This window comes from Mangifera indica, chromosome 9 (genome assembly GCF_011075055.1).
Source record: "Mangifera indica cultivar Alphonso chromosome 9, CATAS_Mindica_2.1, whole genome shotgun sequence".
Taxonomy (NCBI): Eukaryota; Viridiplantae; Streptophyta; class Magnoliopsida; order Sapindales; family Anacardiaceae; genus Mangifera; species Mangifera indica.
Window position 1 is genome coordinate 6317276 of NC_058145.1, and position 72089 is coordinate 6389364.

The 72089-nt window shown below is 33.4% G+C and overlaps 2 protein-coding genes and 1 non-coding gene across 7 annotated transcripts; 1 reads left to right on the forward strand and 2 right to left on the reverse strand.

Annotated features, from left to right (window-relative positions):
* Nucleotides 1–10070: 10070 nt before the first annotated feature.
* LOC123225610 (DNA-directed RNA polymerase V subunit 5A-like) lies at nt 10071–24731 on the reverse strand. 5 transcript variants are annotated; one of them, XM_044649705.1, is made up of 4 exons: nt 24336–24731; nt 23539–23715; nt 12465–12578; nt 10071–10412 (listed from the first exon to the last, which is right to left on the reverse strand). In XM_044649705.1, exons 1-4 carry the CDS (start codon nt 24591–24593, stop codon nt 10287–10289), a joined length of 675 nt encoding a protein of 224 aa, XP_044505640.1. In that variant the 5' UTR covers nt 24594–24731; the 3' UTR covers nt 10071–10286. The 5 variants fall into 5 exon arrangements, with proteins under 5 accessions (XP_044505640.1, XP_044505644.1, XP_044505643.1 ...); XM_044649708.1 differs by having other exon boundaries at nt 10399–10820; XM_044649706.1 differs by lacking the exon at nt 10071–10412 and adding an exon at nt 11718–12061.
* Nucleotides 24732–33719: 8988 nt separating this feature from the next.
* On the reverse strand, nt 33720–33826 carry LOC123226625. The gene has a single exon (XR_006504374.1). It is a non-coding gene; the product is annotated as a small nucleolar RNA R71 (small nucleolar RNA).
* A 5570-nt stretch (nt 33827–39396) lies between these two features.
* Nucleotides 39397–42882, forward strand: LOC123225178. The gene is made up of 2 exons (XM_044649060.1): nt 39397–40327; nt 41859–42882. The coding sequence occupies exons 1-2, from the start codon at nt 40008–40010 to the stop codon at nt 41905–41907; spliced, it is 369 nt and encodes a 122-aa protein (XP_044504995.1). The 5' UTR covers nt 39397–40007; the 3' UTR covers nt 41908–42882.
* The last annotated feature ends 29207 nt before the right edge of the window (nt 42883–72089 follow it).

Consider the following 72089-nt stretch of genomic DNA (forward strand, 5'->3'; position numbering starts at 1 on the left):
TTCACTGACTGAGTAACAATTACATACCGGGGACACTGCTGAAAATAATGCCCATATGACTCCAATTAGGGATGTCCTGCTTATGCCACCTAAACATCTGTGGAGACACATGAATATCAATCATATAAACCTAATCATATAAGGTGTCCAGCGTCTCATATATCCAATACTGTAATATAAATCAATTTGTATTTTGATCGATTAATATATATAATCAATAAATTTATATTTGAAATACGAAAGGAAATCTGTAGAGATCATATTTACATATTTTAGGCATCCATCTGGAGTAGACTCTCACTTGCCTGTGACATCGACTTGTTCATCATCTGCCACACGGTAATGCCCCAGGGATAGGAATTAAACCCATTCAGATGATCAACCAACTATAAGTATTTGACAGATACTTTCTTTCGTCGATTATTTCCTAACAACACCATATGAAGACAGTACAATAAGGTCATCTTGACGATGTCAATGTTGTCATCCTCTTATGGTCTGGCCATAAAAACATGCTCTATGTCATGATACTACACTTTCAGACAGTCTCGAAAGTATATATCTCTAATCCTATGTCCGGATGAGCGGGGAATATATGATGAAATAGTAGTGAGTCGGCTAAATGATAGCCCTGTCATCAAAGAAAACTCAAATGGGCTGAATCTCACAACAACCCCGTTAACCCTAAACCATAACTCATCTTTGATGAAGGGCTGATGTAGCTATCGTAAGAGAAATGCATTAACCAACACTCTAGAAAATTTGATATCAGGGAGACGAAGGAGATGCCCAAAACATGTCTCCTCAAATAGTCAAAACTGATATGGGGTCAGTGTAGATTTAATCCTGGACAATGCGGTACGCTATGCCTGACATATAACCTCTGCCCGAAAGTGTCTAGACTCATTGGGGATTCGTAGCTTACCTTCAACATATTTCCTTTTTGGAGAAGTATCCTACAAAAAAATTTAAAAATTCGTAAGACATTCATAAAAAAAAAATAATAAATAAATATAGAAATAAAAAATAAAAAAACATAGAAAAATGAAAAATAGAAAAACAATCAAAACAAAAAATAACAAATTCTATATGTTGAAATACCGTAGAATGTCAACAATCAAAAAATCATTCAAAAATCTAAAAAATAGAAGTTCAATATCCTAAAACGACGAAAATCAAAAAAACGAAATTGAAATTCGAATTCTATACATTGAAATACCTTAAAATGTCAACAATCGAAAAATCGCTCAAAAATCTGAAAAATACGAATCGATATATCCTAAAACTATGAAAATAAAAAACATAGCTGAAATTCAAATTCTATACATTGAAATACCCTAGAATATCAGCAATCAAAAAATTGTTCAAAAATCTAAAAATTACAAGTCGATATATCCTAAAACGGTGAAATTCGAAAAAACAAAACTGAAATATGAAATCTATACATTGAAATACCCTAGAGTGTCAATAATCAAAAAATCATTCAGAAATCTGAAAATACAAGTCGACATATCCTAAAATTATGAAAATTGAAAAAATGGAACTGAAATTCTAATTCTATATGTTGAAATACTCTAAAATGTCAATAATCAAAAAATTATTCGAAAATCTAAAAAATACGAGTTGATATATCCTAAAAGGCGAAATTCAAAAAAATAGAACTAAAATTCGAAAATACGAGTCGATATATCCTATAAATAAAAAAACCGAAATATCGATCAAAAATTTCATTATTACATCGTAAAAAGTGCATAAAAAACCTCAAAAATGAAAAAATCAAATATCAAATTTGAAAACTATATCTCGAAAAACCCTAAAACAGGAAAAACAAATATAAAATTTGAAAACTACACGTCGAGAAATCTTAGATATAAAAAATATCAATTTAGCTCCTAAAAAAACTCTATCATAAACAGGTCCAATATTTATCCCTTGCTCTCTCAACGATTTTCTAATCTATAACAACCCCTACAGTGTAAAAAGAGTCAATTTCCCCCCAACCCACAATTTTCACAGCATCAACCCACTATTTCATGTAAAATTTCCATAAGGCCCCCCGTGGACTACCCCTTTCCCCGGTCCCTAAAAGTTTGAAAAAGCTAACTTTCCCCCCAACCCACGGTCGATCTCTCCTATCTGTGGGAGAATTCATTTGATCCGTAGGTTTCACTATTCCCACGGACCGAGTGTCGATGACTTCTAACCCATTTTCTGGCTAAAAGATTGTCGTTTCTGTCTCCAATTTCAACACAAATCAAATCTACATAGCCTATAACACATAACTACTCAATAAATTCAACGAAAACAATCAAGAATCAAAACATTTTATGCATTGTTCAAAATTGAAACCTTACAGTTTCAAACCTCAAAATCTCTCTCAAATCTCAATAATATGAATAATAAGTTGATTCAAACAAGAGTAAGAAAGATGTACTAACCTTCTTTGCCGTTTTCGATCATTGGAAAACATGAAAATCCATGAAAATCTCTTCGCTCGTGGGATGACTGTGGGAAGGGCAAAATTCTTTGAATTTGCACAGTGAAACCTGGGAAAATAACGTGAAAAATAAGAAAAATTTTTGGTTTATATATAAGGGCAATTTGGTCATTTCATAAAAAATAGGCATTTTTCTTAACCCTAATTATTTTGGATAATTTCGCTTATACCCCCTTAATTTAAGGCATTTAATATAATTTCCCTATTTTAATTTAGGAAATAAAAAGTTTTAAGAAATCATTTAGAAAAGTTTAATTAAACAAGTTTTCCTTATGTGTTTTAGTTTTGGAAAATTATTAAAAATGGCCAAAATACCCCTCCATTAAGCAAAAATACCCAAATTCACTATTCCTGAGCAAAAATGCCGATAGCTTTTTTTAAAATGCCAAAATTACCCCCCCTCATCTATATAAACCCTCCTCACTCAGTCTTATTACACACACTTCTCATATCACTCAAACACTCACATTTTTATTCAAGATCAATTAGTAGGGGTTCGTTCGAATGGAAGAAGTTCGTATTTTTGAATTCGATTCGAAAAAAAATTATTCGTAGGAAAAAGGTATTTATACCAATCTTAGCCTAAAAACTTAATTTTATTTGTTAAATCTAGTTTCTATATCATAATATAGGGGTTAAATGTAATGTTAGATAAATATGGGGGGTTAAATGCAATGTTAGATAAATATGAGAGGTATTTTGATATTATACAATATATAAAGCATTATAAATGAAATTTTAGGATGAGATAGATGTATTTTGATATGAGACAACATAAAAGGGTGGTAAATGCAATGTTAGGTAATTGTAGGGGGTAAAAAAAATATTTAAAAAATAGAGGGGGTATTTTGAAATTACATAATACATGAAGCAAATAAATAATAGGTTAAGAGTGGATAGATGTTTTTTAATACAAAAGAACATAAAATGGTGTTGAATGAAAGTTTAGATAATTATAGGGGGTTATATGAAATGTTAAGAAAAACATGGGGGTATTTTGATATTTCATAATGTCATGAAGGATTTAAAAACATGTTAAGAATGAATAGATGTATTTTGATAATAGGAAACATACGAGGGTATTAAATGAAATATTAAATAAGTATGGGAGGCTAAAAAATTATTAAAAAACATAGGGGGTATTTTAATATTAAACAATATAAGAACACTTTAAATGAAAAGTTAAGAATAGATAGATACATTTTGATACAAAGCTAAAAAATTGTTAGATAAATATAGGAGGTTAAATGAAATATTAGAAAAATATAGGAGGTTTTTTATATTAAACATTGTAAGAATGTTTTTAATGAAATATTAAAAATAGATAGATACGTTTTGATACAAGATATTATGCAAAGATGTTTAATAAAATATTAGATAAATATAGGGAGTTAAATTAAATTTTAAAAAAATATAGGGGATATTTTGATATTAAACATTATTAAAACGTTTTAAATGGAACGTTAAGAACAGATAAATGTATTTTGATACAAGATAACATACGAGGGTGTTATATAAATTGTTAAATAATTATAGGGAGTTAACAAAATATTTAAAAAATATGAGGGGTTTTTTATATTAATAATTATAGGACTGTTTTACATAGTTGTTACAGATTTTTTGTTATAAATGAATAATTATTTTCAAAAACTTGTCATTACAAGATTGATAATTAAAATGGATGGTTATGCATCAGTTCGTTACCAAGGAGAATGAATTCAATGTGGCAACAACACAATGAAATATGTTAAAGGATCTAAACAGTTGATTAAAATTCCTTATGGAACAACATTCAAGGGATTTATTGAGTTTTTGAAGGAGTCTTGCGGTATTGATCTAATGAAAAACTACCTTCAACTATCAATGAAGCCAAGAAAAATTGAGTTCGACTGCCCCGTACAGATCCAAAATGATGAAGATGTCTAGGGTCTTATTAATATGTCTCAGTACTTATAGGAATGTATTCCTGTTTTTGTTACATGTACCCCAATTGAAGGGCAAGAGGAAGAAGATGAAAAAGAAGAAGAAGAAGAAGAAGAAATTAGTGGGGTCAAAAAAGAATATGATTTGGAAAACTTAATTGATTTCAGTAATGACCCGTTGTACATTGCAAACTCATGGGCTTATGGAGAAAAAGATAGAGTTTCGGACTGGGGTGACTTTGATGGAAATGATATGTCCGATATTCCTTCTGAAGATGTAGAGCTTGAGTATATGGCATCAGTTACCGAGGGTATGGATAGTTTACAACTTGAAGATCTGATTTCAGGTGGTGGAAATTATTCTGGGCCATTTTTTGACAATGTCCCCACTGATCTGTTTAGGTGGCTTCCTGATTTTCCTTCACAGCCATTAACATCATCAGGGGATTCCAGATTGATCCGAGAGGAGAATGGTGTAAAGGTTGGTGATATTTTCCATAATAAAGTTCAATTGAAAGACTCTGTGAAACAATTCGCCTTACTTAAAGGATTTCAATTCATGGTAAAAAAGTCTGATAAAAAACGATGGAAAATTAAGTGCAAGGCTGAAAATTGTGAGTGGTATATACATGCAACCAGGTCCACAGTCCGTGAAGTGTTTCAAATCAACTTTATGAATCCTACCCATACATGTTCAATTGATCAAATCATGTCAAATCACAGACAAACTGGGACCCGAGCTTTAGGTCAATTAATGAGGTCAAAGTTTGTGATGATTAATCGAATTTATCAACCTAAGGAAATAATTGTGGATATCGCCGACGGATATAAAATTGATATTTCATATTCACAGGCTTGACGGGCAAGAAACTAGGCTATAAATTCATTGAGGGGCTCACCGGAGGAATCATTTATGCTTTTACCAGATTATTGCTACAATCTACAACGTACTAATTCGGGCATCGTTACTGCTATTGAAACGGATGATGACCATCGAATTAAGAATTTTTTTCATGGCATTAGGATGTTCCATTCATGCATTCAGATAATATCTCCGTTCTGTTATTTGCATTGACGCTGTTTTTCTTAAAGGTCGATATCTGGGGCATTTATTCATTGCGGTGGCTCTTGATGGTAATAACCAAATTCATCCCATAGGTTTTAGTGTCAACAAAAAATAAGATCACGACATGTGGTGTTGGTTTCTCATGAGGATTAAAGAATGTATCCATGACATCTCTGAGCTGACAATAATCTCATATCAACATCATGCTATATACTCGACAATGGTTGAATCTTTCCAGATGTCCACCATGGATGTTGTTGTCATCATCTTCTGTGTAACATGCGGGCAAAGTATAAACGAGACTCAAAGGTATAGTATTTAAACAGGTTGCGGGTGCATATTGGAAAACCGCAAAATCATACACATAATCAGAATTTGGGGTGATAATGCAATCTCTTGACTCAATGAACCCTCAAGCTGGAGCTTATCTACGTGATGTCGAATTTGAGCATTGGAGTAGAGCGTACTTTCCGGGACATCGATACAACATCATGACGACTAACATTGTTGAGTCATTTAATGCCTTTGTCAGACATACACGGGGCCTACCTATCACAATGCTCTTGGAGTTCATTCGTGGTACCATGCAGCGATGGTTTTACGAGAGAAAAAACCGTGCAAGTAAGTATCAAAAAATCGTTATTAATTAAAAGTTTTTTCTCATGTACTTTTTTCCCTTAGTTTTGGTTATTATCAAATGTGTTGTTAATATTTTTTCAAATTACAGATGAATGTCCTAACTTTGTCACCCCTTGGGCGGAGGAGAAGATCAACAGTCATCTATCAAAGTCTGCACATCTGGAGGTTCGGCCAATTACACCTACTCGGTATCAGGTTGTCTATTTTGGTGGATTCAGGGGTATTGTGGACTTCAGTGAAATGTCATGTACATGTAGAAAGTTTTAGCTTCACGTATTCCATGCAAGCATGCTATTGTCGTTGCACGACATATGAGGCTCACTAATGTAAATGCATGGGTTCATCCATCCTTCCGAACCGATATATACCATGCAATATATCAGGAACCTGTCAATCCTCTTGGAAACCAATGTGATTGGTTACACTCACAAGAAGGAATGGTTATTCTGCCCCCCGTCCTTGATAGTCGTCGTCCGGGTCGTCCCTCCAACAGAAATCGACGACCTTCGCAAGGAGAAAATGTGATACCGAGGATTTGTAGTCGTTGCCATGAACCAGACCATGTACGAGCCCAATATAAAAGCCCAGTACCCGTGCTGAGCTCCACCCTGCAGCGTTCATCTAAAAAAGGCAAAGGGACAAGATCTTGACATGCGTTAGAATCAGTTTTGTTAGTTATATGATTCATCATTATTGTACTTCAGTTATATGTAACCGATGTATTTTTATTATTGTTTCAAATGTGTAATTGTATTGATATGTGATGTAATAACTTTAGTGCAAATAATTTCTTCATTTTATATTTGTTAGAATGAGTTGTTTTAGTATTTCTTTATTTCATCTAACGTTTAATAGTAACATCACTCAAATAAGAAATAATTATTTCCGTGACAAGTTATTTAAAAAATAAAATCAAATACATATCTATACATAATGACAAATAAAGTACATCATACGCATACGCACAAACAAAGATGAAAAATAGAAAACAATAAAAAAAGAAATGACAAAAGGTAAAAAATAAGATTTCGGTATCTTAAAATGGTGAAAATAAAAAAACGAAACTGAAATTCGAATTCTATACTTTGAAATACCCTAAAATGACAACAATCGAAAAATTCTTCGAAAATCTGAAAAGTATGAGTCGATATATCCTAAAACGGTAAAACTCGAACAAAAGAAACTGAAATTCGAATTCTAAACGTTAAAATACCCTAGAATGGCAACAATCAAAAAAATTTTCAGAAATCTGAAAAATACGAGTCGATATATCATAAAACGGTAAAATTTTAAAAAACAAAAATGAAATTCGAATTCTATACGTTGAAATACGTAAGAATGTCACTAATCAAAAAATCATTCGAACATCTGAAAAATACGAATCAATATATCATAAAAAACAAAATTCAGAAAAACGAAATTGAAATTCAAAAATACGAATTAACATATCATATAAACAAAAAAATCAAAATATTGAACTGAAATTATGTCATTACATCGTAAAATGTGTCAAAAAACACAAAATTCGAAAAACCGAATCTCAAACTCGAAAACTACATATGAAAAAACCCTAAAACAGAAAAAACGGATATAAAATTCAGAAACTACACGTTAAGAAACCCTAGATAAGAAAATTTTCAATTTACCCCCTAAACAAATTCTATCACAAACAGGTCCAATATTTATCCTTGGCCCCTCAGTAATTTTCTAATCTCTTAGCGCCCTATAGTTTCAAAAAAGCAAATTTTCGCCTAACCCACGATATACACAACAACAGCCCACTGTCACGTGGCAAATTTCAAAAAAGCCCGCCGTGGACTGAGGACGCTTACCCAGCTCCCTAATGTTTTGAAAACGCTAATTAACCCCCCTAACCCACAGTCAATCCCTCCTGACCGTGGGAAACAGTGTTCTCAGAGTCAGACTGTCGATCGCTTCGAAAGGATTTTTCAGTCGAAAATTCGTCGTTTCGGCCTCCAATTTCAACACAAATCAAGTCTACATAGCCTATAACACAAAACTCCTCAACCAATTCAAGGAAAACAAACAAAAATCAAAACATTTTAAGCATTGTTCAAAATCAAAACCCTAAAGTTTCAAACCGCAAAATCTCACTCAAATATCAATAATATGAACAATAACTTAATTCAAACATGATAACGGAAGATATGCTAACGTTCTTTGCCATTTGCGGTTGCTGGAAAGCACAAAAATCATCGAAAATCTGGGCGACCGTGGGATAGGGGAAAATTTCGGATTTTCCACTATTTTTGAACAGTGAAATGCCCAAAGATTACTGTGAAAACCGGGGAAATTTGTTGTGTTTATATATGGGACAGTTTCGATATTTCACAAAAGTTGGGCATTTTTTTTTTAATCTGAATGTTTTTAGCAATTTCGCTTAAACCCCCTTAATTTTGGCTATTTATTATAATTTCCCTTTAGTTTTCCTAATCTAACTATGAAAACTATGTCTATATAATGACATGAGTCTTGTTATTCAAATCAATTAATTGAAGTTATCAATAAACTTCATATTTGAGTTTTCTTAATAATTTCTTTCCAAATATTGCATAAAATTCTTACTATTTCTTTTTGTCTATTGAACTATATCAACGCTAAATATTCTTGTAAACAATATCATAATTCTATCAACTTTTGTCCTTCGTCATATTATAATTGATATACCATTGGATCTCTATGTGACATTGGTGTTTCTTTGATTTTGTTATACATAGTGATGTTATCTTGTCTTCTATCTTTCTAATGTGGAGATAGTAGGCAAGATAAACCTAAGTTGTTTCCTTTGGCTTTTCAGTCGAGATTGTCATTTTGCTTTAATATACATTTTACTTATCAAAAAAAAAAAAAGACTTGTCAGCTTGGAGAAGGATAAGCTTGGCAAGTTGACAGGTTAATTAAGGCAGAAGAGTCCCTTGCTAAGCAAAAACTGAGATTTTTTCGGCTAAGGAAAGGTAATAATAATACCAGATACTTCTTCAAATGTGTAAGTAGGAGAAGAAATAGAAACAAGATAAATTGCATCAAAAGGAGGTATAGGAGTTTTGTGGATGAACCAAATAGTATCGAAGTGAATTCGTTAGGCATTTGGCATTTTAAAGATCTATTCAACATAGCAGCGGGCAACCCCTCTCTTGTATAAATAAGGGTTATAATCAACAAGAAGCTCACAAAAACTCAAGCTTTGAACGTGGTTAAGGCCATCACTAAAGTAAATTGAGAAAACTCTTTTCTACGTGTATAACAACAAATCGCCAAGGTTAGATGATTGTTGCCTTCTCTTTCAAGAAAGTTTGGAATATTGTAAGAGATGATGTGCGCGCTAATAAAAGTTGTATTTTTTTTTAATTGGTAAGTAAATCTGTATTAAACCAAAAGAAACAAGCATAAAAAGGCAAGGGGAACAAACCAAGTTCCTCTTCTCCAACTCTTGGCACAAAATGCAGAGTAGTAGGCAAGATAGCGAAATCTGTTCATAGTATATACAAAGCTTTACAAGCATAAACCCCTCTAATCTAGTATTATCAACAAAAATACAAAAGGACCAAATCATATAACAAGATCCCAAGCAACCAATCATATATTAAAAATTTCTGAGTATGGTAAACTTATCAAAGAAGGGCATTGTGACTCATTTGAGGGTAAAAATCCCTTTTACCATTATAGAGAACAATAAAGAAACCATTTAGACACTTAATTTGGAGTCTTCAACACTAACATTTGAAGTTTTTATCGGAAATGATTTTTCATCTCTTAAGCATAGCAACATGTAGCCTTGTGGATAATCACAGAAGTTTTCATGTAGTACCTCCATTATATCTTTCAATGAAAATGACGTGGCGAGTTACTATAAGATATTAAGCAAATTTTGAGTTTCTTTTGCTTTTCCTCTTTATCTTAGATATTTCACTTCTCCCAATCCTGATTCTAGAGAAAGTAACAGTGCATTAGGAGGAAACTTTCAAGTACAAACTTACCAAAAAAAGTGCAGAATATTCAGTTGCTCAGACATAAGCGATCCACAACTTGCCTAAAAACAAATGCTTGCTAAAACTACAAATAGATCAGAAACAGATAAAAGGAGTTCACAGTACATGCAAAGTACACATTACTTGAACAATATACCAGAAAAGCTTTGCAATCACCAGACACAGCGGTAGGTCTCATAAGATTCTGTTATTTCACCACTATAGGTTACTTTTACCACCTGCCCTCTCTCGAGTCCATAATAGCATGCAATTGCATCTTTTTTCAACATTCTAGGAAGCTGAGAAGAAATATTAGGGGAAAAAAAAAAAAAGCTTAGTTTAAAGTACAATTTCATCAATAAGGTAAGCTGGTATATGTTCCCTAATACAAGTTATCCAGAGTACTCGAAGAAGTTCCCAACCTCAAATGTCTCAAAATAGCTTCTTATGCAGAAGAGATAATGCAAGCAATACACATGGATATTCTTCTAGTAAGCACATATTAATCAAACTCTGTCATCTCATAATAAGAAATATGAAACCTAAGAATTTCTTCTAGGAAAGCAATTCAGTGATGGATCAATCAGCTCAACATACTTTAACATAAGTTGATAAACAAAGACCTATCAAGAGCCAATTCTCCTTCAATTTCATAATATTTACCGAAGAAGAAATGAATCCTGTCTGGCAAACCAATGCTGTTTTATCTGCATAGGGAAGTATAGGAATTATGATGGCCAAAAGCATAGAGTGAGAAGTAGCTTTGACTTCTAACCTAGAAATATACAAAGTATAATGTTACACCAGAAAAATTCGATATTGTTCCTCAGGTTTAGTTTAATTTGTTTTATTGTTTGTTTACCCTTTTATAAAAAATAAAACTATACGTATAAACAAACTATACAAATTGAAGTAACATCTTGCGATTGAATGATGCAATTGTTTACTCTTTCTCCTACTTCAAAATCATCAAATCAGATGTTATCATTTCAATTTATACAAATAAATTTGTATAATTTGTTTGTATAAGTAGTATTATTTTTTTATAAAATGCTTCATATATAGAGTAATTTCTAACGGCTTACAAGAGGCCTTTTTGCTAGCAAGGAATTTTTGAACTTTCATCATAAATTGATGCCAAGTAGAAATTTCTCCACACCAAACAACAGCGCTAGAGAAGCACGATAATGTGCTTACTAGATAAACAATAGAAACCCCCTTGGTCACTCGACAATTACATACTTTTGAAACACATCATTACTATTCAAGTACCATTCTTATGTACATACTAGCCCTCATTCTTAGAACATTCTTCCAGCATACAAATACGTATGTACAGAAATTAAATCAACAATAAGCACTAAACAGCCACTCTTTAATCGTATACTCTTTCTCTTTTATAATTTTTGTTAATCTACCTATAGACACAGAAATCATGCATATCAAAGTTTTTAAAATGTATTTAGACATAGCATGGAATTACTTCTTGAGATAGGCTTACCTCATAACTTCAAATTTAGAACAGAAAACTAATACTGTTTGACAATTAAGTTTTTCTAGCAAGTGAATAAACCTCTGCAACAAGAGGTCTTCGATAGGTGCGTTGTACCAGTATTGAGGCAGGGAGAGGGGGGATTTGGCTAATTCATTTTAGGGATGAGACTGCTGAAGTGTAAACATTAAATTTTTTTTTGGCAATTGTGTAAACATTAAATTGATGGTTCAACATTAAAAAATTAGTAATTTGCTTGCATATGGGTGATGGTTCTTGTATGGTATAGTGGCATTAGAAATGTTAATTGTACAATGGTGGTGACAATGATCATATGGAGATGGCACAGTGTATATATGATGGTAGTTTTACCGTGGTCAAGGTGGGGATGGTGATGATCGTAAGGTTGTGATTGGTGAGAGCAAACGTGGTTGGATAGCAGTGATAGTTGATGTACTGTAATTACATACATTAAGAAGAAAATAAGAATCTCAACACCGGGCATTGATATGACATATTAAATTAAGTGCTAAATTGAAACGTGCTTACCAAGCAAACTTTGAAATAGTATGTATCGTGAATATATGTTAATGTCTATGTTTTGAATTTTCAGATCCAAGTGCCTGACTTTGTTTTCTCCAAAGCCTCTCATCATTAAACCCACTTCCATTTCCTTAAATTAAATGCCAAATTTATTTAAAGTACAAAGCTTATACATTAATCAGGGAAAATTTTAAATTGTTTTTCACTAAGACTTTGGATAAACATTTTAACATTGGTGATATTTAGTGCAAACCAACAGAAAAGACAGCAAAAGGAGCTATTTTATTAACTTGTTTTACTGGAGTACCAAACTGACCTGCTTTTCTTCGATACAATACTTCTTTAGGACTCTTTCCTTCTCTTGATCAGTCAGTACATGATGGTGGGGTTTCAAGACATGCTTTGTGATATTAACGAGCAAGTCCATAATCTAATAACAGGCCAAGTCTAGTAAGAGATCAAGAACATATAACAAGTCCAAAAGTTCTTGCATTAGTTTAAAAAAATAATTAACTAATATTTTAACCAAAAAAAGGAATAATTAACTAATAAGTTCCATATTAGATCAGAAAAAATAAGGAAGTTTGTACATAGAAAGGCTCGTGCCTGGAAGAACCAAAATGAAGAATTAACTCATTTAACAGCTAAGAGCAGTATATAAGTTTCCAATGTTCAGAAGTAAAATAATTTAAAAAGATAAAGGAACATGATTATAGTTTGCAACACAATATGAATAAGTAATCTTTGAACCAGTTAATTTTACAAACATGGCTAATGCTATGAAAGCAAGAAACAATGGCAATGTCAATTATCATTTTCAAGTCAATCACCCAGAAATGATTACCTATATCTTCATTTAAAATGTTCGATTTGGCAGTCTAGAAAATGAAGGAAATAAAATCAAAACTCTAATGAGAGCACAATCAACTACTAATTCCATTCCTCCTTTCCCTTCAGATTCCTGTTACCAAATGTGGGGTCAAATCCGGGGAAGGTACAATGAATTAAATACCAAAGAGTTTGGATTTAGCAATTTGTTTCCCTCGTGGAATCAGTAAACTATAATACCCAGAACTCATTTTGCATGGGATAACATAATGAAATAATAATTTTGGCTGATGAGGCAAATAAATAATGCAACCATTGGTAACATGTTGCAACCATCGGTTGTACAATAAATTCTAGCAATTAATAAAAGGAAAATTGAAACTAAGAAATACTTTATAGAATAAAAATTCTGCAAAGCAGCTCTACTTACAAACGACTCTCTATGAAATTGCCTAATTTCACCTCGGACGATACTCACTTTTATAATTGAATTTCGCAATCCTAACAAGAATATTAATAACTACTAACTCTTAGTGATCATCCTTATTCAAATTATATTTCTAAATAGTCCTAATCCTAACTGATGTCTTCTTTAGTTGTCTTCATTCCTCTTTTGCCGTTTCCTATTCCTTCATTTCATTCCTATTTTGCTGCTTTCCTATTCCTTTGCTTGTAAACCTCTAGCTCTTTAACTTTCGCTTCTGACAATGACAAGTTGCCACAATAGGGTGATTTTTGTGGGATAGGTAGTTAATAGGTCAATCACTGATTTTTGTAGGATAAGTAGTTAATAGGTGATGCAAAATCGATTGCTTGGAAGTGGAATATGAAGCTATTTGGTGAGCTTGATTTTGAGTTAGCTGACCAGTGGATACAATTTATTGAGGAATTTGGTTGGAGGCTTGGGAATGAAAAGGTTGATATGTGGGTGTCAGTGCAGCTGACTGTGAATCGGCTTGAGGTAAGTTAGCTGATTGATGGTGATTGGTTGACAGCAAATCTTGGCTTTCTGTCAGTTGGTTACTAGAAAAAGTGGAGTTGGTGGCTCCTTGTTGCATGTTTAATTTTTCCCATAACAACATCAACAGTTTGTCATGCCCGCAAATCATTCCTCAAATTTATGAAACTGAGCTTGGATTCCTCCTCTATCTTCTGAAATTGAACCTTGATTCTTGGCTTAGATTTTGCTCTTGTTGCAACAATTCTTTCAGCTCATGAATGTCCGTCTCAACTAACTCAACCCAATTAACCATTATAGTGTTGACTAAAGATCATCAACTTTGATACCAATTGTTATGACCCTCGGCTTTCCAGTACATCAAGCAATTAATAAAAGGAAAATTGAAACTAAGAATATTTAATAAATATCCACAGAGCAACTCTGCTTACAAAATGACTCCTTGAAATTTGCCTACTTTCAACTTGCACAATACTCACTTTTATCCTAATTGTTGTCTTCATTACTCTTTTGTCGTTTTCCCATTCATTTGCTTGTAAACCCTTAGCTCTTTAACTTTCCACTTCTAACGATGATAAGTTGCCACAATTAGCAGCCTAATATCGCAAGTCTTAATATTTCAATTTTTTCTAGAGTAATTTTTTATTCCCTAAGTTCCAATGTTTTTCAGAGGTTAACTAAGTTATATCACAGCTCTCTACATAGGTTTGTGGGATGTTCTCCAAACTATGAAAGAATGAATAGTGATTTAATACTTTCAACTTATCTTTTGGCTTATATGATGCATAACAATGTATATTTGGCAACAACTCAATCAACACCTCCAGATGAATATCCGATAGGTCGAAAATAAAATAAAACAACACACCACAACTTACAAGTATTGAAGTGCCAAAGATTTCAAAGCATTCCACCACCAAACCTTGGCAAGTAAATTTGGATAACAAAACTCTCTCGTGTTCAAGTTTTTATTAAACATCAACCAAAAAAATTACAAATGAAAAAGGAGATCTTAAAAGGGCTTTACAAGTGACACCCAAGTGGGATTAAAATTACAAATTAAATAAAAGAAAATAATAAAACATGGCACATTAATTAGCCACCTAATTGTCCCTCAAAAGTTAAATAAAAGACACATTGACAAGTTATCCCATATCCACAGAAATTTCTTAAAATGACAAGGACAAGAAGCCACCGATGTATGACAACCTTGTCTTTTGCTAACTGAGAAATAACTTGTTGCCACCCTTTTGTCAAGTCTTGCCTCCTCCATTAATGCATTGACCATCAATTGAAATGTTTCTTCCCATTTGCATATCCATATTCCAACAAAGAAAAGTGTATCCAAGAGATGGAATTGGACTACACTGGTCACCAATGAAATAGTTTGGACGGGTTAGATTTCCTTGTGGTTATTTGGGCTTGTCTTGTACGCACTGAATTACTTGGGCCAGATTGAATGGTTGATCCTGTTGGTTTTAGTTTGGGCCTTATCAAGGTTGACGGATGGTTTTAAAGGTGAATTTGTTAGGGTGAAGGTGTACACCAAAAAGAAGACCAATAGAGGGAGAGTGACATGTGGCCGACAAGCTGGAAGAAAGGAAGACAACCAAACAAGTTTGAAAAGTCCTTCAAGTCAGGAACAGCAGAGGACAAAAGCAAGGGAATTATATTTGATCCTGGGAAATTCAAGTGATGAGGTGGTAGATCCTAATTGGCAGAAAGGAGACAAAGGAGTGGGAGAGTAGATATAATCTTGCAGAAAGGAAGTATGGCAGGAGAGTTTTTTGAGGAAAAAGTAATAGGTAGGGAGAGTGCAGCCTCTCGAAAGCTGTGGGTTGAATAGTTGGTTTGGTGAAACTACTGCAGGAGTGTGTTTTGGAAGGTGTTGATTGTTGTTTGTGTAATTTTCTAGAAATGAATATTGTAACTCTGAATTAGAACAGAATGCTTCTGTAATTGTAACTATATTGCAGAATGAAATGAATTTATATTAATCCTGGAAATCTTGTTACATTGAGTATTTTATATTGCACTGTTACATTGGAACTATTCCGACTATATTGTGCAGCATACTGGTTTCAAGGGAGCCGTAGTCTGGAGCTGGTATCTGGCGGGAGCCTGCTTTTCTCTGGGTTGAAATCTCCCACTCACCAGGTCTGTAACATCCTGGTATCAGAGCATGACTCGGATGGAGACCAGGGTGGACAAAATAGAGGTAGAGTTAATCTCAGTGAAGGAAGGAATGGAGGTCATCCAATCAGAGTTGAAGGACGGCCATGCCAAGATAGAAAAAATGGAATCCAATATAGAGACCATCAAAGAATTCTTAAGAGAGATGAGAGAAGCATCCGTGGCACGAGAGAGTAACGATAAGGGAAAGGCCCCAATGGGAACCAATCCATCACCGATGCAAACGCACCTACCAGAGGCGCCAACGATACCATCCCCTGAAAGAACTGAAAAGGTGAATATGGGAGAAAGGGAAACCAGTGAAGAAGAGAGAGAGGAAAGAGTAAGAGGGGGAGATAGCAGAAGAGATCTTCAATACAGGCGGCTAGAGTTGCCTCTCTTCGGCGGTGATGGAGCGCTAGATTGGGTATCCAAGGTGGAGTGCTACTTCCAAGTCAATAGGTTAACGGAACAGGAGAAGTTAAACGGCAACCGGCATCGGTATGGAAAGAGATGCCTTGCACTGGTTGCAGTGGCGCGAAAAGCATCAACCGTTCACCAATTGGAAGGCGTTCAAGCAAAAGTTGTTGGGACGATTCCCACCACCTGATGAGCGCTCAGTGGAGGAAGAGTTGTTTGCACTCCGACAAACGGGATTGGTACAAGAATATTGCAGCAGGTTTGAGTTGCTTTCAGCGACCGTTGACGATATTTCTGAAGACACCATGAAAGTCATATTCATGAATGGCTTGTCAGAGGAGATTCGATCGGAGGTGAGGATGTTTCATCCTCGGACGTTGTCAGAGATGATGACAAGGGCGCGACAAGTGGAGAAGAAGAACCAGATTATTGATGAACGGTATGTGCTACGTCTTGGAAGAAGCTTAAACAGGGGACAGACGCAAGGGACCCGACCCATATACCCAGCACCTTCCAGCCCAATTTTCATCTCACCCAACCCAAACTCTTTAGCCACAAACTCCAGACCCAATATTCCAACGAACTCAACCTCAGCCCAAACAACCTTTCGCACCCAGCTCAAAGACTCAACCAACCCATCGCTTAACCCAAATTTCAGCCCAACAAGAGCCCAAATTGAGACCCGCCCAACTTTTTATAATAAAACAATTCAGCCTTCCACACAGACCAACACTCATTCGCGTCCAGCAACCAGCACAGTTGCGTCTTCTTCATTTCCTCGACGAGAGAGCAATTTTTGACGACTTTCAAACAAAGAATTCAGACTTAAGGTTGAAAAAGGGCTTTGTTTCCGATGTGATGAGAAATTTGCCCCAGGTCATCGCTGTCGTTACCGTCAATTGAGAATTATGATAGAGGGAGAAAAAGAAATTGAGGGAGAAATGGGAGGAGAATTGGAAACGGTTGTAGAGGAAGGATCTTCTGTAGAAATTTCGAAAGAAGAAGCCAATTTGAACAGTAGTTCAGTGGTGGGGTTTGATTCACCTAAAACAATGAAACTTTTGGGAGAAATAAACAATAGAGGGGTAGTCATTTTGGTGGACAGCGGCGCAACTCACAATTTCCTCTCAGATAAATTGGTGCAAGAGTTGGGCTTACAAGTTTAGGCTGCTAAATACTCCGTGGTGCTTGGGGACGACCAAAAAATTCGAAGGGTGGGTCGTTGTGAGAGAGTCGAATTAAGGTTGCAGGGGCTCTCAATGTCGCTCAATTTTCTTTCTTTTCCCTTAGGAGGTGTAGATGTCATACTTGGGGTTGAATGGTTAAAACAATTGGGGGAGGTCAAAACCAATTGGAATAATCTTTGTATGAAATTTTGGTGGGATGGCAAAAGGGTGGAATTAAAGGGGGATTCTTCTCTACTTAGGCTGGAATCTTCTCTCAAAACCATGTGCAAACTGCTAAGCGACAGAGGACAGGGATTCTAGGTTGAATTGGGAATAATGGCAAAACACGAAAGGGCTGAAGAACCTACAATACCTCCAGAGATTCAAGAGCTATTGGAACAATTTGAAACTCTATTTCAGGAGCCTCAGGGGCTCCCACTACAAAGAAATCATGACCATGCTATCCGATTATTACCAGGCTCCCAACCTCCGAATCTACGACCCTACCATTACCTGTATTTTCAGAAAAATGAAATTGAGAAAATAGTGAAAGAGATGTTGGCAGTAGGGATGGTTCGACCCAGTGTGAGTCCTTTCTCCAACCCGATGATTTTAGTGCAGAAAAAGGATGGGGGTTGGCGGTTCTGCGTCGACTACCGAGCTCTCAATCATGTCACTGTTCCGGATAAATTTCAGATTCCCACCATTGATGAATTATTGGATGAATTAGGGGGTGCGAAGGTATTCAGTAAACTCGACCTAAAGTCTAAATACCATCAAATTAGAGTTTGTGAAGATGATGTCGAAAAAACAGCCTTTCGAACCCACGAAGGGCACTATGAATTTTTGGTCATGCCATTTGGATTAACCAATGCCCCCGCCACATTTCAAAGTTTGATGAACGAGATTTTCAGGCCTCATCTACAGAATTTGTCCTAGTTTTTTTTGATGACATATTGATCTACAGTCGGATATTTCAAGACCATTTGGAGCATTTGAGGGCTTTTTTGCAACTACTTCAGGATCATGGGCTAGTGATCAACAGGAAGAAATGCTCGTTTGGACAGAATCGGATTGAATATTTGGGTCACATTGTATCAAAACAAGGAGTAGAAGCTAACCCAAAAAAAATAAAGGATATGGAGGCTTGGCCTGTCCCAAGTGATTTGAGGGATTTAAGGGGGTTTTTGGGATTGACAGGTTACTATCGGAGGTTCGTAAGGGGTTATGGAAAAATCGCCGAACCCTTAACGAAACTATTAAAGAAAAATGCTTTTCATTGGGGAATGGAAGCACAAGAAGCTTTTGATGCCCTTAAAGTCGGCATGGTTTCTACTCCTATTTTGGCCATCCCAAACTTTTCTAAACAATTCGTAATCGAGACAGACGCATCTGGAGCAGGATTGGGGGTTGTACTTATGCAAGACGATCGACCTATTGCGTATTTAAGCAAAGCTCTTCCGTTAAGGAATCGTAGCAAATCTGTGTACGAAAGAGAATTAATGGCAATTGTGCTAGCTTTCCAAAAATGGCGTCATTACCTTCTCTGGCGGCATTTCAAAATTCGAACCGACCAAAAGAGCTTGAAGTTTCTGACAGAGCAGAAGATTACTGGCCATGAGCAGCAAAAATGGTTAGTAAAAATGTTAGGATTCGATTTCGAAATTATATATCATCCTGGTTGTGAAAATAAGGCCGCAGATGCCTTATCAAGGAACCCCAAATTCGTCTCCGAATGTGGAGCTGTAACAGTAGTTCAGTTGGGAGAAGCTGAAGACCTGCAAAAAGAAGTGGAGAATGACAAAAAATTAAAAGGTATTATTCAAGACTTGCTAAGCAATCCTACTTCCCACGTTGGCTATTCTTTAAGAGGGGGCAAGTTGCTATACAGAGGCAGATTAGTGGTGCCAAAATGTTCCAGGTTTATTCCTTCTTTGATTGCTGAGTTTCACTCATCATCTTATGGTGGACATTCTGGTTCTTTTAGAACCTATAAAAGGCTAAATTCTATTTTGTATTGGGAGGGTATGAAGCAAGATGTTAAGAGCTTTGTGGCAGAATGTGATGCGTGCCAAAGGATGAAATATCAGGCAATGTCACCAGCGGGCTTACTACAACCACTGCCCGTTCCGTCCAATAAGTGGGAGGACTTAACTATGGATTTCATCGAAGGCCTTCCAAAGGCAAAAGAAAGAGTGTTATTTTGGTGACCATGGATAGATTAACAAAATACGGTCATTTTATCGCACTACGCCACCCGTTCAATGCCAAAGACGTGGCAGAGGTGTTTATCAAAGAGGTGGTTCGCCTCCATGGGTTCCCACGAAGCATAGTTACAGACCGAGATCGTATTTTTCTAAGTCATTTTTGGACAGAAATTTTCAGGGCTGTTGGAACTATCTTAAAATATAGTACGGCCTACCATCCTTAGACGGATGGCCAAACCGAAATCGTGAATCGAAGTTTAGAAACGTACCTTCGCTGCTTTTGCTCAAGGCAGCCCAAAAATTGGCCTCGGTGGTTAGCATGGGCAGAATATTGGTACAACACGTCATTTCATAGTTCAACTGACATGACTCCGTTTAAAACCGTCTACGGGAGAGATCCCCCTCCCCTTTTGAGATGGGTGGAAGAAGAATCCAGGATTGAAAAGGTGAATTCCATGATTAAAGAGAGGAACTTAATTTTGGATGAATTAAAAAGCAATTTACACATGGCTCAAGAGAGAATAAGGAAGGCAACCAATAAACATCGAAGGGACATCGAATTTCAAGTAGGCGATTGGGTCTTCCTTAAGTTACAACCATACCGTTTTCGTTCATTGACATCTCGTCCGAATGAGAAACTCAGCCCCCGTTTTTATGGACCATTTCAAGTGTTTAAAAAAATAGGTGCAGTGGCTTATGAATTAAAACCACTTGAGAATGCAAGAATACACCCTGTTTTTCACATTTCTCAGTTGAAGCAGTAGATAGGATCTGCTCTACTGCCTCAGCCTTTACCTGACTGCCTCAGTGAAGAAATGGAGCTGCAAACTCAACCAGAAACAATTTTGGCACATAGATATTCCGAACAGGGGGACTTAGAGCTGCTGACAAAATGGCAAGGACTGTCGGACTGTGAGAATTCATGAGAGCTGTATAATAATCTCAAACACCTTTTTCCCAATTTGCACCTTGAGGACAAAGTGCCTCTTGATGGGAGGGGCAATGTTAGGGTGAAGGTGTACATCAAAAAGAAGACTAATAGAGGGAGAGTGACATGTGGCCGACAAGCTGGAAGAAAGGAAGACAACCAAACAAGTTTGAAAAATCGTTCAAGTCAGGAACAGCAGAGGACAGAAGCAAGGGAATTATATTTGATCCTGGGAAATTCAAGTGATGAGGTGGCAGATCCTAATTGGCAGAAAGGAGACAAAGGAGTGGGAGAGTAGATATAATCTTGCAGAAAGGAAGTATGGCAAGAGAGTTTTTTGAGGAAAAAGTAATAGGTAGGGAGAATGCAGCCTCTCGAAAGCTGTGGTTTGAATAGTTGGTTTGGTGAAACTACTGTAGGAGTGTGTTTTGGAAGGTGTTGATTGTTGTTTGTGTAATTTTCTAGAAATGAATATTGTAACTTTGAATTAGAACAGAATGCTTCTGTAATTGTAACTATATTGCAGAATGAAATGAATTTATATTAATCCTGGAAATCTTGTTACATTGAGTATTTTATATTGCACTGTTACATTGGAACTATTCCGACTATATTGTGCAGCATACTGGTTCCAAGGGAGCCGTAGTCTGGAGCTGGTATCTGGCGGGAGCCTGCTCTTCTCTGGGTTGAAATCTCCCACTCACCAAGTCTATAACAGAATTCACATCACATAACAATGTAGCTATGATGCCTTAGGTTTCTTTAAGTGATCCTTGGACTTTTACTATTAACTCAACATCTAATCAGCCCAAGATGTGATTCCAAGACAAATCCAAGTACAATATGCAAATCCTTCTTTTTCTTCTTTTTCCATGTCTCAAGATAGTGTTCACAACTATAAAGACAACCCATAAAACTTTGTTCATGACGATATTGTCTCCTCAAAAGCATTATACAATCCTCAAAAGCATGACTTTGTTCCATACTTACCATAATCTTCACAACAATGCATAAACATATTAGAAATGGCTTCTAGTTTTTGTCATGCATCAGTTTTCTAATTAAAGACAGTAATTACTTTTTATCCACTGGTTATCTTACTAGATATTGGTGAGAAAAGTTGGCAACATTACACAACCATACAAATAAATTATTAACAATGACACTATTGAATTAGCATAGACAGACATAACAATATATTAGAAAGTGATAATAAATCACATGAAAGATAACAGATATTAACAGAAATGAAACCCAAAAAGAAGATTCTTTAAAAAATGGAAAAATTTAATTTCTAGCCAACATGACCACACAATCAATTGAAGTGATAAAAGTGCCCTCCTTAAACATATTAACACAATAACTCCTTTAACCTTATCTTCGCCATTTATACTGAAATTATCCAATATCATTTGAGAGTTGACAAAAAGCTTTGATTCAGTGAATCAAATCAAGACTAGCATCTTCATCAAACACATCCCACATCACTAAGAGGTAAGATGACAATGTTTACAACATGAAGCTTTCATTATCAACATTTTAAGTTACCGTTATAAGCTTCATGTTTATCACTAATTCCTACATTTCAAGACTTGAATGAGTGAATTTAGGTGCCCAAGACATTGAGTTTTCTTGACTTGAGATTGGTGTGAGAAAATTTTCACAGTTGAAAATTACTTTATGATTGTATGTCGTGCAAGTAAAATTAAATCTTAGAATAATATGACTTAATATATAAAGTCTAGAAACGAAAAAAATCATAACTAAATCTTCATTCCTCATCCTTCTCTCTCACAATAGAAAACACAATTTCAGTAATTTGGTTCAAGAAGAGGCACCGTGTTTGAGGAAGATGCTATCAATAACTACTTGCGCCTCTCATTACTCCAAAAAATTATGTATTATTCTCAAGCTAATATATAAGGGCCTAACAACAGGTTTTATGCTCTTCTATTATTTCATTCTCAATAAATTTTGTCTAACTAAACAAAACCAATGTGTCCCGTAGTTTGAGCAAGCAAACTTCAACTTCTCATTTTCATTTTACGACGTCCATTTTCAAACAATAAAGATCAAAAAATGATAGGAAACTAGTCCTAAACAACAACAAAGGTTAGAGATACACTCACAAAATGTAAATCTCATTCTCATCTAATGCCAACCCATCAATTCAGAAATATCATTGTGGTTTTCACTCAAACAGCCCCATTCCAAATCTAACCTAGGTTTTCCAATATACCAGAAGAGATGAAAAAAAAAGCACGACATGGCAAAGAAGAGGATATCTTGTCAGTGAAAATTAAGGTCTCTTAAGTTACAACCTTTACAGCATGATTGCCAAACAAAATCTAACTTCAGAATTTTCTTCCCTCACATCACATGTATTGTGATTACCAATTATGTATCGTCAAAATTGTAATACCACATCCTCATTTCTTGATTACTTTGAAAACAGTAACCTAGAAATCCATATAAAAGAGTGAATAAGGCAATCCTAAAAAGTTCGCATGGATTTAATTGTTAGAAATAGCAAATAAAACACAACAAACATGTCATTAATCCATGCAGAAAAAATACTGAAAATAGATACTTTTTGGTGGTTCATGAACAATTAACCAATTGAAATTAAAATGATTTCCAACCCAATGTAACAAAATGATAATTACAACATGAGGAATCTAGCAATGAAAACTTGATATCAGAAAACACACCTGGAATAATTCCACTTTGAATGGGAAAAGATCCACAGCTTTTAGAGCCTGGTTTGTTATTTGATTTTGTAGGATCAATATCAGACCAGATAAGCTATCTTTATTAACAATTTGGGTTGCAATGCTACGGATGACATTAACTTTAATCATGCCAGGCCCACAGAAAAATACCACTATCTGCAATCACAAAAATATACACTGGAAAAATCCATAAACTTCAAATTGAACAATAAATTATTAGCATCTGATAACATTAAGTAACAGCAACAGGCCATGCAAGTGAACAACTGACTGAATTAAGGGTCCAATTGTCTCTACTTTTCCACAGCAGCTGTGGCCGCACACTTCTTTTTTGTTGTGGTATACCCGATAAACAATTCACTTAGTTTGGCACCAAATTGCAAACAAATGTAGACTAAAAATCACACATCCTAAGGTTCATAATTTAGCTTATTCTATGGAGTACGAAACCCAAAAGATTGTAAATTAAATTTACAATCAAATGAAAATCAGCATAAATTGGCCAAAATTTGACTGCAAACTCATGCCCAATCCATAAGGCCTACAACAAAGCTACAATAAGAAGAAAAATTAATATGATGCTTCAGCACTGGAACAAGAATATTGAGAAAGATTGCTGATAAAATTATAATATGAAGTAAAAACAAGGATCTGAATTTTCTTCCATTTTAAAGTCTTAATCTTTGCTCAAGCTGCATGCAATGACACTAGATTATCCTCAAGATTATGAACAAAAAAATTAGGATAAACATTTAAGAAAAAGTAGAGAAGTTTACCCGTTTAGAAGGGTGTGATCGATGAGTAACTGAGATACGGAGTCGGTCAACATCTGGGTCTTGGCCGTGAATAGCTCGGAAGTCTTGGAGAGAGAGATTGATTTCAGAGAGAGGAACATCGTAACCCCGGTCTCTCAACATCTCCAAAACAGTTCTACGTGACAAGTAGTATTTGCGACTGTCCCTACTGCCCTTATCCACCAAGTTGCCAAGGCAATTTCCCACTGCCTCTTCTCCTTCTAACCCACCGCCTTCCATCTGCTACTTCGCTCACTCTTGTTACAATAATTAAGATAGGCCTTCTTGAATTAGAGGGGTAAATGGATAAATCAGTCTTAAAAGAAATGTTGATTGACTTGATTCAAACAATATATTTTATTACGGATTGATAGAGCAACAGGGCGTTTCAGAGTATTTAAAGTGAAATATTATGATTTATATTTTGGAAGCTATAATTTAAGTATATAAATAATATATTATTTAAATATAATAATTGAAAGAGGTGAGGAGAAAAATTTAATCTCTTTTTTCATTTTTATAAGTGATATCAATCCTTGTTCTTATTCATCCCCGTTACAGGGATAAAAGGACTTTTTTATCCTTTTTTTACAAAAAAAATCTTATTTTCATTTTATCTCGTCCCGTCTCCACCCCTATAGGGAAAAATTCTATTCTTATATATTTTAAACACAATATAAATATATTAAATAATAAAATTAATTAAAATTTAAACTAACTCATTATTTCATATGTCATAAAAATCATATATTAAATACATTAATATGTACAACAAAAATATAAATATATTTAAAAAATATAAATAATTTAAAACTATAAAGATATGTTAATATTTTAAACGAAAATATTAACACAAAGGGGCAGGGATATGGATGGAGACGAGTAGGAGACACATGTATCTCCATCCCAGATCGTTCTCAATTATAAAAATATTTTTCTTTCTTATCCTCTTTTATATTTTTATCAAGAAATCTCCTCTCTGTTAGAGTCGAGAAAGGTCAGAAATCTCAAATTTAAGCCAAAATTATCATCTCTAATGTCATTATATGACTAGATATTATTTTATTTTTAATTCAAAATCATCTAATCATATGATAACACATAATCTGTGTACCAAAAGTGTTTATGCATAGTTTTATTGTATTTAAAAGCCCAAATATAATAAAATTTTGGCTAAAACTCTTATTCCCACCCAAGATTTGGTGAAATTCCAAACCCTCACCCATTAACTTTTAAAAGTTCAAATACCCACATATTTGTTAAAATTCAATGTTAGGGTTAGGACTAAAAATTCCACTTGGCGAAAAATATTTAAAAACAAAAAATTTATCAAAGTCTTAAGTTTAAAAATCTAACAAATTCCTTCTACCCAAACTTTTAAAAGTGATCATTTCTCTCAAGCGTTTCAATCTTTCCCCTTCCTTCTCTGGCAACGTTCGTCAACTGACTTCTCATCTATTAGTGCTCCCCTTAGGTTCCAAAACAAAGAAGTGCCCATGAAGGCAATGACTAAAAGCGACATCACAAATCGAAGCGTCTTGGCACTACTTTGTCCAGATCTTGACACCAATATTAGAGCTTAGCACTACTTCCACTTTAATGGATCTTGGTGTTGTCCAAAAGCATCTTCGATGAATTAAAGCATGATAGAAGTGGCTAAGATCTGTTGTGCAACAAATATGGATGAAACACGATGATCTATCTTGCGACATTGCTTCCAATTGTTGCGTCTTCATCATAGACGCTGGAGGGAGCGTTGACAGATCAAAGGTCAACTAGAGAACATTGTTGGAGAAGGAAGGGGACAGATTGAAATCCTAGGGGAGAAATGGTCTCTTTTCAAATTTTGGATAGGAGAAATTATTTGATTTTAAATCTAGTGGAGAAATATGATAAATTTTTAGTCTTTTTAATAATTTTTACTAAATGATATTTTTACTCTTGCCTTAACAGTGAATTTTAACATATAAATATATATTTAAGTTTTTAAAAATTAATTGATGAAAGTTTAAGATTTTCCAAAACCTTGGGTGGGAACAAGTCATTTGACCTAAATTTTATTAAAGTGATTAGCCAAAAGGTTTGTTTTTGATATGATGTAATTGGTTTTGAACCCAAAACCTTTTTTAAATTTCCATATATAGCCATCCAAGCTAATTTTTAAGGCCTTAATTTTGTATCTATGTCTAACTAAAAATTATAGAAAGTGAAAAACAGAAAAACTATTGAAACAAAAAAAAGTTGTTGATTTCGACATCATTACTAGACTTTTTGCAAATTTGCTCTTATCACAACTTTCTCATCATCAACACTGATTAACCTGGTCGTTAAGATTAAGTATTGGATGGATTCATGACAAGAAGCCCTCTCTCAATCTGTTTTATTACTTCACAATCCATCATCTTTAATGTCTTTTCATCATGATTGATCTTCGCTACCATGAAAAGGATACCTATACTACTAACCTTAATTATAGGACCACCTCTTCAGTAAACGGAATTAAATACAAATTAGAAAAACAAGGAACTATACACAAAATTAAATTAAAGGACAAGACATATACTCACCCAAGATTTATTGTAAACCTAAATTGGTAAGTGTTAAATATTGAAAATCTAAACTCTCATTTATATGATATTAAAATTAACTGAAATAGTTAGTTTCAAGGTGAAATTATCATTTAATTAGTAATATATTTAAAAATAATAAAACATTATCTATTTCTCTTTTAGGGTTAGAAAACTAATAATTTTTCTCCTAAAATTAAATTTTAAAAAATTACATTTTTCCTTTGCTAAGTTTTGCATTTTCTAGTAAGTTTCCCCAATCGATGAAGACACCAAAGAAGGGGGAGAAGGGAGATATGGTCACCAAAGAGAGATAAGATTGTTGAAGGGAGAGAGAGTCAGAGAAACTCGCTAAAAAATGCAAAATCTGGCAAGGGGGAAAATGTGAATTCTTAAAATTTAATTTTTAGGAAGGAAATTATTAGTTTTCCTAAATCTATAAGAGAAATAGATAATGTTATATTATTTTTAATATATTGTTGGTTAAATAATGATTTTATCTCTGAAATTAACTATTTTTATTAATTTTAACACCATATAAATGGGTGTTTAGGTTTTCAGTACTTACCAAATACCAGTTTGGATTTACAATAAACCTTACCTAAATTAAACGATGATAAAGGTAGGCTACTAAGAAGACTTTCGTAGGAGAGTTTTCCTTGTGAAAATTCTTAGAAGAATAAAATATGGTTTGATTTTGAAAAGTTGGAGAAAAAAGTTAAAGAAAAAAAAAAGTGAAAGGATACTGTGATAGGCATGCCAACCAAGTGTAAAGATATTAAAAATAGAGTTTGTTAGAGTTAATTTATAGAGCCAATTCTCTAGACGATACAAGTTCATAATTAAGTCTTATTTATAATATCTTGTGGTATTCTTTGCCTACAATAGCATATATATGTGTGTGTGTGTGTGTGTGTGTCAAGATAAATTCATTTGAATAACCAGAGAATTAGTGTATGTCAATTAATAGTGAGAATTTTATATTCAGATAAGGTGATCATTATAGATTCGACCATAGTCCCGATATTATCCTTACCAAGGACATATGTAATATAGTTAGAATTATTATAATATTGAACAACCCCACTAAAAAATGGTGACAGATTTCATATGTCAAAACTATTCACAAACGGTTTGATGCAACATATGAGTGCATGTTGTCTAGACATGTTCATCAGACCAACCCACCAAGAGGATTTTGTATGGATGGTTATATCAGTGTCTATGAAACATATCCTTTAAATAAACATTGGTACATATGACTTTTCACCTTGAGGTCAATAAAAGGTCTTGTACAAGGATTTATATAGTTTTACATCAGCCCAATGTAGTCCTTAAGAAATGATTGCCAAAATGATTGTGATTAGGCATATTAAGAGATTTATGAAGAGTATAGTTTATTAACAAAAAAGTCATTACTCTTAGGTATAAGAGTTGATATCTATGATAGGTTTACTAAAGATATCAAAAACCAATTGAATTTTTTGTCACAATAGGATTTAGCCATTGTTCATTATAATATTGTTTGGTTATTGATATAGATGTCAGTCTATGCATATTAAAGATTCTTGAAAATAGACACTAATTATATACTCAACCTCAATGAGATATCGTATGATAAAATAATTGAACTGTACAATAACTATATTATTGACATGTAAAAGTTAATCTGATGGGAACCAAAGCCAAGTTGTAACACCCAGAGGTAAGCCCAAGGCCCTTTAATCTTTTCCTAATTTTAGGATTTGCAATTAATGATTTTTCAAAGATACATGCCCGTGTATGGAGGCATACATGGTCGTTATGGTTAGTAGGAAGTCAAACGTTTGGATCAAATTATGATTGCAGTGAAATAAGAAGTTGCTCTAGTTATGCAACTTGATACACACCCGTGTATGACCTATACACACCCTTGTATCGCATGCTGAAATTAAAATAAGATGCGATAACTTTAATTCTCCCACATTATCATTTATAACTATGAAAAGCAAAAAGTGTAAGAGTGAGAGAGAGGGAGTAATTTTGTCACCTGAGGAGTCATTATCGATCACTGGAATCACTATAGCCAGCAAGGGAAACGTTTTCATCAAAATTCAAGTAAGTATGCCAACCCTTAGCGAGTTTAATGTGAATTTGCATGTTATAGTGATAAGTTGGCTTATTGATCTTGTTATATACTTATGTATGATAGTGCTTGTTGATTTGATTAATAGGATGATATATATTTATGTTATAGTCAAAGATTTAACGCAAAGATTATGTGTTATTATGAATATATAGGTTTATATATGCTATTGTGATCAATTTAAGGTTGATTTGCTTGAGCACATATATTTATATTACTGCATTCTAAATATAGAAACTGGTAAGACTCGTGAATGAGGCTTAAGAAGTGGAATAAATATGTGATGTAGTGATACTTGGGGTTTTTGTAATAGATATGATGAATGGATGAATTATGATGTTTACAGATGTATAAATTGCTTCCTTCATGTATGTTTAAATGCATAAAAAGTTGATCTAGGGTTCTTAAAGCCTTTTGTATACATTTTGGTTGTGTTGATTTGTAAAAAAAAGGTGATCAGAAAGGCGTAGGAACCCTAGGGCATGAATTCCAAATTATGACGCATGGTTATATATGGTCCCATACACGTCTATGTGTTGTTTTAGATATTTCAAAAGTTCAAGATTCCAATGCTTGTTTTGAGGGAAGACCTACACGATCGTGTGGTATAGGACACAAGTCCATGTATGACTTTCCAAAAATATACAATATGTGTGGTTAAAAACACATGGTTTTTACACATGGACCATTATACACGAAAGTGTGTCAAAGTCGTATCCTCATGTGCACTTACTCTATGCATGACTTTGTGTTGAGTGACACATACCTGTGTATATAGGTTGGAAGACACACAGGTGTGGGTAGAGATGCACAAGATCGTGTACCCCTAGACAAAGACAAAAAACGATTATACCCCCTCCACTATGTGCATAGAAGAGGAGAGTTAAAAAAGAATAATAATGAGCCATCAGAGGATAAAAAATTTAAGAAAAGCATAAATTAGAAGCCCGACTACGTGGACAATGGCACAAGCTCAGATTGAGTCAAATCTAGGTTAGAAGCCAACAACCTTAAGTCTAGTATCACACATTTAGATAGTTACCAACTATATGCATAAATGATAAGAATCGTGAAGGCAATATGGTTGGATACCTATAAGATGCATCATGCACTTAGCATTAAGGCATATAGCCACCCGTTTTAGTTTAGGTGTGCATGGTTAGAATATGACTTTTAGGTATTCCTCATATGATCAACCAGATGCATCACATATGTACTCAAGTTAAGAGCTATCTATAGATGGTTAGTCAGCAATTACGATCAGCTTATGTGGTAAGAGAAGAAGTTATTATCAAAGATTTTCCTATGTGATCAAGGTGTCCTAATTAGTTGGCCCAATAGGTTGTTTAGCATGTGCACAAGGCACAATAACAACTTTCACCAAGACATTAGATATTTCAATTCCAATTTAGGTCTTCATAGCTTCCGTGGATGATCCATGATAAGACACTGAAATGCTATAGTGTGATCACATTCAGCTTACGAAGGGAACACAAGTTTTATCACAAGTTATTTATAATAGTTTTAGGTGTCAAAAGGTCACCATTTACTGAGTTTTACTCATGCATTTCTTTTAGTATGTTATGTAGGTAGAGGTGAGTAGTAAGACAGACATAAGATCCAGTGGTCTAGCGAGCAACTATGTGAAAGAAAGGGGGTGCTTATGAAAATTTAGTTTTATCGTACATACAACTATCAGTATTGTCATTATTATTATTATTTTTAGACATAGTGATTACTTATGATTTATACAATTATTTTATATCAGAGATTTTTATATACTTATTTTTTATGAGTTTTAATTAATAAAGTAGTTATTTTTATTACATCATATTTTTGCACATTTATGATTATGACCATGCATTAATGGTTTTAAATAACTCATTTGTACACATTTTTTTAGGTTACATTCCCATCAAGGGAATGTATCTGAAAAAATGTGTTACATTTATGGTATTAGAGCATGATCTTGGTATCCAAAAAGGTGAAAAAAATTTATATGTTTAAAAAATACATATAGAGTTAAGTAAAAAAGTAACCCCTCATACAAGGTTGACTCCTCCATATGCCTACCATTGTAAGTATAATATACTTGTTTCTAGATTAAAGTAATATCTGCCTAAAGGTTGTTATGATTTTAGGATGAGAAGATCCAAGAGGTTAATCAAAGATGCCCTAAAGGTCCCTAGCTAAGGAAAGAGCCAAGTAGAGGCTAAGGTACAGACATCTAGTGTACCAGTTGTACCCTCCGTTGATAATGTTATCATCTGTAGGTCATAGAAGAGGTTTTGATATAGAATAGCGAGGCATCAACCAATGTTAGACACCTAGTTTAGACTCTGCTCATGTTAGAACAACATTCAAATATGGAGATAGCCTCTCAATAGAGTAAAAGGAATGCAAGAGCACTTTGAGTAGAGGTTGTTGGTAGCAGTAAAGGACAGACACATCTTATTTAAAACCTATCTGGTTATCATCAACCCCTAGATTTCAAAGGTAATACAGTATCAACTAGATTACCAATAAGGACTAACTAGAGGTAATAAAGAATGTCATGAAAATCTACTCTATGATAAAGGTCAAAAAGATATAGTACACTAGCCTCTTGTTGAACGATGACACTAAAGCCTAATGGTAAATGTTGTATGGAACCTATCGAGTTTCAAAGATGACATGGCTAACTTCAAACAAGTTTTTGAGTCAAAGTATGTTTCAGTTGATGTCATGTATGTGAAGGCACAAGAGTTCCTCTATCTGAGGCAAAGGTGATGTGTGTATGAAATACACACAAATAGGGTTATAATAATATAGTTTCAAAGTGAATTTTGGTCCATTTTGTCAAATTCTTTAAGTTTTATTTAATCTTGATGGCTTGATCTTATTTTTTTCTTTGAATTATATTTGTAGATGATTTGGAGTCATTCAAGCCCTTTTTAGAGTGAAAATGGAAGCTTAAAGAAACAAATGAGAAAGGTTTACATCAAGAGGCAGAGAGTAATTATGGCCAGTCTTATGGTCATAATTAGTGCCCATAATTACTGGGCGTAAATAAAAAAAAAACAGAAAATAGGGTTAAGTGACAGGTATAAAAAGAAAATTTCGTCTTCTCCAAAGGGGGGACCAAATATACAGCAGCTCAAAGGATTTTTAGAAAGAGAAAGCTTCAAGAAACAAGTAGAAGAGGGAAGATCCAAGCTTAAGGATAGAAGACCCAAGAGAATCAAGATTTGAAGACCTTAAAGTTTTTCTTATCTCTCTTATTATCTTCTTTCATTGATTCAAAATGTCTCTCTCTAAAACTTTATCTTGTAGTTTGAATTTTATAACCATGAATAGCTCATTTCCTTTGCTAGGGTTTATGATGAATCTATAAATTCTCAAGGATTATGTAATAGGTTTTGATTTTAATTAATGATGATGAATGTTCGATTTAGCAATTGTGATTTTAACTTCTTGCTTGGTGTTAGGGCCCAATACCATGCTTGTTTGTAGATTGGAGTGTGATATTGAGAAATACATACCCATTTAGTTCATGCCTTTGCTAAACCTAGGGTTTTATTTAGAGATAAATATAAACTTTTTATGGGTAAATTGATTGTCATAGAAATTAATGGGTTTTGATTAACAACATACCACGAAAGTAGGTAAGCTTTTAATCTTAACACGCCTAATTAACCTTGAGAGAGGAATTGGGTAAAATAGGATAATCAACCATCAATAATTCATCTTATCATTGATTTTAATTGGATTCGTTACTGATTTTGAGTAATTGATAGTGAAATCATAAACCCTAGGCTTCTCTATAATTGGTATTTAACTTTTAATTTGTTAGGTAATTATTTTCCTTTGATAATTTCTATTTAGTTAGTTGCTTTATTTTATTATTTTTAATTCAATCCTAATCCATAGCATTTTTGTTTCTCTAGCTAATTTAAACTATAAAACAAGCTAGTATTCAACAACCAATCTCTGTGGGACCGACATCTTTCTATATTACTTGATTGACTCGTATACTTGCGAGCCATTGGCAACAAGTTTTTGGCGCCGTTGCCGGGGATTGGTGCTTTGTTGATATTAGTATAATTTGTAGTTTGGCTAGACTAGAGTTTTGTTTTATTTTATTTTATTCTTGTTCTATTTGATTTCTAGTTATCTTTGTTCTTTCTTTGTAGGTACTCTATTGGTTTATGACCAGATCTCAAAATCCAGAATTATTGGATTTTGACCCAGAAATCGAGAGAACCTTTAGAAGACGTAGAAGAGAAAGACAAGTAAGACAAAAAGTTGCCATGGAAGATAACATCAACAATTAACGAGCTCTTCGTGATTATGTTGTACCTACTGCACATGATGGTTATTCTAGTGTAGTGAGGCCCTGTGGGTGCTAACAATTTTGAGATTAAACCTTCTATTGTTCAGATGGTGCAACAAAACCAATTTAGAGGGTTAGAAAATGAAGATCCACATGTCCACTTGTCACGTTTCTCTCAGATATGTGACACCTTCAAAATGAATGGGGTTTCTGAAGATGCAATCAAATTGAGGCTATTTCCATTTTCTTTGAAGGATAGGGTAACATCTTGGTTGGATTCTAGGGCACCTGGTGCACTCACTACTTGGCAAGCATTTTTCGAAGCTTTCCTTGCAAAATATTTTCCACCTGGTAAAACAGTCAAATTAAGAAATGAGATTGCCACTTTTTGCCAAAGGGATGATGAGTCTTTATATGAAGCTTGGGAAAGGTTCAAAGATCTACAGAGACAATGTCTTCATCATGGTTTGCCTGACTGGCTAGTTGTTCAAACTTTCTATAATGGTCTTTCTCACTCGTTGAAAAGTATTTTGGATGCAGCTGCTAATGGGTCATTAATAGGTAAAACATCTAGTATGGCTTTGCACTTGATTGAAGAAATGGCTTCCAACAGTTGTCGATGGCCTAATGATAGAGCTAGTCAAAGAAGACATTTGGGAGTACATGAAGTGGATGGAATTACTATGGTGAATGCTAAGTTGGATGCATTGACAAAGAAATTGGAGAGATTAGATATGAAAGTTGTAAGAACTTCTAGTTATGAGAATTGTGGAGGAGATCATGCGAGCTCTGAATGCCAAATGGGTACCCACTATACACATGAGCCTACAAATGAGCAAGTGAATTTTCTCAATTATAACTAAAGGGGACAGGGTAATCCTTACTCAAATACATATAACCCAGGTTTGAGGAACCACCCAAACTTTGCATGGTCAAACCAAGCCAATACTTCTAACCCAAACCAGAATTTTAAGCAACCACCTCTAGGATTCCAAGCTAGAAACACTAACCCCCAACCTTTACACCATCTTCAGCCTCCTCAAGAGCAAAAATCAAATCTAGAATTGATGATGGAGAATTTCATTCTTGCCCAAAAACAAAAAGGCGATGCTCAAGATGAAGCGATTAGACAACTTACTGCGAAGGTGGATCAATTGGCCACACATAATAAGATGCTTGAAGTACAATTGGGCCAACAAGCAAGTACTTCCAATTCTAGGGAAATGGGAAAACTACCTAGCCAACCTCAAAATCCAAAGGAGCATTGTAAGGCAATTATCACCAGGAGTGGTAAACAATTAGCTGAACCTATAGGCAAGGTTGAAAATGAGCTTGATGAGCAAAAAGATGTTGAAAAGTCTAGTGAAGAAGATACATTGAAGAAAAAGGTTGAGGTAAATATCCAAGAAGCCCCTGAAAAGCAAGTTCCATCCAAAACATATTCAACACCTTTGCGTTTCCCTCAAAGGTTCCAAAAGGCAAAGCTTGATCAACAGTTTGGAAAGTTTTTGGATGTTTTCAAGCAAATACATCTCAATGTTCCTTTTATGGAGGCTATAACTCAAATACCGACGTATGCCAAGTTTCTCAAAGATATCCTCTCAAATAAAAGGAAACTTGAAGAATTTGAAACGATGACTCTCTCAGAGGAATGCAGTGCTATTTTACAAAATAAGCTACCACCAAAGCTTAAGGATCCAGGGAGTTTGTCTATTCCTTGTGTAATTGGTAAAGAATCTTTTGAAAAAGCTTTATGTGATCTTGGTGCAAGTATAAGTCTAATGCCTTTATCTATTTGTAGGAGATTGGAGCTTGGAGAATTAAAACCTACAATAGTGACCCTGCAATTGACGGATAGATCCATAAAGTATCTTACAGGGATAATGGAAAACGTGCCAATTAAAGTTAGAAAATTTTATATCCCTGTAGACTTTGTGGTTTTGGAAATGGAAGAGGATATTCAAGTTCCTCTTATTTTGGGAAGACCATTCTTAGCCACAGCAGGAGCAATCATTGATGTTAAAAATGGAAAACTCACTTTTGAGATTAGAGATGAAAAAGTAGAGTTTAATGTTTTTCAAATGTCAAAGCAACCTAATATTGTGAATTCTTGTTGTAGGGTTGACATTATTGATGATTGCGTGAAAGAAGTCTTTATCAAGAAATACCCTGAGGATTCACTCGAGTCATGCATTATTCACGGAGCTTCAGTCAAAGATGAAAATATGAAAATTGCAGCCTTTGCTCAGCTTATGGAAGCAAATCCTAAGGTTGCTCCCATTTTGAATTTCAAGTATGAAGAACTCGAGACAGGTAACCATTCTCTTCTTTCTCTTAAAGCGGAAGATTCACCCAAGGTAGATCTTAAACCACTTTCTGCTAATTTGAGGTATGCTTTTCTTGGCCCTAATTCTACTTATCCTGTAATTATAAATGTTAAATTAAATGATGAACAAGAAGATAAGTTGTTTAGGGAACTTAGAGCATATAGAAAAATCATTGGTTATAACATTCATGATATCAAGGGAATAAGCCCTACCATTTGCATGTATCGTATCCATATGCTTGATGATTTCAAACCTACCATTGAACATCAAAGAAAATTGAATCCTATCATGAAAGAGGTAGTGAGAAATGAAGTCATTAAATTATTGGATGCAGGGATTATCTATCCCATTTTTTATAGCTCATGGGTAAGTCCAGTATATGTGGTACCAAAGAAAAGGGGTATGATTGTTGTCAAGAATGAGAATAATGATTTGATACCAACTAGGACAGTCACAGGGTGGAGGATGTGTATTGATTATAGAAAGCTTAATAGTGCCACCTGTAAGGATCACTTTCCCCTTCCTTTCATTGATCAAGTTTTGGAGAGACTAGCAAACTATTGTTATTTTTGCTATCTAGATGGGTATTCGGGATTCTTTCAAATCCCCATTCACCCAAAAGACCAGGAAAAGACCACCTTCACATGCCCTTATGGCACATTTGCCTATAGGCGTATGCCTTTTGGTCTTTGCAATGCACCTGCTACCTTTCAAAGATGTATAATGTCTATATTTTCTGATTTTGTTGAGCAGATTATGGAAGTGTTTATGGATGATTTTTCTGTGTATGGAACATCCTTTGATGATTGTTTGCTTAACTTATCTAAGGTTTTGCAGAGGTGCAAAGAAGTCAATTTAGTGCTTAATTGGGAGAAATGCCATTTTATGGTGAAAGAAGGGATAGTTCTTGGGCATAGAGTCTCACAAAGGGGGATTGAGGTAGATAAAACAAAAGTTGAAGTAATTGAGAAGATGCCTCCACCAACATCAGTAAAAGGAGTTCGGAGTTTTCTTGGCCATGTTGGGTTCTATAGGCGTTTTATTAAGGATTTTTCAAAAATTGCTAAACCTTTGTCAAATTTACTTGCTAAAGATATTCCTTTTAACTTTGACCAACATTGTCTTGATTCTTTTTACAGGTTAAAGGAAGCACTGATTTCAGCTCCCATTATGCAACCACCAGATTGGAGTTTACCTTTTGAAGTAATGTGTAATGCTAGTGACTTCGCTGTAGGGGCAGTTTCAGGGCAAAGGAAAGACAAAAAGGTTTATGCAATTTACTATACCAGTCACACTTTGAATGAAGCACAAGTCAATTATGCCACCACTAAGAAAGAACTTCTTGCAGTTGTGTTTGCTTTTGATAAGTTCAGGTCTTATTTAGTGGGGTCTAAGGTCATAGTCTACACAGATCACTCAGTCATTAAATATCTCCTAAATAAGAAGGATGCAAAACTGAGGTTGATTAGGTGGATATTGCTTCTTCAAGAGTTTGACTTAGAGATAAAGGATAAAAAGGGGACAAAAAATGTTGTTGCTGATCATTTATCCCGTTTGGAGCAAGATAAGTGTGGAGGTTTTGACAAAAGTCTACCTATTGATAACTCTTTTCCAAATGAACAACTATTAGAGATATCTCATTAGGTAGTACCATGGTATGTAGATTATATGAATTATCTTGTGTGTGGTGTATTACCTCCAGAGATGAATAACCAACAAAAGAAAAAGTTCTTGTGGGAGGTGAAAAACTATTATTGGGAAGAGCCACTGCTTTACAAAAGATGTTTTGATGGGATTGTGCGACGATGCTTACCACAAGAAGAGATGGAAAATGTTTTAACCCATTGTCATTCTCTTGAATGTAGAGGTCATTTTAGCGCCACTAAGACAGCAGCTAAGGTGCTCCAAAGTGGGTTCTATTGGCCAACCCTTTTTCAAGATGCGAGGAAATTTGTTCTAACGTGTGATAGGTGCCAAAGAACTGGAAACATTTCAAGGAGGAATGAAATGCCTTTAAACAGTATACTTGAGATTGAAATTTTTGATATGTGGGGCATTGACTTCATGGGGCCATTTCCTACGTCTTATGGGAATAAATATATCTTAGTTGCTGTAGATTATGTTTCTAAATGGGTTGAGGCACTAGCAAGTCCATCCAATGATGCTAGGGTTGTGGTGAGGTTCTTAAAGAAATATATCTTTGCAAGATTTGGGACTCCAAGAGCTATTATTAGTGATGGTGGTTCTCACTTTTGTAATCACGTATTTGGGAAATTATTAAAGAAATACGGAGTTACCCATAAGGTTATAACTCCATACCACCCTCAAACTAACGAGCAAGTTGAGATTTCTAATAAGGCAATCAAGAGCATACTTGAGAAAACCGTAAGTGCTTCAAGGAAAGATTGGAGTTTGAGATTGGATGATGCGTTTTGGGCATACCACACAACCTTTAAAAATCCCATTGGTACATCCCCTTTTCGCCTTATCTACGGTAAGTCTTGTCATCTTCCAGTGGAGCTAGAGCATCGAGCTTATTGGGCTACTAAGTTTCTGAACTTTGATTTAAAGAAAGCCGGTGAAAAACGTCTCCTCCAACTAGATGAGTTAGAAGAGTTTAGATTGGATGCCTATGAGAATGCCAAAATATACAAGGAAAGAACCAAAAGGTGGCATGATAAGCATATTTTAAAGAAAGACTTCAAAGAAGGTGATCAAGTGTTGCTTTTCAACTCAAGATTGAAGCTTTTTCCAGGAAAACTTAAGTCACGGTGGTCCGGTCCTTTTAAAATCTTAAAGGTATTTCCCCATGGGGCCGTTGAGGTGTGGAGTAAAAATTCTGGAACATTTAAGGTTAATGGGCAGAGGCTGAAGCCATATTTTGTTGGTGACCAAGTGAAAGTGGAGGCATCTCAACCACTGTCCAATCCCCCAACTTAAGTCTCATAATCAGTCAAGCTAAGGACCATAAATTAGCGCTCTTGGGAGGCAACCCAAGTTTTTCTTCTCTTAAAGAATTTTCTTTTAGTTTATTGATGAATAATTTTCCCCACATTTAGTTTAAAATTGTTCTTTTTGTTTATTTTAGGTTGATTTTGGAATGTCTAGCAATTGAAGTACAAGTATGGACATGAAGAGTATTTTCAAGTTAAAAGGGGGGTACAATTAAATTTCGCTCAATTTGATGTTTTAATTGGTTGTGATTTGTTTGATTAATTGTGTTCTTACCATTGATTGCATTAATTGGATTTTGTGATTTCTTTGTGGTGTTGAATTGGTTGATGAAGAGTGTGAAATTTGAATTTCCTCATAAATTCTATTTTGAGCTGAAAAGAGCAGTGTTTATAGGTAGCAAATATGGGCATAAGAGTGCCCATAATTGGCCTCTAGAAAAAAATGAGGAAGAAATGAGGAAGAGTGTTTATAGGCAGCAAATATGGGCATAAGAGTACCCATAATTGGCCTCTGAAAAAAAATGAGAAAGAGTGTGTTGGGTTGTTTATCTTTCATTTTTTTTTTTTACTTATTTATGTTTTATTTTATTTTAGTTTTATTTTGCCTTTTACTTTATTTTATTTTTATTATTATTATTTTTGCCCTTCTATGCATATCTATATATATATATATATATATATATATATATATATATATATATATATATATATATATATATATTTCGTTTATATACATACATTTGAAACCCTAATTTTTATTTTACTTCCCCCCTTTCAGCACTGCACCTTTCTTCTCCATTCTCCCGACCACAACCCTTTTCTGCTCTCATTTCCTTTTCTAAATTTTAGCCACAAATTGACGCGTCAGCCTTCCAGCTTCTTCCAATTTCATTTCATTTCTTCTCAAACGCGTCAACCCCACAACACTGCAGAAACAGAATTCACTCCAGCCCCAGAAAAACGTAATTCACATCTTCCTTGGCAGCCCCTCCATTTCACACATTTCAGCCACGCGTTAGCCCCACTCTTTCACACTGCAGTTCTATGCTCCAGCTTCAACAAAACTCGCACGTTTCTTCCTTGCCAGCCCCACCACTTCATCCATCTCAAGCAAAAATCTGACGCGTCAACTTGAAACGGAAAACATCACACTCGTCAGCCCCACTTTTTTTTCCATCCTAAAATTCGTAAATTCGTCAGCCTTCCAGCTTCTTCCAATTTTATTTCTTCTCAATGCGTCAGCCCCTAATTTTTTTTTTCGCACTTGTTCCCTCGAATTTTCACTTCTTCCTCACACTAAAGCCACGCATCCAAGTCTAATTTTTCTTCACATTTCTTTTCAAAACAGTCCCACATTTTTTTAGTCTACATGGAACAAATTTTTCGTTCTAAAATGGGTCGGATTAAATGCATTTCTAACAAAAAGAGGCCATATGAACGCCTGAGCAATTTGTCTTCAACAGCACCATCATCCTCTTCTCCGAGAACCAGCGACACAACATCACCGTCACCTCCTCGTTCAGCTCTGAAGACATCTAAAAATGCATTGAAGCCCAAAAGAAAGCAGCAGGAACACAAATCACGTCCTACAGCAGTGAAACGTACTCCACGGGCATCTCGAGCAAGCTCTGGACCTTTGTTACTCTTCCCCCGCACTTTGCAATTTTCTGATATCGATCAAATGAGCAGGTATGAAAAGCTTTTACCTAGAAAAATTATCCCAACATTGTATTTAGATCATCATACCCTAGAAACTTTGAATCTATATAATGACATCCATAAAATCATGCTTAGGGTAGGTTGGGAAAAATTTTATCAAATCCATCACCATACCTTTAAAGAGCTTACCTTAGAATTTCTAAGTTCTTACCAATTTGTTGATGATCCCACTAGTTCAGCCTATGGGTTAATGAGTTTCAAATTTAGTAATAAACATTACAGTTTAGCCCTTAGTGATATAAATGCAATTTTCGGTTTCCCAAATGATGGGGTAACACCCCGCCATATGGGCAGTTTTAATTATGCAGACGTGTGGCACAGTTTGACACACCATATCTTCTGCAAGTCACCTTTGGATAAAGCATCCAAATTGAGCAGTCCCCTCCATAGGATTTTACATCGGTTTATTGTGAAAAATATTTATGCAAGAGGGGACAATGATGGCATTGTTACTAAAACCGATTTGTTCTTGCTCCATTGTTTAATTAATGGCACAAAAATTAATGGTGGACCTTTTTAAGACAAAGATTCAAATATACAGCCTTGGATGAAAAAAATAGAAAGGGAAACATTGCTTGTAGGGGTTTTATAACAGCGATAGCTATCGCTGTTGGGGCTTTTAGTGTGTCGCAGCGTGGGTATGCACCAATAGTAGGGGAAAAACTTATCAACCTTGAAATGCTTAGAAAAATAGGTATTTGCCAAAAAATTGCAAATGGTTCTTATGTCTTAATAGGTGAAAACCCTACTCAAGAGCAAATGGGGGAAGAGGCAGAGGTCCCAATCTAAGAGGCAACACCTGAAAGCTCCAACGTAATGGCAAGTTTGCAAACGCTAGAAAAGCGACAACTCAAGCTTCAAAAGAAACTAAAAAAAATCAGCAGCATGTTAAAAGCCTACTTTCATCACCAAGGATTCACTTCTTCCCCTTCTCTACTTGATCAGAGCTCCTCCACATCCAATTCAGAATCTGACCACTAATCATGATGATGTTTTCACTCGTTCTAATGTTTACTTTTTATTTTGGACCGACTTTCATTATGCTTTGTTTTATGCAGTCACATTTTGACGAATTGATTCATTTGATATTTTGATGACTGTATTAATGTTGATAGATTGGAAACTTAGACCATATGATATTCTCTTGATGTGGTTGGATGCATTTGAGTAGTTTATGTTGATTCAATATGATGTTTCCCTAGTTTAATGATGATTTGGTGCTCAATTTATTGGGTTGCATGTGGCTTATTAATATGGAGATTTGATGAAGATTTTAATGTACAGGTTCCTATAATTGAAATGTCAAGCTTATTGGAAAAGTGTTGCTGATTTATTCATTATTTGATTTTTTATTTTTGCCGATGGAGATTATTGCATATGTGGATCCATAATTGTTGATAATGTTGTTATCTTTCTCTTTTCATTAGTTGGATGTGATTCTTTGAGAACTCTTTTGCTAGATAGTGCAATTTTGTTTATAATTTACTCATTCTAATTTCAGGGACAATGTTTGCATTTTCATCCAATTTCATCACATGAGCTTATCCTGAGCCAGGGAGTTTTCATCTTTTTCCTCTTCTCTTATCCATGCTTAGTTATGCTTTCTTTATTACATGTTGAATAAACATTGAGGACAATGTTTGTCTTAAGTGTGGGGGGAGTCTTTAATGTTAATTTTGCAATTTCATTTTCAATTCTTAGATTAGGTTTAATTTTCATGTAGTTTTTATTTTCAGTTTTAAATCAAGCCCCCATTTGTTTATCCCTTCTTTGATTTTGGACTAAATTTTGCAAATTCACTTTTAGTACCTTAAAAGACACATTTGTGAAAATATTTTTAGGTGATATGAATGATTAGAGCACCTTTGGCAATCGAACCCACTTTTTGTCTGTAAAAGGCAAAGAGTGTTGATACATTCATGATTGGTGATAGAGTTACTATTGTTGCATTTGTCGTTCAGAGTTTGTTGTGCATGTGGTCATCTTTTTCGAAATTGTTTTGCTTACTTAGAGAGGGCTTATTCGTGCTTAGACATATTTTTTTTAGTGTCTCACGAGTCCTAGAACTTGTCACTCAATCTTTCGAGGCGAAATAAAAGTTGCTTGCATTGATAAGGGATATGATATAGGCATTTCTTTGATTCTTTGTATACCTCAAATTGCCTTATTCTCTTAGCTAACCTTTATAAATGTTTAATCTCTTGTTAGCCCTTTGAGCCATTTTCTTTTGTGTTTTATTTACAACCTTTTGCATTTTCTTTGTTTTAACCCTCAATCACCCACCTAGCTAATAAATTTATTAAACCTACCCTTTACATGAGTATATTATTGATGAGATAAGTGGATTTGCATGTGTTTTTTTTTAGATCAATTGAAAAGGAAGAATGAAGAAAAATGAGAAAGTCATGGCATTAACATTCTATATGCCCCATGTACAAAGAAATAAGTTTGGGGGATTTTGAGAGAATTATATATATTCATACATGTAGCAAAAAAAAAAAAAAACAAAAAAACAAAAACAAAAACAAAAACAAAAAAAAAATAGAAAAAAAAGGAAAAAAATAGAAAAAAAAGGAAAAAAATAGAAAAAAAAATCTCTTCACATATTATTAGTGCAATTTATATTCACATTTCTTCCCTATTCTTTATTTTGTAATCATGTAGATCTTTACTTCCTCATTAATAATATACTCATGTTCATTTGTCAACTCATTTATCCTTTTATTCTTGAACCCATACCCCTAGCCACGTTACAACCTAAATAAAGACCTATTGATCCTTTTGAATTGTATTGCACCTTCATTAGTGGAGATAGGTTGTTTGATTTTGCCTATGAGACTTGGTTGACTTTATTTAGAGATCATGAAGATTGCTAAGTACGTATATGCCTATCTGAAGTGCAACAGTTTTGGTGAGATTGATCACTGCATACATTTTCAGTTTGATTTTTTGTGACTCTTGTTTTCTTTAGATCCGAGATAGAGTGTCTCTTGCACTTAGGGCTTTTGAAGAGCAAGTTTTGGCTTTCGATTGCATTAAGGTCACTTTAAGAATTCAATTACCTAAACCTTATTGATCCTTTCAATTTTCCCTTTTGTTTCACTTTTGTTCCTTTTTGCTTGAGGACAAGCAAGTTCTTAAGTTTGGGGGAGTTTGATGTGTGTATGAAATACACACAAATAGGGGTATAATAGTATAGTTTCAAAGTGAATTTTGGTCCATTTTGTCAAATTCTTTAAGTTTTATTTAATCTTGATGGCTTGATCTTATTTTGTTCTTTGAATTATATTTGTAGATGATTTGGAGTCATTCAAGACCTTTTTACAATGAAAATGGAAGCTTAAAGAAGCAAATGAGAAGGGTTTACATCAAGAGGCAGAGAGTAATTATGGGTAGTCTTATGGTCATAATTGGTGCCCATAATTACTGGGCGTTAAAAAAAAAAAAAACAGAAAATAGGTTAAGTGACAGGTATAAAAAGAAAATTTCGTCTTCTCTAAAGGGGGAACCAAATATACAACAACTCAAAGGATTTTTAAAGAGAGAAAGCTTCAAGAAACAAGTAGAAGAGGGAAGATCCAAGCTTAAGGATAGAAGACCCAAGAGAATCAAGATTTGAAGACCTTAAAGTTTTTCTTATCTCTATTATTATCTTCTTTCATTGATTCAAAATGTCTCTCTCTTCAACTTTATCTTGTAGTTTGAATTTTATAACCATGAATAGATAATTTCCTTTGCTAGGGTTTATAATGAATCTATAAATTCTCAAGGATTATGTAATGGGTTTTGATTTTAATTAATGATGATGAATGTTCGATTTAGCAATTGTGATTTTAACTTCTTGCTTGGTGTTAGGGCCCAATACCATGCTTGTTTGTAGATTGGAGTGTGATATTGAGAAATACATACCCATTTAGTTCATGCCTTTGCTAAACCTAGGGTTTTATTTAGAGATAAATATAAACTTTTTGTGGGTAAATTGATTGTCATAGAAATTAATGGGTTTTGATTAACAACATACCACGAAAGTAGATAAGTTTTTAATCTTAACACGCCTAATTAACCTTGAGAGAGGAATTGGGTAAAATAGGATAATCAACCATCAATAATTCATCTTATCATTGATTTTAATTAGATTCGTTACTGATTTTTGAGTAATTGATAGTGAAATCATAAACCCTAGGCTTCTCTATAATTGGTATTTCACTTTTAATTTGTTAGGTAATTATTTTCCTTTGATAATTTCTATTTAGTTAGTTTCTTTATTTTATTATTTTTAATTCAATCCTAATCCATAGCATTTTTGTTTCTCTAGCTAATTTAAACTATAAAACAAGCTAGTATTCAACAACCAATCTCTGTGGGACCGATATCTTTCTATATTACTTGATTAACTCGTATACTTGCGAGCCATTGGCAACAAGTTTTTGGCGCCGTTGCCGGGGATTGGTGCTTTGTTGATATTAGTATAATTTGTAGTTTGGCTAGACTAGAGTTTTATTTTATTTTATTTTATTCTTGTTCTATTTGATTTCTAGTTATCTTTGTTCTTTCTTTGTAGGTACTCTATTGGTTTATGATCAAATCTCAAAATTCAGAATTATTGGATTTTGACCCAGAAATCGAGGAACCTTTAGAAGATGTAGAAGAGAAAGACAAGTAAGACAAAAAGTTGCCATGGAAGATAACATCAACAATTAACGAGCTATTCGTGATTATGTTGTACCTACTACACATGATGGTTATTCTAGTGTAGTGAGACCCGCTGTGGGTGCTAACAATTTTGAGATTAAACCTTCTATTGTTCAGATGGTGCAACAAAACCAATTTGGAGGGTTAGAAAATGAAGATCCACATGTCCACCTATCACGTTTCTCTCAGATATATGACACCTTCAAAATGAATGGGGTTTCTGAAGATGCAATCAAATTGAGGCAATCAAGGAGTTTTCAACTAAGTTGAACTCATTGGTCAAGTATGTGTTTGATATGGCTAATTTAGAGAGAGGCAAGCTAAATGTGTTCATGAGATGGTTAAGACCAAACATAGCCAAATATTTGATAATGAGATATAATCTTTCCAAGACTTATTTAGAGGCCCTTGAAAGAGCACCGAGATCTAAGACCATGAAATAGCATATGGTGAGGGATAGAGAGTTGTCAAATAAGCTATATAACTAGCCCTAGTGTAACATCCGAATTCAGGTGTGTCAGTAAACTCCACTCCCAAAATTACCCCTAGAATGGATTTTACAACTTGTTGTGTAAAGAAATTGTAAAAGAATTAGAGAAAACTACTAAATGAGCAATATTTTTCAAAGGGGGTAAAATGGTCATTTTACAAAGATTCAAGGGACAAAGTGGGAATTAAAATTGAAGGGCACACTTGAAATTATATGGTGGTGCTAAGGGTTTTTGGTAATTGGCTAAGGATAAAATAGTAATTTATGGAAAAGATTAAGGGCAAAATGGTCCAATAGGCTTATAAATTTATTTCTATTCATTTTCTCTTCCATTTTTGCCGAGAACCTCCATTGTTGAGCTAAAAACTTTCCTTAACCAAAATTCGTCCAAAAACCTAGCTAAACCACCTAATTTCCAGAGGCCCTAGTTATAAAAAGTGTAGATCTGTCAATTCTGGTCAGTTCTAAGGTAAGAAATTTAATTTTTAAGATATGTAAAATTTGGGAGTTTGATGGATGATCATATTTTTGGTTGATTAAGGTTGCCAGAAAGAAGAAAAGAAGGTGAATAAGCTTAAATCACCAAATCAGCAAAGAAAAGGTAAGAATTTCATACTTTACATACTTGAAGTAAATTTGAGTTAGGTTATTTAAATAACCTTTACTTATATCAATATGTAAGGTATTAGAATTAAGGTGATTTATGCTTAAAAGGATAAAGAAATTCATTATGATTCAGGATGTAATTTTTGGCCATAAGGGTAAAAAGGTAATTTTGGCCATAAGGGCAAAAATGTCATTTTATGCGATATAGGTTAATGTTGTTTAATTATGTGCATGTTATGTGAAATAACCTTTATATTAAGCCTATATTGTATAATTGAAATTAATTTGAGACATGATATATATTTATATATATAAATGCATGAGAAAATAACATGATGTTTGAGAAGGAATGAAAAGAATAAGGGAAAATAACAAATGCGCATATTTCATAATATGGATATATATGCATACATGAGGAATCATAACATATGCATGATTTAGAAAAAAATAAAGAAAGAGGAAAAATATTTTCTAAGTCATGCATGCTTTCATAGTGACTCATATGATACAGGAAAGCAGAAAACATACTTAAAATCCTTACACGCCAGCTGTACTGTGTGGACAGCAAATAAAATAATCGGTTGTACTGTGTGGACAACCAGCTGTACTGTGTGGACAGCAAATAAAATAATCGGTTGTACTGTGTGGACAGCAAAAGAAAAATATCAGCTGTACTGTATGGACAGTAAAGAAAAATATTAGCTGTACTGTGTGGACAGCAAAGAAAAATATTAGCTGTACTGTGTGGACAGCAAAGAAAAAAAAATGCGTGTAAGAGAGAATTATACTTGGTATGGTGACTGCAAGTACTATCATATGTAGTCTAGATCGATCAATGAGAAAGAGAGAGAAACAAATTAGTAAATATTTTATGAAAGTCATTTGCATTAGAATTATGCATACAAGCCTGTGTGGCTGATAAAGAGTTAAGAAAGATGTACGAACAGAAAATAGAAATGTCATGACACTCATACATGCATAAATCATAATGAGTGATTCATATCTGTATAATAAGGAAATGAATAAATGTGTGAAAGAAAAGAATTATGATATGTGTTAAATGCGTGTTCTGTGTCAATTATTTTGTTGTAAATAGTTCAGACACGCTGAGTATGGAAAAAATTATAAAAGATTAATACTGGTATGAAATACTTTAAGTGTTTAGTATGATTTTCTTACTGAGCCATAGTCGCTCACTCCGTTTAATTTAATATTTTACAGGTAAAAAAATGCAGCAAAGGTTCCCGGGGAGCACTAATGAGACATGAGGCTAAGGCAGGAAGGCACCATAATTTTGTTGACTTAAATGTTATGATGTATATGTAATATATATATATATATATATATATATATATGACTAGTTTGGAAAATTAGTTATAAAGTTTCTGTGGGTGATAATTTTTTTTATGATAGTTATTATTATGTACTTATTTTATTTATTATGATTATGTGATGAAAATCCAGTCGATTGGTAGGACTAGTTTGTGTGAATTACAAATTGGGAGTGTTACAGGGCATAATGAAAAAGAGAAAAATATTCCCGGGCCCTCTAAAATAGGAGAACTCATGCCGTTTTTCTGTAACACACCCAATGGTTAGGAGAGGTTACACCTAGTGTAAAGACAGAGTAAACTGACCATTAATGATAGTCAAGAGAGGGTAGTAGAGATAGACCTAGTCGAGATAGCAGAGGTGAGAGACCTTTCCAGCCAAAGAATAAAAAAGAATTTGAAGGGTAAGAAATAGAAAAAAAAGGATTAGCCCAAACACAATGATTCCTCTATATGTCATAGATATGGCAGAAGACACATCAATGAGTGTTTAGCCAGATAGAAGGTGTGTTACATATATAAGTAGCTAAGACATTAGTCCAAGAAATATACAGCCTCAATAGCAGTGCCAACCCTAGTAGTGGTACCAACCTTAATAGAGTAGATAGTTAGGGGTAGTAAGCCCAAGTATTCACAACAACTCAAACACAGGCATATGATAACCTTATAGCTGTAACAAGTCAATTATTGTTTCACACTTGTCCTTTATACGTTTTAATTGACTCTAGTGCCGCACATTATTTTATTGCTAGAGGTATAATTGAGAGATTAGGACTAGAGCCTTCAATTGTCCCCTAAATCAAAATAAAGATACTATATGGGGACCAGGTTCATAACAATTCAATGTTTATAAAGGAAACAATTTTTCTAAGAGGTCATAGACTTAATAATCATGGACATGTTAGACTTTGATGTGATACTTGACATGAACTTCCTAAGCAAATATGAAGTAGAAATATACTGCAGGAAGAAGAAAGTTAGATTCAGTATGGATAATGGTAAGTAGTTCACATTCAGAGAGGGTTGAATCCTTAAAATAAGGATCAGAAATCAATAGAAGTAGTTCCAAGCATAAAAGATACTCTAATGGTGTAAGAATTTTCAAATGTATTCCCTAACTGCCTTTTAAGGTTAACACTAGAGAAAAAGTTAGAGTTTAGCATTGAGTTAGCCCCAAACATAGCGCCAATTTCTAAAGCCCCCTATAGAATGGCCTCAATCGAATGGCAAGAACTAAAGAAACAACTATATGAACTATTAGATAATGGATTCATCAGATCGAACCATTCACTATAAGGTACACCAATCCTTTTCGTAAAGAAGAAAGAATATGTATTAACTACACGGAGTTGAACAAGGTAACAATGAAGAATAAGTACCCACTTTTGAGGATTGATGATTTATTTGATTAGCTTAAAGTGTCTTAATATTCTCTAAGATAAATTTGAGGTTAGGATATCACCAAGTTAGGATGGCATAGTAGGATATACTCAAAACTACCTTCAGAATCAGATATAGACATTTTGAATTTGTAGTCATCCCTTTTGGTTTGAACAATACCCTGATAGTATTTATAAACCTCATGAATAGAGTGTTCTGGGATTGTCTAGAGAAGTTCTTGGTGGTATTCATCGATGACATCCTAGTTTAATAAAAAAAATCAAGAGGACCTTGAGTAACATTTGAGATGTGTGCTCTAGAGGTTGGAGAGAAACAATTATTCATAAAGTTATCTAAGTATGAGTTCTAGCTAGATAGAATGGCATTTTTGGGTCATATGGTTTTAGTATATGACATATTAGTGGATCATAGCAAAATTAAGGTAGTGCTAGAATGGTAAAGGTTAAGACAACCAAAGAGTTCATCCGTTTTTTAGGGTTGGTAAGTTATTATAGACACTTTATTGAGGGATTCCCCAAGTTAGGTCAACCTTTCATAGAGTTAACACTTAGAGAGATTTGTTTTAGATGGTCGAAGGCCTACAAATAAAGTTTTCAAGGAATTGAAAAAGAGATTGACCTTAGCTACCATCCTTGCCTTACCAAAGGAGGCGAGGAATATGATTTATAAACGAATGCCTCACATCAAGGTTTAAGAGTATTACTGATATAGAAAAGGAATGTGATATCTTATGCTTCTCAATAGTTAAAAGAGTATGACCTTGAGTTGGCAATTATGGTCTTTGTACTTAAGATATGACCACACTACCTATTTGGGGTAAAGATTAACATCTATATGGATCACAAAAGCCTCAAGTATTTATTCACCCATAAGGAACTACATATGAAACAGAGACAATGGTTGGAGTTAGTAAAAGCCTATGATTGCTAGATTAAGTATCATCTAAGTAAAGCCAACGTAGTTATAGATGCTCTGAACAGTATAGTAGGAGTTGGTGAAAGAGTATATTAAGGTAATCATAAAGTAACTGACAAGTCTTTAAATTTAATGACCATTTTGGATGAGATCTATGTAACATAGATTTTAGATAAGGGATGTTTATAGATCATTATTAATTGGTTGACCAAGTTGATAAATTTCATAGCAATCAAAGGCACCACGAGTATAGATCAACTATGTCAGATCTATTAAGGGAGATGATCAGACTTTATAGAGCACCTAAGATGATAATATCAAATCGAGACACTAGGTTTGTCTTAACTTTTTAATAGAGTATGTAAAAATCCTTGGGAACGAGATTGGTATTAAGTACAATATATCATCCCTAAACTATGGGCAAACTAAGAGAGTTAATCAAGTAATTAAGGACATATTGATGTCTTGTTACCTAGATAGAGGAACATACTAGATAGATGTGTTATTATTAATAGAGTTTGCTTGTAATAATAGTTACTAGGAAACCATTAGGATGACTACTTATGAGGCTTTATATAGCAAGAGATATAGATAACCATTGCACTAGGATGAGATAGGAGAGAGAAATGACCTAACTTAATCATTAAAACCATAGCTAACTCAGAGGATAATTAGAGAAAGGATGAAGCAAGCTCAAGATTACAAAAAGAGTTATATAGATCAGAAGAGACGTGATCTTAAATTTCAAGTGGGTAATGAGGTGTTTGTCAAGGTAACCTCCTACAAACATGTTATAAGACTCAATAAGATATGTAATTAGCACTAAGATTTGTAGGACCCTTCAAGGTGTTAGAGCATGTAGGTAAGGTTACTTACTCGCTTGTGCTACCAATGAGTATAGATCATATTCATAATGTGTTCCATGTATCACTATTATGCAACTATATTAGTGGCCCTACCCATGTGCTCAATGTTGAGGATGATTTGTTCTACAATAAGTGTCTAGTTTAAATATTAGATAGATGAGTTAAAAAACTTAAACGTAAGCAGATTCCCTTAGTAAAAGTTCTTTGGAGGAATTACCGAGTTAAAGAGGCCACATAAGAAGTTGAGCAAGATATACAATAAAGGTTTGTATGCCTATTCAAGTAAAGTTTTAGACGAAATTCATATAAAGAGGGGAGGATTGTAACACTTACAGGTAAGCCTAAAGACATTTCAATCTTTTTCTAATTTCAAGATTTGTAATTAATGTTATTTTAGAGGTACACACTTGTGAATGGAGGCATATACAACAATGTATGGTTAGCAAAAGCCAAACTTTTGGATCAAATTGTGATCATGGTGAAATAAGAAGCTACTATAGTTATGCAACTTGATACAAGGTCATGTATGACCTATACATGTCTATGTATTGCATGCTAAAATTAAAATAAAATACGATAACCTTAATTCTCCCACATTATCATTCACAACCATAGAAAGAAAAGAGTGTAAGAGAGAGAATGAGTAATTTTGTTACCTGATGAGCTGTCATGGATCACTAAAATCATTATAGCCAGGTAAAAGAAATGTTTTCACCAGAATCCAAGTAAGTAGGATGACATTTAGTGAGTTTGATGTGAATCTGTATGCTATAGTGATAAGTTGGCTTGTTGATCTTGTTATATACTCATGTATGATAGTGATTGCTAATTTGATTAATAGGATGATATATATTTATGTTATAATTAAAGATTGAATATAAAGATTATGTGTTATTATGAATATATGGGTTTATATATGCTACTATGATCGATTTAGGGTTGATTTTCTTGAATCATATATGTATATCATTGCACTCGATGTATAGAAATTCATAAGACTTGTGAACAAGGCCTAAGAAATGGAATAAATACGTGATATAATGATACATGCGGCTGTTGTAATAAATATGATGAATAGATGAATTGTGATGTTTAAAGGTGTTAAATTACTTCCTTCATGTATGTTTGAATGTATAAAAAGTTGAACTATGGTGCTTAGAACCTTCTGTATATATGTTGGTTGTGCTAAAATGTAGAAAAGGGTGATCAAAATGATGAGGAACCATAGAGCACAAATTCTAGATCATGACACATGATTGTGTATGGTCTCATACACATCTTTTTGTCATTCTAAAAGGTTTAAAAGTCTGAGATTCCTATGCTTATTCTATGAGAAGACATGCATGACTATGTGGTATGTGACACACGTTCATGTATGGCTTTCCAAAAGTGAAAAACATGTATGGCTAAAGACACATGGTTTATACACATAGACCATTATGTTTAAGAATGTGTCCAAGTCATTTCTCTATGTACACATACTTTATGCACGGTTATGTGCTAAGTGACACACATTCGTGTATATGGGTTAAAAGGCACACGAGTATGGATGGAAAAGCACACGACTATATACCCTTAGACAAAGACAAAAGATGATTATACCCTTAGGCTATGTATATAGAAAAGAAGAGTTAAACAGGAAAAATAATAAGCCATCAGAGGATAAAGAATTCAGGAAAGACATAGATTAGGTACTCGATTACATTGATGATGACACAAACTTAGATTGAGTCAAATTTAGGTTGAAAGTCAATAACCTTAAGGCTAGTGTCATATATTTAGATAATCACCAACTTATATGTAAGTGATAAGAATTATGAAGGCAATAAAGCTGGATACCCATGAGATACATCATGCATTCAGTGTCAAGACACATAGTCACCTAGTTTGGTTCAAGTATGCATAGTAGGGATATGGATTTTAGATATTCCTCATATGATCAATGGGTTGCACCATATATGTCCATGAGGTAAGGGTCATCTTCAAATGGTTAGTTAGTAGTTTTGATCAACTTATATGATAAAGAAATGAGCTACTATTAGAGATTTCCTTATATGGTTAGTGTGTGCTAGTTAGTTAGCCCAATAGGTCATTTAGCATATGCATATGGCACAGTAGTAGCTTTCATTAGGGGATCAGATATGTCGATTCCAAATTTGGGCTTTATAGCTTCCATGAATAATCCATGACAAGGTACCAAGGTGCTATAGTGTGACCACATTCAACTTACGAATGAAACGCAAGTTTTATCACCAGTTATTTATAATAGTTTTGGTTGCAGAAATGTTACCACTTATTGAGTTTTACTTATGCATTTCCTTTTATATGTTGTACAGGTAAACGTGAGTAGCGAGACAGGTTGGGGATCATTATTATTATTATTATTTTCAAAAATAGTGATTACTTATGATTTATTTAGTTATTTTACATCAGAGATTTTCAGATATTTATTATTTTATAAATTTTGATTAATAAAATAGTTATTTTTATTACATCACTTTTTTACACGTTTTATGATTATGATATTGCATTAATGGTTTTAAATAGTTTAGTCGTGCACGTCTTTTAAGTTCATATTCCTATCAAGGGAATGTATCTGAAAAAGGGTATTACATAGTAGTGTGTGCTAGTCATGGTGACAATTCAAGTGCGAGGGATCCATTGTACATACATAAAGGCCAAGTGACAACAACAAGAACCAAGAAGATACGTGAGGCACTTCATGGGCTGATTCAAAACATATTCACTTCAAATGCATCAAATATTATGAAACATGCAAATTTGGGCTCTTAGGAGAATTAAGGCCTTGTAAATCTTATCCAAGTTTGTGAAGAGTTTGAAGAAGTCATGTGGGCTGATAGTAAGGCTATGTTAGGGTAGGTGTTAATTGATTTGACATTTGTAATTGTAATTTCACATTCATTAATTAATAAAGAATAAATTGTTATTCAATACATATGTGTGTCCTTTTATATAATTGTACGAATAACATGCCCTTAGAATGATAAAATTGTGACAAAGGGATCAAATGACCGATTATGAGAACCTTTTGTACATATTAAGTGGCCATTCTATAATCATCCATAATCTTGACTTCAGAATGAACAAGGGTACATGTAATAATGATGGAATTATCATAGTGTTAAACGACTCTACCAAAAGATAGCAATAGTTCTCATATGTTGACGTTGTTTGTAGACAACTTAGTGTAATACAAGGGTGCACGTTATAAATATGTTCATCAAACTAACCCCATCAAAGAATATTCATAAAGATGGTTACTCTAATGTTTATGGAATAAATCCTCTAAACATCACATATGCATGTAATCTTATGACTTAAGGTCACCAGACCATCTTATGTAAGGATTGATGTGGTTTGACATTACCCAACATACTATCATAACTAAGCTATCATAGAGGTAGTGTATAACTAGATTGTGAGATATATAAAGGCTAAGGTTGATCAATAAAAGATTCGTCACTCTTGAGCATAGAAAAATATATCTAACATGAAAATACTGAATGACATTCATGACTACTTGAATTTGTGACCATAGTGGAATAAGGGTTTAGCCTAATCCATGTTAGTTATTAATGTGTATTAGTTCATATAAAGGAACTACTAAGATAAACACATTTTTATATCTCAGTCTCGAGAGAAATTGGTTACTAAAAGGATTAAATTACATGTAACTATGATATTGTAAAAACTTAAGAGATGTTCGTTGACACTCTATCATTCAAATGGCCATGAGGTTTTGCTAAAGGCCAATCTTGATCTGTGTTTAAATTCAATCTGAATTTAGACACTATTAGTTCGATAAAGAACTCATGAGTCACACATATATAGGGGTTGATATGAACCCAGAGGTAAGGATCATTTGATGACAATCCTAGTGTTTAAGGAGAGAAAAGATCACTTGGTGTGTGTAGTACTACGTGGCATCGTGCAAATTGGTAGCATGGCACAATTGGGCATCTTTTTGCCTAACCATGCAAGGCATGAAACCATGAAGGTAACATGTTTGGATTAAAATTCTAATAAGATATGAATTCTTGTGCGAGCACACACACACACACACATATATATATACGTGTGTGTGTGTGTGTATTTTATTTGCATCAAAGATATATCTAACCTAATTCATATACATATTGATGAAAACCTAAGTTGTTGTTAGGTTTTCTGAAATTCTCTTTTCCTGTAAACATACCATTCGTTCAGCATAGGAGCCTTAACAACCTTTTTCCTAGATAGTCTCCTATGTTCATGCTCTACATGGATACCAAGGTGCCACCTCATGAAGGTTAGATAACAATCATTTTTTTTTTCCATATGAAGACTTAAAGGAGCCACCAACATAGGTATAAAACCTAAAGCACTTTGTGGTTGTTTTATATGTACATGTAAAATATGTTTTAAAATGGGTATCTTGTTTAAGATTTTAGGAATGTATGATTTTATGAAATTTCAATTCCATTGCACTATTGGTTATCAGTGCCGTAAAACTCTACAATGGTATTAGAGCCAAGTTTAGGCATATTTTCATGAAAATAATACCTACTTATTTTGATTATTTTACATATTATTGTATGGAATTGAATTAATCAAAACCTTAAAATTGATAAAGTTGATTTGCAATCATGTTATCACATGATTTGAAGAGTTTCATGAACAATATAAATGTGTGTTAAATTATCAAGTGACAATATTTGATTGTTTTGTTTCAGTTTTATTATTTTTACAAACTGAATTAAGGTTGAAAGTCATATCATCGATGTGAGTGAAATTTATATGTCGTATTCCCTTACCTCAGAAGAGGTTCTCAAAGAATGAGAGTTTTTTGGATTTCCCATCATTACAAAGTATAGAAGACTTGTTTGGAAAAATTGTCATGAATAAAGGTGTCATCTATAGGGACCTTAAACCAAAGAAAGTGTCACGGCTAGACCAATTTTGGTCCAACTGTGACACTATTTAGTACTTGGCACTATAAATGTCACAGCTGGACCATTTTCAAATTGGTCCAACTATGACAAATGAAGAAAGAAAGACACCTAAAGGTATCATGGTTAAACCATTCTCTAATTTGGTCAAGTTGTAACATATGATGGCTAATGGCACCATTAGGTGTCACGACTAGAACCTTTCTCTTTTTGGTCTAGCCATGACACGTCAAGGCTGGAATCACCAATAGGTGTCATGGCTGGACTGTTTTACAAACTAGTCCGATTGTGACCCACTATGGCATTTTGCCATGTGTGCACGAAAGTATGGTTAGACAATTTTTCATTTTGGTCCAGTTGTATCTTCCACTTGTTTGCATTCTAGTCGTGCCCAAGTCGTGCGCTAGTCGTGTATCTTTCTAGAATTTTTTTGAATTCCAGAATCATAACTACACTTCTGGCCTGCACGTCCAACAAAGTTAAAAATTATGGTTTCATTATGTTTTGTTGAATTTGGGCGAAATTGAAATTTTCTTGAGCTTTGGAGGTTGAAAATAATGTTGTAAAACTTGGGACCAAAATGTAATTTTACACTTGGCTAAATAATAATTAAAATTTAATTTTAATTGGATGTATATGTGTGGATGTATATATGCATGGAGCCTAGTACATAACCAAAAAACTGATGTGAATATTTATTTTATTTGGGTTGTAATTCTGAAATAAGGTTTATGCACCCTACTAGCATATCATTTTTTATGTTTGCTCAGAGCCCATTGATAAAGATTTATAGCACTCCTATAAAGGCTAAATAATATGAGGTGTCAAGTTGGACCTTATATGGTCAAAATAATTGCTTACTTTGAGTGATTGGCAAGTTTGGGCTTTATCATAAACAATGAGCTTATCATTGACTTGGTGCTGAAATCCCACCCTAAATTGTGGACTAATTTCATCATAAATTTTAACCTGAATGAAAAGGAAAAACTTTTTAGAAATTGTTATATATGATTAGGACTATTAAACAAGAAGTGCGAAAGGTAGATTTGACTAATGTGCTTGTGGTTGAAGCCTAAACACCAAAGTCAAGGCCAAGGTTATACCTAAGCCTAAAGTAAAGAAACAACCTGATATTACTACTCAACCTATAATTGGTGAGGGGAAGGGAAAGATTGTCCACTTCTATTGTTACAAGACATGTCACTAGAGAAGACATTGTAAGAACTTTCTAGAGAATAAGAAGAAGAAGGTAGTTGAAGCCTCCATTTTCGGTATGTTTCTCATTGAGATAAATTATTCTCCTTATTCATCCTAGGTTGTAAACATAAGATGTTCTCTTATTTGTTTTGATATATAGGGACTGCAACATAGTAGATTGCTCGCTAAAGAAGAGGTTAACCTACATTTTGGAAATTGAACACACATCGCTACATTAGCTGTAGGAATTTGTTATCTTAGGTTACCCATTTGGCTAGTTTTAGAAATAAGAAAGTGCTATTATGTTCTTTTTGTTTCTAAAAAAATTGTTTCTGTGTTTATTTTGGACAAAGAGGATTATTTACTTTTTTATAGTCGATAGCATGGTTGAACATTATAATGAAGATTATGTATTCCTAGAAGGAAACAAGTAATCAACCTAAATATACAGAATCATGTTGGAAAGATAAGGTGTGTTATGAGTTTATAAGAATTAAAATTCTCATAACTTTTGATAAACACACTGGTCATTTATGGCATTAAAATTTGAGGCCTACAAGTGAAACTAAAATCTAGATGCACTCATCATTAATGCTTCCCATTAAAAGTTTGACAATTAATTGTCAAGAGCAACTCTAATGGATAAAACCTAGAATGGTTATGATATCAACCGATGGTATTAACAATGAAAAGAAGTTAGTTATGTATGTACGTTAATGGCTTTTATTTAAAAACTCATGTGAACATTGCAATCTAGAAATATTCATACAAATAAAACCATAAATTTTTTGGGTTTTACTAAAACAAATATGAAATCTATATACAAAAGCTAGTGGGAGTACAATGACAATTCTAACATTGTCTATCTATATGATGATAAACATGTCAAAATTAGATGTCATATTTGCAGCTAATAAAATAGTTGAATAACCTAGTAATCATTCATAAAAGAACTTAAACTAAGTAGTTCATATCCTTACTTGATCTATTGTTGTAGATCGTATTAACTGCTAAATTTAGTTAAAATGTTTATAACAGATGAAAGGCAAAGGGATTCAATAAACAAGAATTTGGAAGGATTCTCTTTCATTATGAGGATACATGCCTTTATTGGATTATGTGTCACTAAACACATAAATTGAGAGACAAAGATGATTAGATTTTTATTAACGTTAGTTATTAGAATGAGCATGAATATCATGATATACACTTAAAGTTAATGTTTCAATCTTTTAGAAATATCAGTTGTATCCAAATAGGCATAATTGGATGACATGTTAAGAAATATCCTTGATTTCCTAAAAAAGAATATGGATAATTCCTAAGATCTTGAAGGATGAAATCACTAAATGAGGAATAGTGACATAAGATAAATAAGGTTGAAAATAATGAATATCAATTCAAAAGGATAGATTGTATAAATGTTGAATCAATTCTACGTTGAAAACAAAATATGTGGCATTCAAAATGCGAGGTCTTAAACAACATATTAGATTGTAAAATTGACTTTTAGCATAGTTGATTTGGTGCTATTAGTACTAAATAGATGCTTTATGGAGTTATGGTCCTACCATACGGTCTAATTTCATATTTTGATAATTTCACCTTATTAGATTAACAAGAAGAAAGGTTACTTAACCTTTGAAAAGCTGAATGAACAAATGTATCAATGAATGTTCTATTGTAGTAGAAACAATGATGGGCGTGTATAGTCATCTGATGTTGTTTGCATGGATGATTGACTATAATGTAATTGGAAGATTTTTGGGGTTACTACCCTAGAGACAATCCCCACGATAATACAAGTTCATTAATAAAGTTATATTTTTAACTTAATGTGACATTCTTTGTCTATAAAACATATTAATATATGCTTAGACAAGTGTCCTAAGAGAATGGTTGAACTATGACGAGGGGATCAGTGCTTGGTACCTGATCATGAGAATCCTATGTGTATATTAATTGGTTATTCTTAATATGTCCGTAACTCTAATATAACCATAACCAAAGGCACAAGGAATAGTGAAACATGTAATATCCATAGGTATGCTTGAGGTTATTTTGGTCTTTTTAGTATTTTTCTTATGTGAGATTATGCTTAAGAAGCTATTATGTGATTTGTGGCATGCACAGTTGTGTATGAGAGGCTAGACAACTATGCAATGTATGGTAGAAAGGTAAAATGGTCATTTCACGTATCATATGATTTGGTCAAATTTGGCTAAGAAGCACGCTCATATAAGTAGGGTACATGGTTGTGTCCAGTTAGCGAATTTTGAATTCTGAGATAAGGATATGTTCCCTAGGAATCGCGTGACATGGTTTTAATGTTTCATAACTGGCATAAATGTCTATGTATGTTTGTTTAATTTAAAAATAAAAACAGTCGTAGAATGTGACATCACTCACTTTTTCCCTAAAATCCTTTCAACCAAACAGGACAAAAGGGGAGATTAGAGAGTGCTAGAGTCACGTCTTGCTAGGAGAGAAGCATTTAGAGTCGTTTCAAGTCACTAGAAGACTATTACCATCATTGTACCAAGGTAAGTAACATGATTTTTTGTGATTTTCTATATTAGACTGCTTTTGATGCTTTCAAATTTAATGTCCACATGAGGCTTGATTGCTTAGGATAGATGCATGTATATAATGATAATTGATCAAGGGATTGATTGAGTTTTTACATAGTTATTATTCAATTTATAGTATAGAATTGTTTGATCTTGATTGAGTGGTCATTTTATTTATGTATGGTTAATGGGTTGTTTAAATTGTTGTTAATGGTCTGTTGAGGTTGATAGAAAGTTGGAATTTTGCCTATATTTGTATGTGATGAAATGTACTTTTGAAAGGTAGTATAGGATGGGATATAAATTTAGGATATTTGTTATGCCATGATGAGGATGTTTAAATTATCAATTCATGGGTATAATGTGGAATAGGATTATATGGAAAGTGTTGGCTATGAAACATGTTTTATTAGAATTGTCTTGGTTGTATATAAAGGCTTGGAAAGTGCAGGAAAACTAGGTTTGAAATTATGGAAATTTTGGGATTTCAACGACACATGTGTGTCCTCAGGGAAATTCTAACCGTACAGAGTGAATACACAAGAGTGTAGAATTATAAATGGACACACACCCATATGGTATAGGACATACAGTCGTATGCCTTGCACAAAGGATATACTTCTGTGTGCTTAAGACACATGTAGTATAAATTGGATGACACATGTAGTATAAATTGGATAACACATGCTTGTATGTAAAGGATACACAATCGTTGTGTATGAAGCTTGGTTGTGAATAAATGGAAATTTGGAAATGAAAACACTTGGAATTGATAAAAAATATATGAACCTTGGGTGTGAATAAATGGATTAGAGAAATGACAAATTTACCCTTATAACGAATGTTTATGGAAGAAGGCCAATGATAAGACCCTAATGAGAGTTGTTGATGATGGAAACTAATAAAGGTGTGCTCGACTATATCGACGACAACGCATACCCTAACTGAAATGTGTCCAGGTCAAAAATTTGGATATGATGTATAAAAATGCTACAAGCCACCAAATTATGTGCAGAGTGGCAGTGAAAGTAGCAGGGCTAGTAAATCTATATGAATTCATATTGACGATAGGTGTCATGCATTTAGGATGCATGTGCAAAGGCGAGAAAGGTTTGAGGTCCCATCATATGAGTAATATTATCTCAATAACTCAAATTTGGCTAATATGTGTATGAATTGCACATAAAAATGATGTTTGGGATGTTATAGGCTTTTGTATGACACTCGGAATGTCATTGTACGTCGTAAGGTTTTGTCATTTGGGATAACACCTCGTTACATGAGTAAGGGCACTAAACGCTGAGATAATCCAAATGGGCTTTTAGGATTCTAGGAAAACATCCGTGGATTTTCATATAAAGGGAATAACATTACTTCATATATTACTTTTGCTATTTACTGGGTGTAAATTCACTCACGTGTTTGCTGTATGATTTTGCAAGTAGGGTTCTAGAGTAGCAAGGTGGCAATGGAGAGGCTAACAATATGACCCGATACGGTGTATAAAGGCAAGGGCTTGGATATCTTTATTTATGAACTGTTTATTGTATTCATTTAAATTCTTTTAAATGTATTAATGCATTTGAATTTGATAGATGCTTGTTTTGTATTGGTTTATATGGACTCATATTTGCGTTCAGATGGTTTTATATATGTTATATTGATAATGTTTTAATCATCATATTGAATTTTACAATGCACTTTTGGGACTATGGGTTGGTTTTCAATGTATTGCATTTCATAAATGTGATAACATATTATTAAAGTCTATTAGGTCACATCTCTCAAGTGACATATTTCAGATAAAGGTAAGTGTCTAGAAAGAGGTGTTACAATAGAGTTATCATAATGTTTAATGACCTCGTTGAAATATGATGACAATTCTCATATGTTAAAGTTGTTTGTTCACAATTTGGTGTAACACATAAATGTATATTATAGACATGTTTGCCGAATTGACCCACCAAAAGGATTTCATATGGATGGTTGTTCTAGTATCTATGAAATATATCTTCTTAGTGAACGGAGATACATGTGATCCTTAAACTTGAGGTCACTGCACTGTCTCATGCATAGATCGATATGGGTTAACACTAGCCCAATATAGTCTAGTAAGAAGATTACTAGAAATGTTGTGATTTACCATATTAAGATTTGTACGAAGGCTATTTTGGATCAACAGAGAATTTACCACTTTTGAGCATAAGAGTTGATATCTTAGTTAAGGCCTTTTAGCGAATGACAATGACCAATTAAATCTATAGTCATAATAGCCAATGGGTCACATATAAAAAAGAGTTGATCAAACTCTGGGAGCTAGGATTTTTCGAGTTAAATCTAAGTTATATCTGATCTGGATTTTGGATTGAGTCTTGGAAAGGTTTTTAGATCCAAAACTATATTTTATGATATTTAGGGACTAAATTAAAATAATCTTAGTGGTTAGGGTTGTATATGAGAAAGTGTAAGGTTAGATTAGATTTATCTAATAGATAAATCCAAGCCCAATTGATAATTTCATGTGAGCATAAATTATCATTAAAATAAAGTAAAGAATTAATAAATTATGATAATTTCATGCTAATAGATATGTTTATATGCACTTTAAGTGCAGAATTTCCCACATAGGAAATTAGTGGCATAAACCATATATCTACACTATTCATACATAAAACAACATAGATGGTGCATCTCTTTATTCCTTATGGAAAAAGACAAAAGCATGGCTTACATATTTTTCTTCTCATACAAGTCACAATTTTTGTGATATAAGCCAAAACCCTAACCCCATGGAAAAAACTGTTGTTATAGCTTTAATCTAAAATCACAAATCATGTTTACGCCCTAGCAGCATTCGAGCATGATTTTAACCTCTAATTTAGTTTGTGCTCTGTGTGGATACCAAGGTTTATGCATACCTTGAGTTCTAAAAGCGACTTCATAATCTATCTAAATTAATGGAAGTCATAGGTATATTCTACAAATACCATATGTATGCTAATATTATGTTTGTGAATTAATTATCTTACAAAGACAATCTAGAAAGAGGTTTTGTGATATATTTGTTTATTAGTTATTTTTTTTTTTAAACGTTATTCTACTGCTCAAAGGCTGTAAATTTCCTATAGTATTTGAGTAAAGAAATAATCTACCTATATCTTTCTGGGGTCATGCCTTAGAAATTGTTGGTTATACATTAAGCCATGTACCATCTAAATTTATGGATAAAACTCCAAATGAGTTGTGGATTGGGCAAAAATCTAATATGGATTACTTAAGGATTTGGGGTTGTGAAGCTTATATCGAGAAATTAACTTTGAACAAGTTGAGCGTTAAGTCTAAAAAGTGTTTTTTTGTGAGGTATCAGAAGGTTACTAAGGGATATTGCTTCTATCACTCAGAGGAGCAAAAAGTCTTTATTGCTTGTACTAGTGTATCCCTTAATAAGGAATTTATTTTTAAGAGAACTAGTAGGAGGAGGGTGGAACTCGATAAAGTTCCTTTATAACAAGATACTATAGATATTAGACAAGACGATGTGCCATCATAGATGGTTGATCATGGTGAGGAAGTTCCTTTACCTCAAGTGGAATAACCTTGACGCAGACAAGAGGTATGTAGTCTGCATGAGTATATCATGAGCTAGAGAGATTTGGTTTTCTCCTAACTCAACATGTGATGTATTGGTCATCAATGATGATGAACTTAAGACCTATGACAAGACTATTTCGAGTCCAAATTATGACAAAATGTTGGATGCTATGAACTCGGAAATAGACTTCATGTATCATAACCAAGTATGGACTCTTGTGGATGTACCTAAAGGGGAAAACCCATAAGCTACAAATGGGTTTTCAAAAAAAAAAAAAAGCCTAACATGGAAGATAACATACATACCTATAAAGCATGACTAGTTGACAAAAGTTTCACTCAAAAGTATGACGTTGACTATGATGAAACCTTTTTGTTAGTTGTTATACTTAACTCTATTAGGATTATGCTTACTATAACTATGTACTATGACTGTAAAATGTTTTAGATGGATGACAAAACTACCGTCCTAATTAGTAACCTTGTAAAAAAGGTCAATGTGACTCAATTTGATGGTTTTGTTTTTGTTGGACAAGCAGTTGAAGTATGAAAGTTGTAAAAGTTCATTGATAAGCTTAAGTAGGCTTCAAGGAGTTGAAATATTCATTTTTATGAAGTAGTTCGAGAGTTTGGATTCATAAAAAATGACGATAAACCATGCATGTATAAAAAGGTCAGTGGAAGTGTAATTGCATTTATGGTATTATATATTAATAACGTCTTAATTATTTGAAATGACATAACAAACTTATAATAGGTACAAGGCCTGATTATTCAAATGTTTCTCCATAAAAGACTTAGGAGAAATAGTTTACATTCTTAGGATTAAAATTTATCAAGATAAAGAGTGTAAACTGTTGGGGTTAAGTCAAAGCACGTACATAGATAAGGTATTGACTAGATTCTATGTGGAAGAATTTAAGAAAGGATTTTTGCCTATGTCCTATTCAAAGATTATATGTCCAAGTACACAATCTAAGAAAGATAAGATGAGTAGGATCTCATATGCCTCAACTATATGATTAATCATATATGTCATCCTATGTACAAGGATTGATGTCTCATATGCCGTGAGCATTTGTAGTAGATATCAATTTGATCTAAGTGAAAAACATTGGATGGTTGTCAAAAATATCCTTAAGTACTTAAGAAACCTTATTAATGTTTATTTATTTCTTATGGGTTGTAATTCTTAAATAGGCTCTATGTGTCCTACTTTTATCCTCTTCTTCTTTCAAATTAGGTTATTTTTAACACAAAAGGACAAATGCGAAGACTTGAAGATAAAGATTCACCTAGGTTGATCGATCAAACTTATCTTGGTTCGAGGAGTTTGACATTAGTTATGGTTATATATTGACACATTTTATTTTTACATTATAGAATGTATGTTTAGGTTTTATTTTGCAAATGTCATCTAATATACGGTTTAAAATATGATGAGACTAATTAATAAAACTCAATTTAAATAATAAGTCTAAAATTTAATTAGTGTCTTCCAATATAACGCCTTAGTTAAACCCCTGTTTGTTAGAACTTTATTTGCCAAATTGAAGGGTACACTTCTACCATGCAGAAAATTAACAGCTGATTATATTGGTTTCGAATTACTTTGTTTGTACACATAAGCGAAGGTGAAATATGTTAGAGGCATGAGTGGGGAATGCATTTGTCGATGCAAGGAGATATGTAGTATCCACCGTACCGACATTAAGGGTCACATTTGAGGTCATATGATTTGTTGGGTTAGCATTTTGCTTGAAATGATAGGTTTTTGGTGATTAATTTGAAATTTACATCTTCGATTAATTCGAACCTATTGCCAAAACAAAGAGGAGGATTAATGCAATGAGATCTTGGTTCACTAGGAAGTTCACCAAAACTTCTTAAGTATAATAATGAGGGTTGTTGGCTTAAGGAAAATAATGAGAGTATTTTAATTAATTAAAATGAATATTAATAATTAAATAAAATTACTAATTATTTTATTTGTAAATCATTGATCACAAAATCATTCTATCAAACCTAACGTATCAATTGTTAAACAATTTTGTGTTAAGAGAAGAGACTATATATTCTTGAGGGGTTATTACCTCTTAATCCTAATCCTGATGCCATGAAGGAGCAAAATAGTACTTATAATAATTTTATAGTAATTATTAATAAAAGAATTTAGTGTTATTTCATTCATATATGTTTAATTATATGAGAGTACAAATGTCTTGCTTTTAGAATGGTAGAACTATGATGAAAGGATTAGATGTATATCATGGAACCCTATATGCATATGAAGTAGCAATTCTAGATACGTTTATAAACCTAAAATTGTAATAAATAAGGACACATATACTGATAATGAGATTATCATAGTATTGAGCGACTCTACCAGTAGTAGCGACAATTATAACATGTCGAAGTTGTTATAAACAGCTTAATGCAACACATGGATGCACATTGTAGACTTGTTCATTGGATTAACTTAACCAACGAATATCCATATGGATGATTACTCTAGTGTCTCTTCTAAACACCACGGGTGCATGTGATCTTTTAATTTGAGGTCGCCAAACTATGTCATCTAAGGATCGGTATAGTTTAATGCTATCCAACGTACTGTTGTAATTAAGGTAACTATAAAGATAGTAATCGACCATATCATGAGATATATAAAGGCTATAATTGATTGATAAATGATTCGTCACTCCTAAGCACAAAAGAAGATATCTCATATGCAAATACTGAATGACATCTATGACTATTTGAATCTGTTGCCACAGTTAGAAAAGATTGTAACCTAATTCATGTTAGTCATTAATTTGTATCAGTTCATACTGAATAACCACTAAGATAGACACGTTTCTATCTTAGCCTCAAAAGATATTGATTGATGAAATGATTGAATTACACGTAACTATGATGTTGTAAAAGTTTAAAAGATGTTTATTGATATTCTATCATTTTGGTGATTATAATGTTTTGCTAGAGACCAATCTTGGTTTGTGTTCAAATTCAACCTGAATCCAGACACAATCAATGAATTTAGAATATACATAACCGTGTATATTTAGGAAAATTTGGAAATTAAAACACTTGGAATTGATGAAAAATATATAAAGCATGGCTATGAATAAATGGATTAGAGCAATGACAAATTTACCCATATAAAGGATGTTCATGGAAAGAGGCCAATGATAAGACCTTAATGAAAGTTGTTGATGATATAAATCAATGAAGGTGTGTTTGACTATGTGGACGGCGACACATACCCTTATCTAAACTTGTCCAAATAAAAAATTTGGATACGATGTACAATAATGCTATAGGCCACCAAACTATATCTAGAGTGGTAGTGAAGGCAATAAGGCTAGTAAATTTATGTGATTTCACATCGACAATGGGCTAGCATTTAAAAGGTGCGTGTGAAGATGAGAAAGGCTTGAGGTCCCACTATTGAGTAATATTATCTTAATAGTCAAAGTCCAACTAACATGTGTATGTATTACACATAAGAATGACATTCAAGATCTCATAGGTTTTCACATGATGCTTGAGACGTCGATGTACATCATAAGGGTTTGTCATTTGGGACAACACCTCGTTACATGAGTAAGGGCACTAAACACTGAGATAATTCAGATAGGCATTTGAGATATTGAGAAAACCTATATGGATTTTCATATGAGAGGAATAACTTTACTTCATATATTACTTTTGTAACCTCTCCTAACCAATAGGTGTGTTACAAAAAAATGACAAGAGTTCCCTTATTTTAGAAGGTCCAGGGAATATTTTTTTCTTTTTAATTATGCCCTATAACACTTCTAATTAGCAATTCACATAAACTAGTCCTACCAACCGACTAAATTTTCATCAACTTAATCACAATTAATAAAATAAGTACATAATAATAACCATCATAAAAATTATCACCCACAGAAACTTTACAACCAATTTTCATAACTAGCCATATATATATATACATATATAGATATAGCTATACACAATCACATATATACATATAGAAAATAAAATATATACGTATCCACCAATATCTACATCAAGTATATTTATATATATGTATATATTCACATATACATTAAAACATATAAATCAACAAAATTATGGTGCCTTTTTCCCTCAGCCTCATGTCTCACTAGTGCTCCCCGGGAACCTTTGTTGCATCTCTTTACCTATAAAATATTAAATTAAATGGAGTGAGCGACCACGACTCAGTAATAAAATCATGCTCAACACTCAAAACATTTTATACCAGTACTAATCTCCCCCATACTTAGCGTGTATGGGCTATTCACATAGAAAATATTTGACACAAAACACGCATTAAACACATATTATAATTCTCTTCTTTCACCCATTTATTTATTTTCTTACTATACAAATATGATTCACTCGTTATCATTTATGCATATATGAGTGTCATGACTTTTCTATTTTCTGATCGTATATCTTTCTCAACTATTTATCAGCCACATAGGCTTGCATGCATGATTTTAATGCAAATGACTTTCATAAAATATTTGCTAATTCTTTCTCTCTCTTTTTTTTTTTTTCAAATATTTTCATTGACCGGTTTAGACTACATATGACAGTACTTACAGTCACCATACAAGGTACAATTCTCTCTTACACACATATTTTACTTTTTTTTTCTTTGCTGTCCACACAGTACAACTCGCGTGTAAGGATTTTAAGCTTGTTTTCTGCTTTCCTGTATCATATGAGTCATTATAAAACCAAAAATACTTGTTTTCCATTTTCCGAAAATATGCATAACTTAGAAAATGTTTTTCCTCTTTCTTTATTTTTTTTCTGAAATCATGCATATACTATGATTCCTCATGTATGCATGTAAACCATAATATGAAATATGTCCATTCATTATTTTCCCTCATTTTTTCACTCCTTATCAAACATCATATTATTTTCTCATGCATTTATATATATATCTCATGCATTAAATTAATTTCAAATATATAATATAGGGTTAATATAAGGGCTATTCCATATATCATACACATTATTAAGCAAAAATTAACTTACATCACATTCAATGACACTTTTGCCTTTATAGATAAAATTACATACTTACCCTTAATGCAAATTCTTTCATCAATTCATCATTTCTCATATATTCAACACGCCAAATCCATTAAGCTAACCCTAGAAATATGAAATGTCAAAAATACCCTTATGACTAAAAATTACATCATGAATCATAATGAATTTCTTTATCCTTTTAAGCATAAATTACCTTAATTCTAATACCTTACACACTTATATAAGTAAAGGTTATTTAAATAACCTAACTCAAATTATTTCAAGTATGTAAAGTATGAAATTCTTATCTTTTCTTTGCTAATTAGGTGATTTAAGCTTATCCTCCTTCTTTTCTTCTTCCTAGCAACCTTAATCAACCAAAAATATAATCATCCATCAAAACCCTAAACTTGACATCTCTTAAAAATTAAATGTTTTACCTTAGAACTTACCAGAATTGATAGATCTACACTTTTTATAACTGGAGGCTCTGAAAATTAGGTGGTTTGGCTAAGTTTTTTGGTAAATTTTGCTTGAAGGAAAAATTTTAGTTCAAATTATGGAGGTTCTCAGCTAATGAAGAAGAAAATGAATAGTTAATGGGTTTTATAAGCCTTTTGGACCAATTTACCTTTAAACTTTTTCATAAATAACTATTTTATCCTTAGTCAATTACCAAAAACCCTTAGCACCACCATATAATTTCAAGTGTGTCATTCAATTTTCATTCCCACTTTGACTCTTAAATCCTTCTAAAATGACCATTTTACCCTCTTTGAAAATTATTGCTTATTTAGTAGTTTTCTATAATTCTTTTCTAATTTCTATAAATAACAAGTTATAAAATCAACTCTAGGGGTAATTTTGGAAGTAGAGTTCACTGACATATCTGAATTCGGGTGTTACAACTTTTGCTACTTACTGGGTGTAAATTCACTCATGTGTTTGTTGTGTGATTTTATAAGCAATGTTTTGGAGCAGTGAGGTAGCAATAAAGAAGCTTTCAGTATGGCTCGATACGACGCATGAGGGCAAGGGCTTAGATGTCTTTATTTATGAACAGTTCATTATATTCATATAAAGTTCTTTTACATCTATTGATGGATTTGAATTTGATAGATGTCTGTTTTGCATTGGTTTGTATGGACTCATATTTAATTTTAGATGGTTTTATATATTTTATGCAGATAATGTTTTAATAATTGTATTGAATTTCATAATACGCTTTTGGGATTATGGGTCTGTTTTCAATGTATTACTTTTGATAACTATGATAACATATTATGAAAGTCTGTTAGGTCATGTCTCTTGAGGTGTATATTCTGGATAGAGGTTAATGCCTAGAGAAGGGTGTTACAATGTATGCATAGGGTTCTTAGGATGAGTCGTTTGAACCTCTCATCACAATTCTACTATTCTAAAGACATGTTATTCATGCAATCATATAATAGACAAGCATATGAACTTAAAAACTATAACTCATTTTATTAATTAATAAGATAAATTACAATTACAATGTCAAATTAATTGACTCTAAGGCATCTACCCTGATACACACCCGTATAGCCAAAGAGCCTTGGCAGTGTCTTCATGTGGATTTCTTCTCTTTTGAGTCCATACTCTGCGTGGATACCATAACATCATCTCGTGAGGGTTAGATAGCATACTATCTCAAGCAACGTAAAGTTTGAAGGAGCCATCAACCTAAGTATTAAATTTAAAACACCCTTTATGTTTTATGAATTTTATGTATAAAAAAGGTACCTTAGTTAGGGTTTCTATAGTTAATTTATTTTTAAAATTTTAAATTTTGTTGTGCTACTAGTTATTGGCACAAAAAAAATGCTATAGCATACACGGTCATGTGTCTCATACCACATGAACGTGTAAGTACATATACGTGTATCCCTTATACACAGGCATATAGTGCAAATTTCCAAAATTATAAATTAAGGTTCTATTGCATTTTCTAGCCAACAATCCATAACCAACCAATAGTAATTCAACCTAAACCAATCTTTACTCATCCAAAAATTATCCTACACTATCGTATTTAACCAAGCACTTCCAACATTTAAAATTAATCAACTTTTTCTTAAGTCAAATACAATAATAGTTAGACATGTTACCTAACTAATTTATAATTCTTCAAAGCAGTATTTGGTTATATGCTCAGCTAAACTTTATCATTAACATTCACATAATCATTTAGAATATAACGATTCATAAATTAGTACGTTTGCACCAACTTATGAACTTAATATGATACATAACACTAAACCTACCTTAATTTAATTCTAGTGGCATATTAAAGATCAACTTTCATATTAAAGAAAATAATCATTCATACAAAACTCAAACATCCATTTAAACCAAATAATCTACAAAAATATTAATCAACTGAAATCACAAAGGATGCATTCATGTATCAAAATTAACCACTGTACTTACCTTTCTTTCAACAATTTGCTAGTCTTCATGTAACTTAGATTGATGCCTAAAGGCTTTCTTCTACATCCGAAGCTCCCAAAGACATGAAATCCCTTTTAACTCCCTTTATTTGGCTATGAAAATATGGTAAAAAGTATTAGCCAAATGTATTTGAGTCCTTTTTAGTTTTCAATATAAATTTTGATGCACGGTCGTGTAAACCATATACACTAGCATGTATGTCATTACATATTAATGACAGTTTCTGAAATCACTGCAAAACTAATCTTCATCCAATATCCAAACATGTTGACCATACATGAGCATGTACTCCAGTATACATGGGCATGTATGTCTCTTATCCTTAGCTAATTTCTCACATCATATAGAAAAAGACCAGTTTGCCTTTGCCATCACATATATATGCGTGTGACCATTTAAACATAATTAAACAAGTATTTCAAGTGGTAAAAAGACCAAATTAGCCTTAGATGTACTTGAGGGTATTACACTTAAGGAGTGAGTTAAGATACTATTACATGTTCCTTAAGTAGTCTTTGAACTTCAGACGATCTTTATACTATTTCTAGTTTGTCTTTCTACTTTTTTTTTATTTCTTTAAATTTTCAAAGCATTCTTGTATTTCATTAGAAACACATAGTTATTTCTATTGAGATCATCAATAAATGTGACGAATTAAGAATACTTATTTCTAGCTTACATTGTTAGGGGTCTACATAGCTATAAATGATGCCTAACAGTTCAATCACTCTTTCATTGTGTCTAGTGAAAGGCAACTTGGTTATCTTGACTAATAAGCATGATTCATATTCATCATACGATTCAAGGTCAAATCATCGTAAAACTCTATCTTTGTAAAGCTTTGAAATGTGTTTCAGTCCTATATGACCGAACTTGTGATGCCATAGATATGTGGTGTTCAGATCAGAGTGTTTAGTTCTTTTATTTTTTATTCTAAGTATTTTGTTATGCAAATCAAGAACATAAATACCATTTAATAAACTAGCAGTTCTATAATGAATATTATTCAAGCTGATGGTTATAACACCAACATCGATCAAGAAACAATATCCAAGTTTGTCCAAAGGAAACACAAAAATTAAATTCCTAGAAATGTTAGGCACATAAAAATAATCCTTACATTCCAAAATAAGCCCAGAAGGCAAACTAATAAAATAATTTTCTATGGCTAATATAATAACTCTAGCTTCATTTCTAATGCGTAGGTACACTTTTCCTTTGGTAAGTGATCTATTTTGCCTTAGTTCCTATATATTAAAACATATGTGAGAACCACATCCTATATTTAAAACCCAAAAATAATTTTCTATGGCTAATATAATAACTCTAGCTTCATTTCTAATGCGTAGGTACACTTTTCCTTTGGTAAGTGATCTATTTTGCCTTAGTTCCTATATATTAAAACATATGTGAGAACCACATCCTATATTTAAAACCCAAGACATAAATGATGAGAAATTTATCTTAATAAGGAATATACCCGAAGTTGAAGTAGCCAACTTCTTTTTCTTTCTTTCCAAGTAGGCTTTGCAATGTTTCCTCTAATGTCCAACCTTTGTAACACCCCTCTTCAGATACATACCCTTACCCAATA

What these genes read in the sequence shown, in the direction of transcription:
- LOC123225610 (XM_044649705.1), bottom strand. Translation starts at nt 24,593, where the DNA reads ATGGAAGGCGGTGGGTTAGAAGGAGAAGAGGCAGTGGGAAATTGCCTT. An exon ending in GATCACACCCTTCTAAACGG is followed by an intron (nt 23,716 to 24,335) that starts GTAAACTTCTCT and finishes TTGTGATTGCAG; the next exon opens with ATAGTGGTATTTTTCTGTGG. An exon ending in TCAAAGTGGAATTATTCCAG is followed by an intron (nt 12,579 to 23,538) that starts GTGTGTTTTCTG and finishes GCCTGTTATTAG; the next exon opens with ATTATGGACTTGCTCGTTAA.
- LOC123225178 (XM_044649060.1), top strand. Translation starts at nt 40,008, where the DNA reads ATGGAACAAATTTTTCGTTCTAAAATGGGTCGGATTAAATGCATTTCT. An exon ending in GATATCGATCAAATGAGCAG is followed by an intron (nt 40,328 to 41,858) that starts GTATGAAAAGCT and finishes TTCTAATTTCAG; the next exon opens with GGACAATGTTTGCATTTTCA.